Source organism: Opisthorchis viverrini (assembly GCF_000715545.1).
Source record: "Opisthorchis viverrini unplaced genomic scaffold opera_v5_75, whole genome shotgun sequence".
Classification (NCBI taxonomy): domain Eukaryota; kingdom Metazoa; phylum Platyhelminthes; class Trematoda; order Opisthorchiida; family Opisthorchiidae; genus Opisthorchis; species Opisthorchis viverrini.
Window position 1 is genome coordinate 1,184,691 of NW_008751732.1, and position 72,089 is coordinate 1,256,779.

At 45.3% G+C, this 72,089-nt stretch overlaps 2 protein-coding genes across 2 annotated transcripts in view; both read right to left on the bottom strand.

Moving 5' to 3' along the window:
• Positions 1 to 21,017: 21,017 nt before the first annotated feature.
• Positions 21,018 to 56,933, bottom strand: T265_04552 (hypothetical protein; the record flags this gene model as incomplete). Its single annotated transcript, XM_009169316.1, has 8 exons — positions 21,018 to 21,507; positions 22,737 to 23,020; positions 26,200 to 26,431; positions 33,269 to 33,445; positions 37,014 to 37,423; positions 44,320 to 44,815; positions 47,778 to 47,984; positions 56,913 to 56,933. 8 exons carry the CDS (start codon positions 56,931 to 56,933, stop codon positions 21,307 to 21,309), a joined length of 2,028 nt encoding a protein of 675 aa, XP_009167580.1.
• Positions 56,934 to 70,780: 13,847 nt separating this feature from the next.
• Positions 70,781 to 72,089, bottom strand: part of T265_04553 (hypothetical protein) — a gene marked incomplete at both ends in the record, with an annotated part of 13,243 nt that continues 11,934 nt past the window's right edge. Inside the window, 3 exon segments of the mRNA XM_009169317.1 lie at positions 70,781 to 71,008; positions 71,020 to 71,220; positions 71,259 to 71,418. Coding sequence (XP_009167581.1) covers positions 70,781 to 71,008; positions 71,020 to 71,220; positions 71,259 to 71,418 — 589 coding nt within the window.

Consider the following 72,089-nt stretch of genomic DNA (forward strand, 5'->3'; position numbering starts at 1 on the left):
AGACGAAGTGTGGACAACCGTCAGCGAAAGGTTATTCCACGCACCAACTACCCGGGAGGAGAAAAAATTGCCTAATGAAGGTGTGCACTCTGAGCCTCAAAATCCTATTACCGTGCCCCGGGCTTGTGTTTGCTGGGTCAACGTTGAAAAACTTACTGGCCAAACTTTGTTCAGACAGGGCATAGGTATGGGTAAGATCTCCGCGTAAGTGAAAATACCCCAGGGGAAAGAAGCCAAGCACCACCAAAAGCGCTTAATAGTCCAGTGATTTAAGGCCGGCAACAAGTTTAGTTGCAGTTCGCTGAACACGCTCACTGCGGGTTGCGTCTTATGTGCTTCCTGAGTAGACAGGTTGTTGGCATAGTTGACAGGCGGCCTGATATAGGCCCTATGGAGTTTTTGAAAGTCCGTGCGATTCCTAAGAGAAAATGTTCGCCAAATCATCCGTAGAACGGCGCATGCATTCATAGATGATTTCTCATAATACAGTGGAGAGGACATGTTTGAAGAGAGACAGATACGCGTTGTCCCTCGTGATGTCTCCTGATCTATTATCACCATGCATGTCAAAGGCGTTGGCTGAGTGTTCCTCGAGTGTCATATGGGCACATTTTTCGTTATTCATAGGAAGCGCCCACTGCTTTGCAGCGTCTGCATCTATTTGGATGGCACTGTCATTGGAAATCCAGGGTTTAAACTCGTGAGCAAGAGGTAGGCATGGACTTCAAAGAACATCTGGAGGGTCGCTGAAGTGGGTCAGAATCACCAGTGGTCCCAAAACGGAACCTTGAGAAACTCCAATGAAGACCGTCACTTAAGAAGATTAGGTCAAGCCTGCTCTCACTCTGAATAATCTCTGCGATAGGAACGCCCTAGCCCAGTGTACAAATTAATCTCAATTCCTGCAAGACTAGATTTGCGGAACTTGTAGGACTCGATCGAGTGCTTTCGGAAAGCCGAAAAATATGGCATCCAATTTGACCCCAACGTCATTGAGGTCTCCCAACCTCATCTACCCGTGACTAACTCACACGAGAGCCAGCTTTGTTTTGCCTCCCCTGAGGCTCTGGTACTACACCTCACTCGAAACTACCGTTTCCGTTACAGTACTCAACATCTTATGTTCTTTTCTTTGAAATAAACATGCCAACCTCTGAGGCTATTGTGAACAAGCCTGGAGCACAGGACTTTGCGGAAACTATCGAAGCTGCAGAAGAACCAAGTGTAATGAATTCCGCTTGGTGCTTCGGTCCTTTTAAGTCAGTTTCTGCATCTGGTCGCAAAAGATGTTTTGCTTTGAAAGCTCTAAGGTTGCACTGCTCCGGAATAATCGGGTTAAGGGAGAGGTCGAACTGCGGCGGGCTCTCTTATGGGAACGGAACAAAACGGAGCTAGCTAAAATCTAATTGGAGGCCGAAGATGACCCACCAGATGAAGTCCTGGAACCAGTAGTATCAACAGACCGGTTAACACAGTACCTGAAACGCCATCGGATAGGTGAAAGACGTTTGGGGTATGCCAGTAATATTTGACGGACTTCTTCAGGACCAAAGCTGGTAATTTATATCCTCCACTTGTAGCAACCGTGGCACTACCCAAGGTGGAACTATCGTACTGGTAATCAAAATTATTGTTGGGGTTTCACACCACAATGAGATATATACTGAGGGCAAGGTGGAGGGCGCGCATCAGAAGCTCATATATTCACTGCGTTATTGCTAAGGCGACGCGAAGGCGTCCATTAAGGAATGTGTCATGCTCCCGCAGAAAGCGGCATACTCCAGAGCTTCGGGGGGTTCCACGCAATCGTTTTGGTCAGAATCATATTAATGCTCGCTCTCTACTTGAAAGCCTGTTGCGAATGACATGACAAACTACTGAAACAGCTAATTCCCTACCGAACTTGTGTAAAAAAATGCAAAGATGTGTAATTGGGCTGACAAAAATGCACTACTTTTCAGACTTTCAATCACTTGATGTAATTAAGAGAATTTCATGTTCTCCTCCCTCACAACTGCAGCACAATTGAGCCGATGCGGTAGACAGAATATCGACGACTGGCCGGGATGCAACGTTCACACACTTGATATTGTTTATGGACTCGCGCCTCTGGGTTGCTCGAAGTCGACTTTAGCAAGTGACTCCAGAAGGGGGCGTAAGATGTCCTACCGTGCCGTTAATTCACACCAAACAAACTCCCAGACAGGGCGGCTTCACGAGTTTCCTAACCAAAATGAGGCAGGCGCAGACCGTTGTCCAAGAGCCTACCATATTCACAGCTTTACCCAAGATCTCAATGCAAGCGCTTTCCATCCTGATGGGCCGAGGTGCATACGGGAGCACAATGCGCGCTTCGTTTGCTTCAGAGATGGCAAAATGGCTAGAAATTGCAAGTCAGTTGGTAGATCCGGCAACTTCGCAATCAACGGGTTTGTTCCTTAACACGAGTTCAACGAGCCGAGGTGAATACGGGAGCACAATGCACGCTTCGTTTGCTTCGGAGATGGCAAAATGGATAGAAATTGCAAGTCCGTTGGTAGATCCGGCAACTTCGCGATCAGCGGGTTTGTTCCTTAACACGAGTTGAACGACTTCTAGCATACCTGGGAGTTAGTGTGGTTAAACTCGACACTCCAGCAGAAAAGGTGACATCGTACGCATTTTTAGGTGCCCGGTCCAAGATAACGTTAGTAAAGTGGAACCTTTTGGTGAAGAAATGAGTCAGGCTACTACTCGCTTCCATGGTCAATAATGCACTTGTTGCAAATTTATCTGTCACTATTTGTAAAACTTACTCCACATTGGTGTTTGGTTCATTTTTATGAACTTGCACTTGTCCGTCAGATCCGGCACTTCGCAATCAACGGGTTTGTTCCTTAACACGAGTTCAACGACTTCTAGCATACCTAGGAGTTAGTGTGGTTAAACTCGACACTCCAGCAGAAAAGGTGACATCGTACGCATTTTTAGGTGCCCGGTCCAAGATAACGTTAGTAAAGTGGAACCTTTTGGTGAAGAAATGAGTCAGGCTACTACTCGCTTCCATGGTCAATAATGCACTTGTTGCAAATTTATCTGTCACTATTTGTAAAACTTACTCCACATTGGTGTTTGGTTCATTTTTATGAACTTGCACTTGTCCGTCCTTACAAACTCACTCATCTGACCTTGAGGTCGTCCGGCCATTTTGTGACCGACCCCGTCTACTTGTCACTATTTCGCGTTTGAGCCTGTTTGTTCATTTGTTTCATACTTTTATAGTCCAAGTGGACCATTTATTGTTTATGTGTATATGCTATCGAGGTCTGTAAATTGTGAATTGATGTCTTACATTATCAGTACTGAATGGAGACCCAGCTTCTGCTTTGTTTTGCCTTCCTGGAGGCTCTAATGTCACGCGTCATCCGGCATAACCGTTGCCATCACACTAAGCTTAAGTTTTCGTGCCGAAGTTCCTTGCGTCATCCGTAGTTCCCAGGTGCTGTGGGTGGTGAGGTAAGCGTAATGTGTGGAGAGCCAGTGGCCAGTGTCTGCCAGTTGAAAGTGCTGTATTGTGTCTAGCGCGGAGATCTCGATGGGTGCTACTTTATTTCCCGAGCTGACCCAAAACGCAGGGTGACAGATGGGGTTTCTTTATGCTCACATGGGGTCTTGCCCACCCGGATTAGCATTTCCGAAGTCACCCCCTCACCTTCTTGTGATCCAATGATGATTCATATCCCACTACGTAGGACTGATCCTTTTTCCTCGACCTGATCTACAGTTGCCCCTTGAGTCCAACAGAAGATAACCAGTTCTACATCCAAGCACCTGAGCAGCTCCCCTCCAGCCACCGCTTTACGCATCTCTTGCTTTTAGGTTATCTGAACGCTCCAAAGACCTCTTGGATGTACCTCCAGTGCAGGGAGTTTAGAGGACATGTTGCATCGGCACCGACCAAAGTATTTCGACAGAACGTTCGGACACATGTCATCACACTCAACAGATACCGCGCAGGCAAAATACTATCCCTCCTGGATTTGGCCATCACCAAAGAAAGGCATTCCGTTGATCAAGTGTTATTTAATGCTTGTCTGGGACATGGCGACCGCTGTGTGCTGATGTTTGATGTCATTTTCTACTGGTTCAGAAATCCTTAAATTCATATATATAGGCTTCTCAGAATTGCGTGGATTTCTTCAGCAACCTATGCTAGGACAAGCCCTGAAAACCAATGAGGAGGCGCGATGTTCGTACCCAAAAATGCAACATGCAGTTGGATGGACCAAAAGCTAATTTGAAGTTTCCGGCGCCTTTTGGAAAAATGCCCCAATTACTCTTTCAAAATATTACTATAGCCGATACAGAAGATGAGTAAGTATTTCGTAAAATGCGGAACTACCGTAACTCAGAACTCTACCTGTGGGACAGACATATTAGGCTCAATCAGGAAAGACAAAAATGTGCTATTAAAGTACATGAGACTAAAAGGAGTAAATAGTCCAAACGCTCAATCATTAAGGGACAGGACTGGGGCCCACAAGTGACCCAAAATTGGTGTCTGGTGTCTGCAGGGTACACTAAGCAGTCTGTATTCTGCCCAAGCGACCTCGTCACATCTAATTTTGTCAAAACCTATCTGCAGAACGGCTTCTTACTAATTTGCTAATCACGAAGAACGACATTTGTCAACACTTTCACAAGACGACAGCCTTCAGCGCATTAAGGCCGGAGGTGGTAAATCCAGGGATCCTTAAGGGAACTGGTAAGGCATTTTTACCCGGTGTTCTGTCAGTCGCCAGACGAAGGCAACCTCTCCTCTTCCTGGAAGGAAGCGATTGTCACGCCAATCCACAGACCAGTTGACCGAATATCGCTCAACAGCTACAGGCGTATGACACTCACTGGCTTGCCCTGCAAGATGTGGAACACATTCTAAAACGGGCTATCCTGAATTACCTCACCACGAAAAACGTGATATCCCCATTTCATCACGGGCTCCTCTCAAGCAGTTCTTACTTGACCAGTATGCTCGGATTTATGGAGAACTTAACACAAATTAAGGACAAAAGACGAGGGAATTATAATGGCTGCCACATCTTTTTGACTTTTCAAAGGCTTTCGATCAAGTCCACACACCCACCTGCTTCATAAACTCGAGTCCTAAGAGAACTGAGGGGAAATTCTACACTGGATTAAGTTGTTCCTATCAGACATGACATTCCGTGTGAAAACAATGCTCAACTTATTCTCCTTTGGCTCCGGTCTGGATTAGATTAATCACGGCTCTGTTTTGGAATCATTTATGACCTACATTAACGACCTAGGTGTTCTTCCATGTCCATGTCTAATTTTTGTGGACGATATAAAATTTCGGTGTTCAAATGCTACTGCCCCATAAATGGATGTAGACGCTGCAAAGCAGTAGTCGCTTGACTGGAACCCCCCTCCGAATGATAAAAACTGCATCCGTATGTCATCTGAAGTAGACTGCTTGAACGACTATTGTACATGATGAGAATGGGCCAGAAGATATTACGATAATAGGTACGAAAAAGGGCTCAGATATCGGATTCTTTTCTTGAATGTCGTTGTCACTGCGCCACGAAAAATCGCCCCAATACGCGGAGGATTAGAGGAACCTCTTTCCTTGTTACTCGCATGAACTTTCCGATTCTCTGTGGGACTCAAATCAGACCGTTTCTTGAATACACCATCCAAGCTGCCTAGTCAGGACGCAAGAAAGACGCAACCCTCTTTCAGTGTGCCCAACAAGCATCCACGAAAGTGGTTACCGACCTGAAATCCGTTGGTAATGAAACGCGTCTCACGGTGCAGTCCGATTTTTCCTGTAGTAACAGTGCCTCCGAGGAGGCCTAATGCTTGCGCCCTGTTTGAACAAAAATTAGCTAACGGGTTTTCCACTGTTGGCGGGGACATGGTAAGGGGGTTTGTAAGCTCAGAACGCACTTTTTCACTGGGCAAACTTCTTTCTCACTTCGGCTTTTTGGTGCGTGGAACAACCTTCCTAAGATGGTTGTTCACGCTAAATATCTTGGCAAGTTCAAAGCACTTTGAGACGCCTTTCTGTTGAACCTCGCCGCTCTCAAGATTATTGCCCCGCGATGAGAACCTGAAGAGAAGTGCTAAATCCCCTTTAACTTATGCCCATCAGATGAACAGAAGCCTCTGCTTGACATGAACAAACCCAAGCAGCAAAGTCTGGGTCCTGTGTATCGTTCCGTGAACCCATAAATCTTCTTGAAGATTACTAAACTGTAAATTTGTGTTCCGCTGGATGTTCTGATAGTATTGAACGTTGCACCGATGACAAGAGCTATTTCTAAAAGAATTATTGTGTGAATTATGGGGTATTACTCTGGATACAGTGCTTGGTGGCCAATACCACCTCACGCATCTACTGGAGCAAACAATTAACCCCCGTGGCTTGTGCGCGGTGACAAACTGATGTATGTAAGTTTGGCATTGTGGTCAGCCGCCTGACCTGGGATTCATGACTGGAATCCGGAATTCCTTCGTTTTTTGAGTGTGTGGAATGCTGATCCGCGTGCCTCTGTGGATTGGTCGACAGGGCGGAATGATGAAAACGGAGCAGGTCAGTTGACCGCTGCGTGAAGAATGCTAGTAGGGCGCGTCCGGTAATGGGTTCGGCTGACGTTTGAATTGCACGCGTTGCTTGCGAGATTGAAAAACCTAAGATCGTAGGTACGTGGCAGCCAGGCAGTTTGGAATTTGACTCTGCAGCGCACTCACTGACAAGCCGTGTGCTTGTGGTAGAACGGTACTTCATTGAAGTCGAGTCATATTTTCGGTGAAGAATGTAAGATGGAACATGAGGCTAGCTTATGTTTTTCACGATGAATTTTCGCCCAAATCGTACATCGTTCGATGGACAGTACGAACAAACGTTGCGGTGTTGGCAACTGAAAAATAACCACAAATCTAAAATCATAAGAGTTTCAGCAGCATTTTAACCCATACCACGATACAGGCGCATATCCGCGTTGCGCCACAGCGCCAGGTGATCAGTGTGATACAGCAAGGGCTTTGGCAGCAGTTGGTAGGAAACGTTCCATGCGAGATTCAGCTCTCTGCGTTGATCGGGCTGGTTAACTTTTGCCTGCCACAAATTCCCCACTGTCTTATGTCTGAGAACGAACGTAACTTAGTAGCAACTGATTTTTATCATTGTAACATACCGCTCCAGGTAATCTCACAAAATGAGGGGCTCACTTATTAAAGAGCTGGATTGCATGAGCGGGCCACTAAAACACTGCGGGAGGTCTAACAGAAGCGCGCATTAACAACGCCGGCATATCTGCTGTGTGTGATAAAACTGTGCGTCAAATTTTGAGTCACTGAGGTGACCTAAATTGAGGCTGGTGTAATGTGACGAATAAATGTTTCCCTCCCGGATACTTTGGAAAATCGTGTGCTCCACACCGTCAAGTGAGCATCAGCCACGGCTCCGCTGTCTCCGAGGCAGATGCTACCATCTTTTTTGCGCTTAGATTGAATGTGATGACTCGGAACTTAAAACGTAGAGAGTGAAATGTGTATGTAAAAAATAAACAGAAAAACAGATGGCCGATAGCGAAGGCTATTCAACAGATCGGACACTAATCAACCTATCTGCATGGATTCATGACAGCCAGTAAATCTGATGTGTGTCAAGGACACACAGTTAACCCAAATCAGGTGAGAAAGGTGCCGCAACTTGTTAATAACCATAACCTGGGTGCAATCCTTAAATGAACTGACACCTGCCTAAAAAGCTTGATGCTCATTTTAGAAAAGCCAGGTGACCGCGCGTTGTTTGATGACTTTTGTGTTGTTCATAAAAATGTAAGCCTCCTGAAGATGCGCCAAACACTGGAAATCGGTAGCCTTGGTTTTTTGGTTGCACTGAAAACCGTGTTTTACTTGTTTTAGACTATACGAACGTCATCTCGAGCGATCTATACGGGCACATAAAACTAAGTCGGCCTCACCATTCTTTAATCAATGTCAAGTTAACAAAGAGCAGCCTAAGAAAATTTTGACCTCATTTATCGAAATTGTCAATGGCGATCAGCTTCAATTCCAGCAACATGTTCCTCCCAACAGCTATTATAACTTCTGTGCGAATGCCTCGGCAACCCTCTTATACAGCGTGGGGGCTAGTGGCGAGTTTCAAAGACTCACGACCCTTGTGAGAGGTTGAATGTCTCTAATGGTTTATAGTCACTCAGATTACAGATGATCAAATTAACCTATGTACACCCGTCATATCTACGTGGTTAAATGTCCTTCAGCATCCATTGTTCGCGCTCCAATGAAGTGCATAACAGGAACTACTTGGAACTGGTCCAGTTGTGCGATGGTTATAAGGAAACCATATCAAGGACCAAAATAGGTCATCATGCCCATAACCACACAAATATCTCACCGAACATATGATTACTTGCAGATGGAGCTCAATTAGAATAGTTCTATGGCGGCATTTTTTGTGTACATGACTTTTAGGGCATCATCAAACAAATATTCCAACGAACTAGAAATTTTGTTGTCCAACGGATAATGTCGGCACTCAATATCTCTAATATTCTTTCGTGTAGATGTTAATAAATCTTACACAGACGCAGTTGGAAGCAAGTACGTGGTGCATGTACGCTGCTATTTTCTATGCGCATTGTCATTTTCTCCCCATCAATATCGGTCACATCACTGTACAAACGTGCGTTTTATTAAAATACAACGCAGCCACTCACTACTTGGTCTCAATGTGACATTACTATTTTTGCTGAGTGACTTCTGTTGTGAACATCCGCTATTTGTCATTGACTGGCATTAATTATCAGCGTGAACAAAACCCTTTAGCTACAAACACTGGACTTTCCCATTCGCATCGTTGGATTGATATTGCGATTGCCGGAGGTCTGGAATACCAGGAAAGTAGGGCCTCCTCTCATTGGTGTGGTGGCTTAACGGAATACGGGCCTGCGGAATTTTCCCCTGTGCACTACTAGTAAAGATTAACTTAAATTGTTCTCCTTTTGGCAGTATATATCACGTTCATTAGAGACTTCTTTGAGCCATTAACCACTACATGCAGTTTTGGCAACAGCCATACTGATTTCAAGCCCTTCCTGTTTAGATGCTTTTGTGACCATCGATCGATCATTTCCATGGGGTGATGCAACAAGCAGGGCCTACATGTGATTTTATACTGGCACGTTCTTCCTGTTGAAAACACAGTCTTCATCCTTAGGAAACTAGTCTTCACTAGAGCAACGCTAAAACGTCCTGTCAAGGACAAGACAACAGTTCCAGTCAGTATTTCAGCAAACTCTCGGGTATATGCGAGACAAACCGTCAACTTTTCCTCGTTAGTCTGAGACCAAACTTGATACAAGCAAATGATTTGTATGCTGTGATTAACCCAAGTACAATAACACGTAAGGTAACAAAAAAGGCTACCTCATACTACTTGCATCTCCAATTCACATTTCAAGTATTCGTGGTAGGCGTACATAAAACTCACCTCATAGGGAGCAACAGTGATTGCGACAGGAAAACTTTTACATCCATTGGTGATCCTGATCCATAAAGTGAACGCGACCTGACCGGTGCCTTTTAGATATCGATTGGGGATAGTGCAATAAATAACTGAATATAATCGTGCTATGTGCTCAAATCAATCCCTAAGAGACCTGAGTTCGCGTTGCACCTATATCTGTCTTCGGAAGTTACCATAAAGGAAATTTGTTAGCTTTTTTGTTAAGCTGAACTTGGGACAATGTTACCAAATGCAGCCCCGGATTAGAAATAAATCTCGAAGCTGTATTTACTGTGGTATACCTGTTATGGTTTTCCTCCTCGGGAGGCCGGTCAGAGAAAAACGGCTAATAAAACTAACAACCATACGATGAAACAGGATCTCCAGGTGTCAGGTGCGTTCATTTCAATGATTTAACGATCACACAGCATATACTGTGATAATTAGAATAGTGGTAGGTGTCTTAACTACCGAATGTACGCGTAGTATAGAAGTCCGAATATGGACGAATGAATATCGTACATTCTCGAATATCGCGGGCGTACCATCAGTGGAATCGTGAAACAAAGGCATATAAAAGTACACTAAACAGAATGAATAGAATAGAGTCAATGTTCACCACATATACAAAGAGCCATTCTCGTCCCAAACCTCGAACCTGTGTTCGATGTCCAAATCCATCGACATAATACCTAAAAAGCAGCCTGCCATAGTAAAGTTTGACCCACCGAAATGAAAAAACTCCTACTGGGAAAATACACCTACCTCTCCTTGGTAGTTTCCTCCAAACTAACTTCAACACGCTACGTCTGGAAAACTTGCTTTCTTCTAAGTATTTGGCGGGATGGTACGCCAACAGTCTCACTATAAAGACTATTTCATGACTTCCCTGAAGAACAGTTTACAAGTTCCTGTGAAGAATGACTTGAGGTCTTGGGGTATTCTTCAAGTTCGCTTTCATTCTTAAACCCTGATTGCCTACTTATAGTTCCCAAAAGCGACCAAGAATTATTCCAGACCTAAATAGATTACCAGTCCGCGGACTTCTTGGCCTAAACTTTCTAGCCTTTTGATACCATTCCGAACCATCTTTCCGTAACAGTCCGTTATGGACATGATGTTGTCACTTGGGGTACGTGACGTTGGGAGTGCCATGAATCTCCCCTGAATGAATCGATCAAGTAGAGCGAATACGCAAGAGTTGCGACCGCCTGGAAACATCACAAACGAGGAATTCAGCTGGGTTCCAGATGAGTCTCTCGCAAAACCAAATTTGCTTGCAAATATGTGTATTTCACTCATTCCGTGCAATTTGATTTCAATTAGAACATGAGGTTGACGGAAACTCGGGGATTGCGCCTACCTGATGAGCGCCAAGAAGGGCAAAACCGGTCGTGGGCTGTCAACGAAATTTCAGGTTTCTTACGGATTAACCGACGAAATACAAAATTGTTTGAAGAAGTTTTTGAAGGCGAAGCCTAGCTGTGTGAAGGTTAGTAATGCGACTTCAGTCTGTGGTGTTATGCAAGGAACGGTACTGAAAAAATCGCAGTCGCTTAATTATTTTACGGTCGGTCTTGATAATATAAAAAAGGCTTCGAACATGGACATGAACTAGGGTATAATCTGCAACTAGTGTAAGATCCGGATGGTTATGGATCTCACAGGAAGCCTGCGGCTATTAGATTATACGCAGTTCGTAACCAGTAATCAGTAGGAGCAGACAGACGTGGGGCAGCAGATGGTATATTGAGGACTGACAGGAACTGGTTCTAGAGACAAACGGAGTAGTGAGCATCATGAATTAAGCAAACTTACAATCAACAATGACGCAATCAGCAGGAGCGGAAAGCAGTCACTGACGCAGCAGGGATTTCTGAAGGTAACAACAACTAAGCACCAAACGATGTACAAACACAGATATAGGGGCAGTCTGACAGCGTGAGCTGACCGTAAAGAGAGATAACGGCGCGGAAATCAGTACGTTGGGGACGTGAGGGGCTGTTTTTCGGTTGGTAGCTCGACGCGGCAGCTCGTGTCACGTGACAGTCCAGATTGCGCGGTTTTGTCTGTTTAAGACGAATCTCAGCAAGGTCTATCTGCCAGGTGCGGTACATGGGTAATACAAAATAATCAGCCATTTAGGGCGTCAGGTTGGTGTATTTGGCGGTGCGTTCGCCTGCCGCTCAGAGACTCTGGGCTCGATATCCGGTTGGTCCGCTTTTCCGCCGTGCAATCGAGACGAATTGCAAGCAATGACAGGCGGGCAAAAAATATTGACATCAGTTACTGAGGGTTAAGCATACCTTAAGTGGGAACAAAAGAGGGGGAAAACGAGCAGCAAGGAAACGAAATGGTGTCATAATAAACAGGTTTAAGTCACGTTACTCATGAGTAGTCAGAAAACAAGGACATTTTCCGCGGTCCGCCGTCGATCCACAGGGGGAATCAACAAGTAGTGTCAGGCTTACCTCGAGATCTGTCGTTTACCACGCCTGTATCCACTGTTTACTGGACGACATTCGGACAAGGGAAGTTTGGCAGTAAATGGTTACAGAGTTACGGAGAACAATGATGCCGAATATCCGATTGTGTTCTCACCCACAAGATAGTATGCAGTTAGGGTTTTCAAGCTGGAAGAAAGCTTTCAGTATTGGTTGCGATTTTTGCGGTCAGAAATGGTATTCTGCTTATTTCAAGGTTTTCTCAGTGTACTTATTCCATTGATCCCATGATATGCTTCAGAATCCATCCCCAAGCTCCACCCACCGACATCGCCGTAGGCTACCGATCAGCTCACACATCCAATAATTCACTGTCCGTGTCTGCTGCATGACTACATGTCACACGTTGTCTCAGTGTAGATGTTTTATCTTGTCCCACACATTTTGCGGGTTCTCGGCGGATAGCACTCAGGTACCGAAATCCACGCCACAGCGCACGTTCAGTTCCGGAGAGCTCCTACTTTGTGGCCTTTTGCTCAAGCTTATGTTGTTTGTTAGCAAAACCACATCAACAGTTAATGTATAAATAATACGGGTACGCAGCCCTGCTGTAAAACAACTCGAGAGGACATATAATCATGTGTCTTAAACCACGACAAGCCTATGTAGATTTTTCGTAAGTACGGTCCACAGCATTAGAAGGAGATATCCTCTACCGGAACGCCCAAAACAGCTGCTACAAAAAAACTAACCACAACCACAGCTCACAATACGGAGATAGAGGATGCATAGACATCAGGAATTTTTGCAACTATAAGACAGAACTACTCAACAGGAGAGAAGAAATTTTTCGCGTGTGGTTTGGTATGCGAAAATGACTTGGTTATCCTTTTCCTTATCCGTTTGTTTTAGGTATCACTGAAACGGAGTTCACTGTTCTACAGTGTCAAGGTGGTAAAGGGGAATTCTGAAGATCAGTTGATCAATGAATGTACAACGAATAGCCTTTAGAGAATGGACAGATTCAGCCCTGCGACTGTCACTTGTAAAAAACTGGTCTGGTAAGTGCGATATTTCCTCTGAACAGAGCAGTCTCTGGCTAGTAGTGAAAATTTCAACAAATACCTGTAGCGAACCATCCAGAAGGGACTGAAGGGTAGAGAACCTTACTTACACGCGTGCTTCCTTAGTTTCCGCACAATATGATAAGATTGAAAATGCACTTTCGTCATTAACGCATCAAGACAAGGGCAAACCGTACTCTTAGTGTTGCGAAAACGGAAGCGCGAATACGCACGAATCACTGCTGACCGACACCACCTCCGGTGTGGAGAACTGTCACGGACCGATAATTTAGTGAAATTTCTATACTCACTAAGGCGCCCATGAACCGCATCTGGTATTCAGTCAAACCCTAAGTAAAAACTGATCTTGAGGCAATCAACTCATTTATGCGTGCAGCACCAAAAGGAAAAGGTGTACTCGTAACTATATGACTATTTCTAAAGTGACTAGAAGAAATTTCATGCGGTGATACCTTGACATATCGGATCATCGAATGACCCAAGACTTGGTCCTTCAACGAAAAGTCTTCGACCACAGTGAGCAGTTCCGCATCTTTGGTTCTTAGCCATTTTGTGCCCAAATCACCCAGGACTTTGCATTCCAGCTACTTCTGGAATAGTCGGGCGCTTCGAGTGCAATCTGGGATAATCCAGGGTATTAGTTCAGGACAAAAGCTGGAGAGAAAAGTGAGAGTCGTTTTTTCTGATTGCAGTGACAAACTACTAAGTCAAGCCACGAGCAATACAACAGTACACCTTCCTAGCTGATGTTCGGAAGGGATAAGTACAACACTATGTATCACGGAAGCGGCCAGATCGAGACAAAGAGTAAAGCTTACCGCAGCAAATGCAGGAAAGACCCGACTTCTGGCGACTCCAGGAAAGCTAGAATAACCACCTGTGTGGGGGAGGCATCCAGCTGAACAAAACATCCGGTTGCCTCCAACAGTAATGAATCAAACCATGTGGAACCTAAATGAAACCAGAGAATTGGTAAGTCCTGAGCACATTGGGCGCATTGATTTAAGGTGTATAAAATGACAACAAAAAGACACTGAATTATATGCGGCCAGCGTTACTAGAAGAAACGGATCAATTTGAGTGCGGAAAGTGAGTAGAAACTGAAAAACAGGCCTCAAAGACTGGATTGATAAAGACATCAATTCTACTACCACACGGTACGGATCTGGATAATGAGTGACACATCACCACAGGACATAAACAGAGCTTCGTGGGACAAAAAGCGGTTGTTCATATAGTGTTAGGGATGCTTTTGTGTTCATTCCGATTACACTTTCAAGCCGTAACGCGCGTGATTGTTCTGTCTTATCCGGCATCGTCCAATCCACTACGGCCCTTATACCCAGCATTAGCCCTGGTTTCGTTCAGGTGTTCGTTACTACTTTCACAGTTGCTGCATGACTGCACTTCATACGGTTGTTTCAGCTATTGTGTTTTCTCCTTCTTTACTACTACTCAACACAACTACACTACACACTACTTAAAACCGCGTTTTACTCCGATCATATATTATTTTTCAATTGAGATGTGCATATACTTTTAGAGCAGAATTATAGAGGAAAATGAGCAGTGTGTGTGTGCAGTTGAACAACAAAGCCAATGGCGTGTTCAGACATCCAAGCTAAAGATAGCGGTTTTCTCGTAGCTGTTCAGCAGCAGAATCGATAGAGCGTTTTTCAACCAGTTGCTTAGGCCTACTGATACAGGAAATTCACCAGTTCATTCTATCTACAGCTAGACACGCGCCACATCGGCCGCACGTTCCAACGGATTTCATTTTCTTACAGGATGAACATCTACAGGCGATGAGAATAAATTTCCAAGTTAAGCGCGGGCATAACTGTCTCTTATGACTTCGAAATTTTTGCGCGCTTATTCGAGAAACAACAGATGTGCGAACGCATTCGTAGGGTAACCGGACGCCAACCCATAGACACCAGCTAATGATCACAATCCGATCGACGAAACCATGTATCGGACTTTCCGTCGAGTTCCGGCTGGCGCAGCCAGAGAGGCGTGGAGACACCCGTATATTAACCGGAAATGAAGTAAACTGAAACTGCAACCCTGGATCGCATGTACTATCTAGGGCATATTGTGAAACTCTTTCGTTGTTACTAATGTGAACAATGCTTCCTCGAAAATGCTATCGTTTCTATTTCTGTTGTATTGGGACGATTTGTATTGATTAATTCATTAAGTACCATGGAAAACGGAAATTAGCTTCCCTTATTAGTTTCAGCACTAAACAATTACAACAAACCAAACTTTTGCTATGGTCGTTTACATTCCTGAGGTCCAAAACATGGACATTAACTAAAGTATCCAATAATGATAGCAACCATTCGCTCTCACTCAGCCGGCTTGGACCTCCTTGGTTTGTACAAACACACAACCACAGAAAATCATCAGGTATACGCCAGGACGAAACGAGATTTCGCACTAAAATTCTACCTGCTTGGTGTACACGTGACAATCCGAGTCGATGGTGCGAAGAACAAGAGGAACACACTAGTACTAGCAAACACACGTGATGAGGAGCAATTTAGTTTCTCTCCTTCCAGAAACTAGGCTAGAAGGGTAATTCAGATGTCCTGGATAGAGAAGTTTTCATAGACGGGGACCACCCGATCGAAGGGAGCACATGTTTCACCCAATTGCACGTTTGGGGCCACCCCTTCTGAATTTTTTCTCGTCTCAGGAAGAACAATAACAGGGACTAACAAATGGTTTTCGGGCAAAAGCTGCAGCGCCCCAAGTTTGCGTGTTCCTTACTCCGAATAACGAAATCTAACAGACTATCGGTTGTTTCCTTGGTGGAGATAAAATTCATGGTGCATTGTCATTACAAAAAATCTGTCACCCTGGTTCCTGAGTGTGCAACAAGTACCGTAGAATTGGGCTAACGCGTCGATTCCTCTGCTTGTATAGCTGTTCTGAAAGATGTGGTATCCAATCGATATCAGCGACAATCGCGCTGTTACATTCTATTCAGATTCTGTATTTGGCTAAGTATTTGTGCTGAGTAGACTCACCCTTTGTAATGTACTACTCATAAGGTTGCTGAAAATCCATCGACAGTCCACCTTATGAGTAGTACATTACAAAGCTATACACGTATCGCGATATTTCAAATATTATAGCGACTGAAACATGAGGCGGCCTGGTGCAGCACATTCAGTTGCCTGAGAACATCATAAACGAGGGATTCAGCTGGGTTCCAGGTGAGTCTCTCGAAACAACCAAATTAGTTTGCAAATGAGTGTATATTCGCTACGCATCGCCTTATGCATCAGCTTAATCATGTGCTCATTCCCATTTCTTTCCCATTCATAGGCCGTTATTAGCCGTCAAGGTTCCTTTTGAAATTAAGATTTTGGAAGAACTGCCTGCTGCAGTCCGTAGTTGTATTGCAACCAATTTGATAACCAGAAGCGATCATCAGCTTGCGTCTGACTGCACTGATTCTGTCCCCTCGGCTTACAGTCCAGTTGATGTACTCGCTAAGCAAACTAACAACAAGGTAGATGCCCGAGGTATCCATCTTTTGCATCACGATCAAGATGCCCCACTCGTTTCACGACTTTTACCAGTGTGATGCTAAGTAGAACCACCTGAAATCCCCGCGACATACCAACCCTATGCAGTCCTCAGGTGCGTCACACGCAATCTCACAATGCGTGATTGCAGGTGTATTTTGGCATAGGGTTGAAATCGTATACACTCAGTGCACTAGTGTTTACTCCATGAATACGGCTTACAATCGCTATATAGTGGAATACAGCATGTCTAGCCCGAATGATCCAAGTGACTCGTTCGCTGCTGCAGTACTGATCGGCTGGCTGATGAAGTGAAAACATTTTTTTTATTGCCAAATGCGTCTCACTTGGATTCTGGACCGACATGGCGCACCTCCACGAACTCTAGTGTTCGACCTTAGTACACAGAGCTATCTGTACTCCACCACCTAATCCACCCGGCATATTTCTCCCAACCGTTGCTGTATTACTCATCCCAATCAGGTGTAGCTCGTCCATTCTCAAACCCCTTCTCGCCCCGATTTTTCCGGCAGTGTTCCTTCACAAACTGTGAGCGAACTTTTAGGTTTGTTTCTGTGGAACTACATCATTATAGAATGGGTCTTTTAATTTAAAGGTAATTTGACTGAGTGAAAGCAGGGATTTTTAGAAAAACAGCCGTTATTAAATCTGATTCAAACTCCTACCGGCTTTCGTCTACTCCCAAATATTGTTCACTGTTTTGAGGTGGCTGTTACAAATCGAATTCTGCGGGATTTCCTGATCGACCAGCAGTAATAATAAGTATTCAACCGTTCCAAGTATGGTATACTGGCATTCGTATCGTCGTTGTACTCTTCCCTCGATCGCTTCGCTATTATTTCATATTACGAAATCTCTCGACCGAGTAGGTACAAGGACCGAAATCTTCCCCAAGGATATAATTAGCATCAGAGAGCTGTTTCAAGCCCATAAACTACCACCAGAAAGGTCTACAAAGGCAGGTTTCATTACCCACTTTGTTGGTTCTGTAGCGAAAATTTCCCTTACCGTTCATTTCAGCACGAACACTTTGTCACCCTTCGCAGTGAATTCTCCTTTTCTTCCGAGACCTTACTTCGGACTACCGGGCACAAAACACTGTACTGCAAAACGATGATCTCGAGCAAATCACCAAGTATGACGTCTGTTCTAGCCACACTTAACTCCTCCACACAGTCCTTTCTTTACCTCGCACCAATACGCTGTCTACTTTGTGATTCTTTTGGATCCCGATTGCATTTAATGTTTTTCACAAGGCACTTACTTGTACACGTGGAATATCCTGTGAACACGACCTTCTCATTCGACCAAGAAAATACGTTATACCACCACAGGTTCTTCTTTTTTACAACTAATCCACACTCCAAAAATGTGACCATGTATGGAATGCAGCCCACTCTTCCAACCCTTCTACGGTCCATCGAGTTTAGAGGGTCATTCGTCCCACCGACACCCTTTAACCGATCACATCCAACCATTATCTTTCCATCGGGATTTGGCGTCCTTAAGATAAGTCCAGAGCTGCAACCATGGTAATCACCCATCTGAGACAGTCAGTGACGTGTACGCTCTATCCAAGCACAAACGTTTACTAACCATGTGACCCTGTCCACAAGATGGTGATTCTTTCCCCCCCCCCCCCAACCGGAAAAAAACACTGTACTGCTAAACGCTGATCTCGCGCAAATCATCAAGTATGACGTCTATTGTAGCCACACGTAACTCTTCCACACAGTCCTTTTTTTAGCTCGCACCAATACGCTGTCTAGTTTGTGATTCTTTTGGATCCCGATTGCATTCCATGTGTTTCACAAGGCACTTACTTGTACACGTGTAATACCCTGTGAACACGACCTTCTCATTCGACCAAGAAAATACGTTATACCACCACAGGTTCTTCTTTTGTACAACTAATCCACACTCCAAAAATGTGACCATGTATGGAATGGAGCCCACTCTTCCAACCCTTCTACGGTCCATCGAGTTTAGAGGGTCATTCGTCCCACCGACACCCTTTAACCGATCACATCCAACCATTATCTTTCCATCGGGATTTGGCGTCCTTAAGATAAGTCCAGAGCTGCAACCATGGTAATCACCCATCTGAGACAGTCAGTGACGTGTACGCTCTATCCAAGCACAAACGTTTACTAACCTTGTGACCCTGTCCAAGATGGTGATTCTTTCCGCCCCCCCCCACTATCACTTGTGTACCATCGTCACGAGGCAGTTGGATCGTGGGTCGGATTAACTAGTCGTATCGACCCGACGGTCTCAGCTCCGAAGTGTTCGCACAAATCAAACGCTAACAAGTATCATACATACTATGAAATCTCATTAAAAACGTAGAGACCTATCAATCTCACTGCGGGACTGCTAAACTGAAGTGCGAACCATAGGAAGTATAAGTAACCATCCCGAGATAATCTGGATCAGTGCGGTCGATGGCGGAATTGAGCAGCTCAGTCAAATGTGGTTTACGTTTGTTGAATGACTGACGCTTTGCAAATGAACTAATTTCTTTCGTATTTTCCTACAAATTTACACTACGACGCCTTCATTTGTAAGTAGTCTTCAGGTTTAGTCAGCAGGTCAGTTTTGACTCAATACAACGAGTGAAATACTTTCTGCACACCCGTTTCTCAACTGGCTTTTCTACAACCCCAGAACATCAAACTGCAGATTTTGTACAAGCTGACTGCAGAGAGTCCTCGACCCATTGAAAATTGTGTGCGCGAGAATGTAGCACGCATTGCTCATGGTGATATGGCTACATTGCATCATCGAATCTGTGAAGGCCGTTTCAGAACAGTGACGTTTTCATATAAAAAAAATCTCTTGAGCTTCCTGCTCCAAGATATAAGGGGTACATTCTGGAACTGTGACCCCAATCACGTGGCTCGCACATACGAATGACGGAGAAACCGACGTCCAAACAACGTACCCATGGAACCAGTTTACTGACAGTTTATTTCAGGAGGCCTACCTTGTGATTCGATAAACCAATTTAGCCGGCAGACGGTCAAACAAATACGGCAGGATGAGTTAATTTCTAATGTCGAATACCTAAGCAGAACATGAGTAGCATCATAAAGTATTACGCACATGAACGCCAAATGGCTTCCAACAGTGAAGGTGATCTTTGGGTTCTCACATATGGCTTAATGATGTTAGCACCTTTAGTCATATGATGTACATTTATGGCTATCAGCTAAATCGGTACGACATGTCACTAACTCTATTTTAGGCAAGATTCTCACACGCAGACAGACGGTTACAAACGTAACTAACACAGTCAAGTTTCACTACTACTAGGATTAACGTAACACGTCGCATCATTAGCGAAAGTTTCGTTCATTAGATATTAGTGAAATTCACAGACTCCGTTCTCCTGAAGACTCGTAAATTCATCGGTTTGAAAACCAACCAACTCCGGGTATAGTTCGGCAGGAATGTCGGTAAATTGCATCCGAAAAGGGCTTTTGAACTCATATATATGTGAATAAGAGAAGGGTCATTCAAAAAATCGGAAATTTGCTAACGGGATCTCCAAAAATGTTAAGGATAAGCGTGGTATCCAACTTGAAATCGCTCCTCAAATAGGAATATTTGCCTCCGAGTTCGTTATGCTGTACCATCTGCAAGTCATTCCCTCTTCTATCGGCTTCACACCTAAGTGATCGGAATGGGAAATTCAGTGATTATCCGACAAGAAGCTCCGGTTTACTGTAATCTATACAGAACTGAGCTCATTCACTTCAAACTTCGTGAACCTGGTTTAGGATAATCATAGAAATGAGGCAGCGAAATACGATGTGAGGAGGGAGACCAATGTAATTAAGACCTAACTCTTTAAGAAATGTTTTAAGCTGGCGGTGACGCAAAGCATTCGTTAGTTTCACAAAGGAGTGGATATTCATATGGCGTTCACAATGTGGGACCAAGATACATAGATGTGATTCAGCATTGAATATCCCCCCAAAAAAACCGCCCCCCACACTAGACAATTCTTCACTGGGCGTTACATACCAAAAACGACTCCAAAGAAATTGGTAATCCAGTAAGTTTTCTCTAGAGCTGTTTGTTCTCTCTGACCTTCGTTTAACGACTGTTATTAAAGGGTTTCGGGTGTTCCGAGAAACTTAGTTCAAATCTAAACCCAAGGTTAATCGGTTCAACATGTCCTATGCTTGTGAGGAGGAAGAGTAGCGGTTTCAGATAGGATGCAAGGTGAAAGCGGATCCGATCCAGCTAGCAGGCCTTAGTTTCGATGCTGAAGAAAGCATACCTAAACGGAGAGTGAAGTAGAGAGAAAAAACTATACGACGCACGAACATCCAAGACGGCTGAATGGGGGAAAATAATGTGAGCGGATAGTGCACCACTGTGACTTTATTCAACAAAATAGTACGTGTGCGAATGGGACATCATAGGAAATCTGAAAGCAATTGTGTCAAACAAAAGAACATATTCTAGCAGACCGAAGGAAAGGAACGTTTTCGGAGTAAATATCTTGCATCGGTTTGACAAGACAAAAATGGCGGAAAGCCGACCGACTGGGAGGTGAGAAAAATGCACATGAAGATTAGATACAAGGAATCACAAGAATAGCCATGGAGATCGATGCCATCCGGTTTCCAGAGCGACGAAAATTCCATGCAAGTATAGAAACGACGAACTTATGAGAGGAAGTGATTCTCTCGAAATGCTGTTGGTAAGTAGACAACTAGTACAGTAATATCATCACGATAATATCGAGCTACAGTGGCCGGCATAGAGAAGTGCACGGAAATTCGTTGAGGATCCATCGTTTCTCCCCCGAGGGCTGTCCGAATTAGGCGCGTGGCGGCCGTATCTCCAGGTCCACATACTGAGGGATACTAAATGAACAGTAAATGATCTTAGTGGAAACTAGAGAACATGACAGTTTACTTCAGAAAAAATCCAATATATGATGCAAAGCTGAGAAGCTCCGTACAATTGTTTCATTCTGGGCAAGAGTTTTCAGCAATGTGCACCTCGCAAAATCATAAAATGGTTCGAACGAGCGGCCTTCGTTTAGAACTTGAAGAGTAAACCACCATAGCGCGGATAACTGGACAACAGTCGAACTAATTTGTACTGAAACATTTATCTCGACGGTTGAGTGGAACAGGTCCAAGTGTCAACAGGTGTCCAATAGGGAACCCAGTGGATTCTCCTATTTTCTGATTGTTTGTGACAGGACTATTCTTACAGACGCATTTCATGATTACACTGATCTCCAAGAATTCAATGAGGTCCGGTGTCTAACGCATGTGCTGAAGCTAAACTGTACGGTCAAACACACTCGTTTACTATCACGGGAGATTTACCTGAAACCCAGCTGAACCTCTCCTTCTTCAGAAGAATATCATAAACGGGTGATTCAGCTGGTTTATAGGCGAATATCTTGTGAAAGCCAAATCGGTACGCAGATAAGGGTACAAGTCAAATTTCGTGCAATTTGGGCTCAAGTAGAACATAACGTTGACGGAAATTTGCACCTACATGATGAGCCCCAAGAAGGGCGAAAACGGTCGTGGGCTATCGAGGAGCTTTCAGCAGTCTTGTGAGTAGCTTCCTTCACGAAAACGAACTGTATTGGGTCCATGCCACTCGCTTGAGCAGCCAAAAAGCATCTACCGAAAGACGCTCGCTTTGAATAATTTCTCATCGTTCTTAAGATGTCACAGGAGCAAATGAACTGATCAATGCACACATAAATGGTCTGGCGAGGTATCTGTCTTAGTCGTCACGTTCAAGAGGTAGGATGTCTGTAATGAAAACATGAGTTGCTCTATCATAGAGACAACGGACCACGTTTCCCTCCACCTTCAGAGCAACAAAACTGGCGGGCTATGGGCAACCTAAGAGGGCTCCCTCCAAAAGGCGTAAGGATTGTTGTCGCAATATAAAGAAAGTCAACATCTGAACAATTTTCTGCCCGAATTGGCGCGCTTGAATTAGACTGCCTTAACTGGAGTAAAAATGAGTGATTTGTTAGAAGTTCGGTTCTCAGAAGTCTAAATTCGCTGCCAAAAAGAAACAGCCATGAATGTTTGGATAGACATGTTACACAAGAGCTTACGCAACGATAATCAAACCAATGCCGGGCTACGACATCCACAGCCTCCTTTGGAGTGATCATGTCCCACAACCCGTCGGTCCCCAGAATGAGGAAGTAATCTCGGCTGGGCACCAGTGGTCTCCAGACCACTTGCGGCGTGGAAGATAGGTAAGGTGGTGTTGTATAGAAGGCTGGCATGATTGGGTAATTCGGAGGTAGATCTAAAAGGCGAGCCACGTGTTTCAGTTCTTCCGATGGCCATTTAAATCGAATATCGCCGAATGCACGTAAGGGCATGAGTTCACCTAGACGCAGTACAGCAAAGGAAAGAGAGACTTAAGGAAGACAATCTGTCTAAACTAAGTGATCATGTGAAAACGAATGCATCTCTCATGTTCGTGGTGGGTTAGATGCAAGCGCACTTTTTGACTGCCTCAATCATGGGATAATATTTACATGAATGAACAGTTGAGCACAAGGGTGATAACGATGGTGTTGCTTCTAGTGATCTAACTAATCCTGCACTGATACAAGACTTGTGACAAATTCAACAAGTATAGAATAACTTTTCTTCGTAGGCGAAGTCAATGGAATGCCACCCTTTTTCTCCGAAATGGTTCCAAAGCTGGTGCAGCAGAATGCATTTTCTTATTCAGAGATGGGGAGTGAACCTTGGCATACAAAAATCACTTGTTGTATGAATGCCTCCCTCACACTAAGAATCGTTCTGGAGAAGTTTCATTTGCATAAAATCTATTCATTGGAGACAAATTCCGTCACAACAACGTCATTCTGACACATCGGTTCGTACTCTGTTGCACAGATGTAGCACTGCGTCTGAAGTATTCACAGGAACCCGAACAACTTGAGTACGTCAACAGCAAGGATTAGAACGGACCATTTTAAAAGGCGAACAGACGCATGTGGGCGGGCTCACGTCCAACTGAGGACAAGTTACTGGTGTGCGGGTGACGGATAAGTTTTAGACTTTTCAGTACATTCACCGCCTCGTGTATTCTATCATTTTCACTGCTGGTCACCTTAGTGTTCCAGGAAAGAAAACTTAAATGATGAACTATTGTTTTGTGATATAATCGATGTTCGTGGGATACTATTTGCGGTGAGCAAGCGCCTAGATAGCATGTCAAGCAGTCTCAAACGTAGACAGTGTTGTAGGACTCTCTTCAAACAGCGTGCCAGGCTCGGGTGGTGAAGCAGATATAGTTGTATCGTGGGGCATAAGCTACGGAGCAAAGTTCGCAGCAACGGTAATGCAACCCGATCCAGAGTTGACACATTGGAAACTTACCAGTGAATGTCAGCACCTTATCAGTCTCAAGGCTGACGCCACAATGACTGAACATTCCGAGCACTCATAACCTGACAGATTGTGCCAGGCAACCTCCAAAAGACAACCAAATTCCCAACGGACCCTAAGAAAACCGCCCACAGCTTGTTAGATTTGTGACATATGGCACGTAACTCTCCTTACCCGAACCACGTGACAGCAAGTACAGTCGAAAAGGCCACATAAAGAGTGCTGCAGGGACAACATCAGGTTGACGAAAGGATGCATTCAGGGGCTGTGATCGCTACACTCTAGATAAAAATCAACCGGTCGACGAAAATCCGTCACAGAACGAATCAATGGCACATCGGTTATTCTCCAAATTGATACAGGTTCTGAGCTCTATCGGATTTCAAAGAGAACTTGGAACGTGATTAGGTCGCTAGTGGAACACACAAAGTACACCGTTCGTAATCCGTCCGGCAGACTGCTCAGACTGACTGAGAAGTTGAACTGCTCCGCGACGTTCAATGGGGTTCAATACAGTGGTGCTTTCTAAATCACCAATTACAAAGGCCTCGATATTTCAGGCCTGGATGGGATTGATGAGCTTCAACTCTCGGACCAAACTCTCTAGGCCGTCTGTAACGAAACAACTGCTGATGGTTGCAACAGGTTCACGGGAACACTACATTCTGTGTTCGCTACAGCTACAACCAAACCAGAAACCATTTGGAACACACGTAACACAGCGGGTATTCAGCATGTTACATCTAACGCCAGTAGCTGCCTCACTCCAGTCCGTTTTGACGAATCCAAGGGGCAGCCTACAACAGTGCACCCGCGAGCCTTACCCTTCAATCCATAGTCCCATGGTCCAGCAGTTCGTTCCACCGGTACCCGGGAAGTCAAGGAACAGGGCCGGCAGAACGAACAAAACAACAGCAACATGAAGGCCCGGTGCTGGTTCGGGGATATCGTGAACACTAGCACCAGTAGACGCCGGGTCGAATTCCACGTCAAGCGCTGGGAGCAAGTCTGATCCCAGACATGGTCATGTCAACAGAATCAACTTCAGACAGTAGACTATTACCCAATAATGGAACCACGTTGCGCGGAACGTGGTTCCGCGTGGTCCCTCCCGAGTAAAGAGCACGGCCAAAATCATTAGATCTCAGATCAACATGCATATTGACCAGGGATGGAGCAAAACGCGACAACACCTCCCTGAGCCCTCACGAATCAAATGAAACCGGCGGTCGGACGAACGTGTCCCCAAGAGGAAGGTGCCTGGGGACCAATCGCTCTAAATCGCCGAACATCACGCCGATTGAACGGACAGAAGCACACCCAGATGGGCCAGGGAGTCCGCCAATTCGAAATGAGCGTTTACACCTCAGCTCCTCAAAAAGTCACTATTATCGACAGTATGACATCGGCGCCCACATCGAGGCTGGCAGAAGCCTGGAGCAGCGGCCATCACTCAAGATCAGAAAATCACAAACTCTGAATACCATGGAAATACATCCAAACACGATACCTCACAAGTATGAAACACTGGAAGTAGCGTATGTATCGAGATCGTTATCAAATATGTCACAGCATTTCAGAACAAAAACGAATTCATACATGCTACCAGTCCTTATCACGAAACCACAAGGTGCACAGAACAGAGTAGTTCGACGCTTCTAATACGGCCGAACCGATTGATCACACGGAAATATTATCTGTGGAGTGCACTTTGGCTACTTAGCTCTTCAACCAAATTAGTAGTTTGGAATCATTCTAAAATTTCCTCACCACATTAACCAGTTTCTTAATAGACCACTCCGCTTGTTGGTACATGTTGGCATTTAAAAACCTATAGGACATGCTAGTACACCACAAACAACCTTTAATAAGACGTCCAAGGAGCTAACAAACAACTGATGCTGAGGGAGAAAATAGATATGTTCATCAACATCCTGATGAACACTACAAAAGGCAATAGCAACAACTTCAATATTGGCTTTTGGCCCCATCGACATAGGTAAGTACTTCATCTGCATCGACAGCGGTTCCACTTTCTGTCAAAATCCGGTTAACTACAGTACACGAACAGCTGAAAAATACAGGCTGCTAGTGAAAGTTACGCAACAGGGGGTGAAGCTAAAATACAGGGCAATCATCCAAGTAGTAACACAAAGCAACACTAACCAAGCAGTCGATCATCTCGAATAACAAAGGCGGACTCATGAACCGGATGACTGGATCGGAGTCGCTGCACGTCAGCTGCATTTTCTGCATTATGCGGTTCAATGAGCAACTCGGCCTTCCAATCTGAAGACGAGTACTCCAAAAGTACCGTTGAGCGATGATCATGTGGCGCTCGGTTGGCCTGTGCAGATCCGGAAACCAAGCTTCCCAAAACAGCGCCACAATCACCGACCTGGGGTAGAAAGGGTTCTATGAAAGAGATGCTGTTGTGGGAAAATGGAAAAGTTGGCTACTCACTCAACACAGATGCGTCGTAGAGGCGGAATGACGATTTGGAGACACGACACCACCAGATCAGACCGGATTGACCAGAAAATCAAGCATGGACGTAACTAACCGGCCTTTTGGGCCAGGGACTCGCAGCACTTCTTGATTACATACTTAGGATTGGGGACGGGGTGATATGCGAACTATAAGTAGCAAATATAAAATCATCCTACGGTACGAACAACCTGTGAAAATGGTTGTAACATGACTGTAACATACCACACGCATGTCGCACAATGGGGCGAACAAACTGGGAAAAATATACGAAGAACACAGCTAGCCCCGATTTGTGTCAAGCACCTGAGCAGTTGCGTGCTCCAGGCTGCAGAGTTTGACATGTTATCATATGGTGCAGTTACTGGCGCCGTGGGTAGAGGATAAGACAATACGAAGCGTGTTTCACCTGAAGACAGCACAAACTCACATTGACTCAGCTGAGAACTATGAGTGCTGACAACAATGCTGTTTTCCGTGCTTAATTCAAAGTGGTGAGCGGCATGTGGCTTGATAGATATATATGAAGAAAAGAAGAAAGAAAAGAAAAAAAGAAAAGAAAAGAAGAAAGTTTGAGTAGTGCAGTACCGTAGTCTGTGCGACTGTTTCTGCCTGCTTGGATGAGATGTAGGAAGTGGCTAGTGGTCAATGTCATCGGCATTCTAACAGTCAGTTTTTATTTAGACTGGTATACTAAATGTCAGAAGTGTGCGTTCGCCAGAATGTTTGTGATGGGTCAGTAGTGGGTTGTCTCAGCAAGAAACGTTCATTCATTCAAATACTATAAATTCGCGGTAGTGAAATACTGATGTTAAAGGGAAGCGCTGTCATGAATTGAAAAATTCGTTCAGCTGTAGCATTCTCTCGGTGCCTGATTACCATGCCACCAGAAAGCACGAGGGATGGGATACTACCAAGTTGCCTAAGTCTAAACAGGGAAGTCCAGTGGCAGAGGTCGAGTTCGAACCACGGGCTTTCCTCTCAGTAATTTGGCACTCTTACCACTGAGCCATCTGCTGTGAATTGCGATGAGCACGATTCTTACTCGAAAAACTTAATTCAAAAACCTGTTAAATAGTCTGACTGTGAGTACGATTTCCGGAAAAATCGTCTCAGTGAGGCTGATCGATTCTATGGCTCTTACGGTCACTCAGTCTTCGCGATCACCGACCTCTGAACGAAGACTAATCCGACCTGAATGATGGTGAATGCCATTGGCAATCATCCGGATAGCACACGAAAGGTGATTACTTAACAACTTGTTAAAATTTGGATCCCACCACAGAGTTCACAGGAGAACAGTCCCCTTTCAATCACTCTTCAGTGTGACCTAAACTCCATGAAAGCTTCAAATGTCTCGGTTTGAAATTCGGGATCCATCAGTCTGAACTTAAGAGGTATGTGGTGGTTGGTAGCACTTAACGGTTTGAACGTTTTATGACTATGTGGATAAAACGCTGAATTCCAATGACAATGAAGTTCGATTCCAGTAAGATTCGCTCAGGAATAATAGGTGTGGATATGGACTTAGACGTTATATGGGTGAGCATTGACAAAATGGAACCAGGCTTATCTGCGTGGGCGGTGACAGAAAATTGGAATTCACACTTCCAAACTGTCGAACAAAAGTGAAGCAGATTAGCAATGAGAATAAACACATTTCACTCAGTAGACCAGCATACAAAAGGAGGGAAACTCCGTACAATTTGTAAATGTCCTTTTATCAACCGAGTAGGATTTGGAAGAGGCTCAGCAAACAATCGCAATGCTTTCCGGCACAGGACAATGTACATTTACGAGGCAAGTAAGTATCATGAAACCCGTGTATTTTTATGGGCGCTTTTAATTTGGCGGTCAAACTCCAGTAGTGACGATAACGCGTTTAAGTGGTCCTGACATTTTTTCAGTAGAACTTCCAAGATACCCATGAACAGAATAATTCCAGAGTTATCAACAGCTGGGGAAGAAACTCAATTTAGCGTGCATAGATCAGAGTACGTCAGAACGATGGTTTAATTTAGTTCCGCAAAGTGCCCCGACAGCTGAAGATCAAGTGCAAACTGAGTGTCGTCAGAGGGGCTGTAATTCTTACTGGGGAAAACGATAATGAAGGAACCATCATAAGTATGCGAAGACAATCATATCAGTAACTAATAAACCTCCCGAAGGAGGCTTGAGAGATGAGATAATGCCAAGTTGTCCAAGAATACACAGGGGCAATGGAGATGCTGAGGTTGCGTTGGAACCACGGACCTTTCGGTCAGTAAATCGGCGCCTTAGCCACTGAGTTATCTCGGGCTCCAAACACAAGACATTCTCTGATTAAACAAACGGAGCTTCATAGGCGATACGCATGGAGATCCGATTGGTTATGATAGCCCAATAGTGCACGCCAACCGGTACTGCTGAATGCAAGCACGGTAGCAACTAGATGTATCTTGCATCAACTATCGACTACTAATGATCAGCACTGTGCATGTTTGTATATCTATTTACAATACCCAAAAAATTAAGAAAGTAGTGAGTCGATAACATCGTAACCATAAGTTGGAAGTGTCAAAACCAAATTGGTACGCAAAAATGTAAGTTACTCCCATAAGGGTCTGAAGGTGGCCTGTCTTGACGCTGGACATTCTGCGGTGCTCAGAATAGTGCAGTAATCGAAATGATTTTTAATGATCATCATCGCACGGATTAAAATGGTTGCTGACAGACGTAAGCCACATGAGCACGCATCGAGTACATCCACCTTTCGTATAAACTTTGAGTCTTTACTGTTTGGTGGCCCCTGCCTGACTTAACATTAATGAACTCCAGTCGGGCATACCGATTTTATTACAACTGTTCACTATTCTTCGCTCTCCGGACTTATTCTCGCAGAATGACACCAGAGGTACATTCACCTGGTCACACATAAGGAGGGGCGCAAAACGCAGGTGGCGCTCCCGATTATGGAGGGAAACAAACAGCCGATATGTTTAAAAAACGATAGAGCAAGCAGAATTAGCATTCCTAGGCGGTAGGTCAAAATACACTGGGTTAGTCAAACAATACGTGGTGCGTTAACTTGGCAATGGGATGGTGTAAACTAGGAAGATTGTCAGTTGTTTCTTTAACCGTGTTGCTCAACAGCACACTGAGCTCGGTTAATGCGAACTACAGTTCTTACCGCCCTATCCCACATCCAAGGTGGGAACACTGGACGCCGGATTCATCAAGGTTGGGAGACCGAATAATGGTGAGCGTCGGTCGAGACAGTTAGTAAACACAATGGAGAAGGCTTTTATTTGCAAGGAACTAGGAGAATTTAACAAAACAAGGTGAAAACGAGTCGGCATCCGAAACTACCCGGGCGAGATGGCTCAAGTGGTTAGAGCACGAATTTACTGACCGGAAGGTCGGTGGTTCGAACCCGATCTCTGCCTATCGACTTCCCCTGTCTAGGCTTGGGCAACCTGGCAGTATCCCAGGCATCGTGCTTCCATCGGGTGGCATGGCAGCTGAGCACCGGAAGGGTGTTACAGCTGAACGATTTGTTTTACTATTTTTTAAATGGTGAATTACATCTATTGCAGAAGACAGATTTCTCAGATTCATTCACCGTATATCCTGCACGTATCGAACCCAACTATCGCCCAATGGGGACAGATAACCCATGGATGCAAAAATGTTAGATTCGCCTTTTACTCGGATGAGACCTGTTATAAGTTGCTTCAAATCAACCAACAAAACCAACACAGTTTATTATCTGCGAGTTTCAATCCTTGTGTGCCTCTCGAGAATATTCACGACCAAAGGTAGCGCGATTTTGATTAGTCCCAATGGTGTCGGAGCACTACGTATATTTATTTCTGACAGCTGTCTTCTGAGGCAAGATTAGTCGGCTCCAGGAACAAGTGTAGAGAAGAACCAATTACGCCGAAACGATGGGTGCTTCGAAGTGTAACGACAAAATCTACTGAAGGTATGAACCCATCACGAGGATGACCAGGCAAAACCAAGTACGCGCACGGGTCATGTTTAGTCAAGTGATGGGCATGGAGAAAGGAAAAGCAAGATCACGAGATAGGGTAGAAGTTCATTACTATGAGTTTAGCAGAAGATACGTCAAAGTACGAACACCATTCGAATGGAAGTAAAGAACGGGAGAAAAAACTATGTGATCGTATCGGAAATAGTGGTTACCGGGTAGATGATTGTTGGGTTAGAATTGTACTGGTGTTTACGGCAACTTGTGCTAACGATCAAATGTGACGAATATACAAATGGCGTAAGCTGGTTAAAATCCGGTTGTGGGATTTAAACAAATCAGAGAGAGGCGAACCAAACCAAGAGAATGAACATACAAAGTGGTTTAAATTCGTGTATTTCCCCAAGACGACCAGCGTAAGCTTAGTCGACACCTAACACTGATTAGGTCTATGAAATATCTTCAGGACTTGTTGTTTCTCTGCTCCAAACCCTGACTCCACTTGTAACCTAGTCATTTTGGCCTTACGGAGGCTTTGTAAAAGACGAAACGGGACCCACTAATAATTCCACCAAAGATTCGTCAAACTTTTCCGAAATGAACTTGCAGGAATGTGCATTTCCTACGCAGCAAAAGGCGTATCAAATCCGAGTTTTTGTCACGTGTATTACTGAAAAGTAAAGGTGTAAACAGGCGAAAAAGTATATAAAATTATACATACAGTCATATGAAATGGCATGTTCGAGGATTTAGGTGGATTTCCGACTGAATACCTCGAATAGTGATCGAGGGTTGAAAAATTAAGACCGGTAAATACCAATGTGGCTGTTTCGGGAACGACGTCGGGTGGGACTATAACGACTGTAATGCCTCAGCTCAATTCTCAGTCTGATCCTCATAAACTAGCATCTTGAGCAAAAGAATTATTAAGGGTGCATACAGTGTATTAAACGTGTAAAAACTACGTCAAAAAACCGCATACAGCGCGTCGTACTTAAAAAGCATGGAGTGGCAACATTCTGGAAATTCAGACGCCTTCTGGACGTGCTACTGACTGCCGATGCTCAGCGGATAGTGAATCACAACCGACTTTTAGGTCAACAGTTTACGTTAAACAGAGGTCGCCTTGATGCTGGACCGGCGAGTAGCCCGATGTTTTGACCAATCGTCTGTGGGCCTCTCGGCCTCAGCAGCACCTAACTGTGAGCGGTAAAAGAGTATTGGTGCAGGATTCCTTCCTCTTGAGGTTTGTTGAAGTAGCTTCCCGGTGGGAAATTCATTTACAGGGAACTCATTGGCTTGCAGTCCCTTGTTGTGCAGCGTTCCGGTCATAGTGCGTGCTCGGACTGAGCCTCCGTTATCATCATCATAATCACCATCGGCAGTACGACATTAGTGTTCAACACTGATGCTTCGCTGCCATATAGTCACGATTTAGTTGGAACATTTATTGTGAAGAAAAGGATTAAAGTGGAAGGGGTGTTTACACCTCCCGACAATCAGGATAGAAACTGACAACAATAACGCCACTGACATCGTGTGGCAGCCATATGTTGCGGTGACTCCAACCAGGCAAAGTGGGGGTCACGCGGTCCCCATCCTGGAAGCCAAGTAGCACTAACAACACCTAAACGCTTCGTAATGTCTTTCGTACTCCCATGCCAGGTCCAGTATTGGCAACCTATTTGCTACCACCACTCTAAGGCACGGAAAACAGCATTTTTCAGCACATGATAGTTCGCCTATGGTACTGAGGCGATTGTCGAACACCTGAAGACATTTCAATCCCCCGGCCCGAACAGCCAAACTGTCACAGTCATACAACAAAACAGCCCGCAGTGTAGCCTGACACACATGTCCCTTGAGATTCAGGAGACAACATAGGTGTCTCAAATCAGCAGTCACGACTCGAGTCAAGTAGATGCGTGCACTGACCCCTTCTGCCACACTACAATCAGAACTAGTACAGCTTCCGAAGTAACATTCACAACTTCGAGTGCCTCCCTCTGGATTGTAAGTGGATTGTCCGGGGACTGAATGTCAACGAGCACGACCTCACACTTTGTAAGTGTAAAGTGCATACAAAGAACGGGATGACTTTGGTCAGTTCATCCAAAAACATCTGCGCCCTCTCACAATCATCGGGGAAGAGAAAGATATCGTTTGCATATTCTAGATCTAAGAGATTTTAGCCAGAGGCTATTTGAACAAGTGCTTATGACGACCATCGAGCGTTCGCTTCACCATTCGATCGATCACGAAACTAAACAGGAATATACAGAATGACCTCCTGAGACGGAAAGCACTCTGCGTAAGGATGCTCTTGGAGAGCCCCCGTATACTCCCACACGTCCAGAAGTCTGAGAATACAAAGAACTCATTGTGCTAACGAAACCCCTGGGTATTGTTTGAAAAATAAGGAGAACAGAACGGTCAACCAGATCAGATCCGCCTTGGAATTTCAAGAATAGCGAGATTGTGGCGTTTTCTAGAACCTGACGCAACGTGAACATTTGGTCAACGCAACCACTACCAGCCCAGAATCCCACTTGCTGCTGTCGAGTCAGTGCTTCACGAGCCACCATAAGGCGACGAAGCACAGGTGACGCCATCAATCTCATTACAACAGGCGTCTAGCTGACCCCTTGTGATCATCATCACTACGAGCCCCTTTTCTGAAAATGGGCACTATCACCGACTCTCCACAGTTGTCTCGGACAACCTTCTTTACCCAAGTGCAGGCGAACAGATCGGATAAGGACTGAATGAGGACTTCACCTCCATAAGGGATCCCACGCTCAACGTGGGTTCCAGATGAGTGACAGCTGATGGCCACGACAACTGTTGTTCGGTCCACAGGTCAAAGCGTTCCTCATCACCCAAGATAATGGCTGCATTCTGATCCTTGATGGCCTCGAACACAGATGCTTTCCGGATACCGGTCGCTCGGATCAACTGAAATCATCTTCGGGCATTCCCAGCTTTCTGCACCTCTCACTTTCCCAACCTTCTGATTATGTCAGAGTTCACGATCGGTTCGTACGCTCACTTTCACTTGATGTACGGTAATTCGTCGGGCCAAATTTCGTTCAGGATCGCGTGAGATATTTCTGCCGCAGCAGCCTCTGGATCACCAGAGGTGCACATGTGGAGGCGAACGAAGAGTGATGGTGGGGGGGAGCTCAACCACTGTGCTTGTACTTTGAATTTTTGTTTATAATACACAGCACACGTCAATGCCAAGCGGGTGCAATGTGAGAGGAAGAGCCGTTCGCTTACGTTATTCGCAAAACCGATGTAGGAGGCATGGAGTCATCAGTCCGAATTGATGTGCCTACAAGGAGAGGGGTGGGAGGAGGAGGGGAAAAAGGTATGAGAAGGAGAAGGAAGGGAGGCCTCAACAGTAGCCTGTTTTCGCTTACCCGTACTGCTGTAGGTAGCGAGTAATGCGACGCGCACCACGCGACAGTCGATGTGGCATGAGTTTATTTGTATACGTGCAGTTGATGGTTGTACGTGGGCTGGGGTACCGCCATGGCGGCCACACCTAGACGGAGGTCGGTTAGGGTCCTCAACCAAAACCTTCGACTCATAGGCTTGACCACAAAGCAGCGGTGTTTGGCAGAAAGTGCAGCTGGATTTCACTTTGATAGAATAATTCTTCACACACGTCCCAACCACCGATCTGGAGGACCAGGAGACTGCAGTCGTCAGATCCCCAACGGTTGACCAACGTGGTATGAGACTGCGATTGTCGCACGGGCACCCTCTAGTATGGCTAAATGGGTCGCCGAGACATGCAGGCCACCATACCACAGTAACGTTCAGTATCTTCGTGACGGGCTAGGCCTGCGACAAGAGAGCTGAGGGACTGCCACAGTGACGTCGAGATCAAAACTGTCCAGTAGTATTTCTAGACTCAACTCACTCGGCTGGATTTGGTTTGTACAGGAACCACCCGACTGACCAACTTGAATCTCGCCTAGCACTTTGCCGTCTACCCAGGGCGTCTGCAGCTGTTGTCATGAACCAACACTCTATGGCCTTCGCCGAGGCAGTGCTGCGGTACAGGTTAAACTGTCCCCCCATTCTAATCTTGCAGTGACTCAGTTGTCTTTCCTGTGGCCGGATAGTGTCATGCGGTGTTCGAAGCTACCCTCGGAGCAGTGCCTTTGCTGATGACACTCCATTACACGAACTGGTATATGGCGTCCCTCGAGGTGCAAGCAGGAACTTTCGCAAAATAGTCTTCTGTCGAACTCTCCCGTTTGGAATTCTGAAATGTCAGCAAAGCGTTCCGCCTAACCGTTCGACCGTGGATAAACTGGTGACCATCGGTCATGAGTTACACCACGAATTTTCGCGGACGCTGATGATGTGAACCGATTGCTTTGTTAGATACAATAGTCTGAAATTGTAAAGAAACTGAACAATCGTCGGGGTTCCATGACTGTAGCGGCAGTCGTGGGGCTGTTCGCTGGAAGAATCTCCGGCCACTTCCTATGAGCGTCGACTACGACTAGCCAACAACCAGACCTGTATAGTCGATGTGAAAATAGAATCAGGGTTCGGTCCGCAGCGGTCGAGACCGTGAATGAATTTTTGCTGATTCACCATATTACAGGCAAGATCTGGAAGTCTGATTAATCTTGGATTCTATCAGAAGTCCGTAGACGTAACTCTAAGCAAGGGACTTTATTCTATTCGTTCCCAGATGTGCTTTATGAAACTTTCAGAACGGTTGGCTTCAGTCCCTTGAGAAACAGAAATTGTCCGTCGGTCAGTGATAGTCCGTCATGCGAACTGAAGAATTACGCGGCCATTGATTTCGGTGGTGTTTGATGACCTGCTGCAGTATAGGGTCTTGATAGGTGGCCTGGTGGGCAATCACGGGTAAGGAGCAAACTGCTTCTGACACTAAGCGGTTCAACTCCGGCTACAAGGAAGTTGCTGTCTGGTTCTGGGCTGCTTGAATCAACGAGACGCAACAGTGTGTTGGCCTCTCCGGGGTTGGTCGTAGACTGGCACTTGACCCTGAAGTCGTATCTAAGATGTAGAGTGACCCATTGCTAGACAGGTTGGCAGTATACACCGGAATCCTCTCCCTTGAGCCAAAATGTCAACAAAAGAAACTGACAACAGTGGAGCATTTGATTGTACATTTTGACGGCAGAGCTTCTTTTTATATGTGGTCGTAGTTGCGCTCGGCAGGTGCGAGGGTACTGACCACATTTGCAATGGCCTTCTGAATGCTGACGGAAAACATTTGAAATCAATCCGCCAATGTCATAGATCGAAGACTCCGACGCCACAACGATCTACAGTGATGGACCGGTGTGGGCGATAAGCAAATAGGAGCTCAGCGAAGATTAGCCAGAGCCAAAGGTGCGTTGATATTATTCGGACCATGTCCACTCGTGGTCCTTGGTGTTTCGCCTATTCATTGGGCCTCGGAGGCGATGCATGACACGCAAAAACGAGCTGCAGTGGCTGACGAGAACGAAGGACTGAGGACATCAATAAAAGTACATGTTTTCTGGGATGAAAGGCAAAGAACTGATGCATCCCAGCTGAAGATGGATGGGTGATAAAGACAAGAGAAGCCGCGTCAATATAATCAGCGGCGCGGAGATCAAAAGAGCAGCGGGATGGAGGAATCAATCACGTAGAAGTAGGAGCTACCAGTTAAAAATAGAGCGAGTGTTCGCCAAGGATTGTTGTCGCGATACATGATTCGGGTTAGAAAGGATACAATAGGACGACGAATCGCAGCTAATAACTCAGTCTCACGACCCAATGCTTCAACAAGTAAGGGGGGCAGTTAGTACTCTTCATATTCAGTCAGTGATAACGCATTGTTGATCAGTGGAGTAGGTCTGAAAGATAACCCCGAATTTGACTGACGTATATCACTGTCATTGAGGAATTGATAAACACAAGAAAAATATTTTAACCCTCAGAAGACCGAAATCCGGGGTATGAAATTTGGCGTACAACAGTAAGTTATAGGAACAGCATCTAAAATCTGAAAGGAGAAGTAGCGCGCGCAATAACTGAGAAAATGCAAGTGAGTTGACTAACACGTATCAGAAAATTGAGTACTTAATAGAGACGCAACAGATGATACAAAAGAGAATAGGTGATGCGCCGAGCAAACTGTACCAGGTAGACTCTGAAAGCGCGAGATAGGGTATTCCTTCTCTTGTGTCCTTGTCTAAATGATAGATAAGAAACCAGTAGCTCTTCCCTTGGAGTGATGGGTGGGTGATGGGTTGGGTGCTAAAATTTCGTCCAATGGTACCGTTAGCAATCCACTACAGGTTAGCGGCCTTTCAGTGGAAGATACGCATAACTGTTATAAAGGGTCTCTAAACAGCATACAGCATCTGCCCAAATGTTGGTCTTAATAGGCATTATCAGGCCGTGAGAACCGACAAACCGAGTTTAATTAGTACCCTGAAATAGGCCAGATGGATGAACAAAAGGGAAGGAATAACAAAGGACAGTCAGTGCTGTCTCTTACCTGCGCCACATACAGCTCCCTGCAATTGTTTGGAATAAAGGCTGTTGTGGCAACACAGCCACTAAAGACAATACGTAAGAGGGCCTTGTCCAGAGTAGCACTATGTTGGGAAGGCTGTGCCGCATGAGAAAGGTCTATGTCTAATCGTTTGAAGCTATTGCGAAGGTTTCTGGACACTTCGACTATTCGATCATACAGTCGATTCACCTCGGGACCAAGCATGTCAATAGCCTCCACGTCAGCTGCATATTGCATGGACAACTCGTGACGAGCTGCAACAGAAGACCGTCGTTTAAATGGATTAACAAGACTACCGGAAATGATTGCATCTTGAATGGAGCGGAACGACGCGATAGTGAAGCCTTCAGGGTCACATATATCTCCGTAATCATTGTGATCGAGATAAGAACCTGGAATCCAAAAGTGGAAAAGTTGTGAAACACGGCAAGAATGGGATGGTTGTTGTGTAGGAAAGTTGAAACACACTACATTGAGTACAAAATCTCACCAGAACCCCCGAAAGAGAGGCGAACTGTTACGTAAGTAAAGAACTTTTCGAAGGCAAAATTTATTCCGCCAATTCGAGGGAAAAGCTAAAACATTCAGGGAAGCACGAAATCGTGATTTACGGTTGGCAGTGTGCTACTCCCATTTTAGGACAAAGGTGGAACAATCGCGTTACGACGAATAGACTCATCAACACGAAATTCAACCAAACAGACAAGAGAAAGTAGTGAAAAAGCATATGTATCCTTTTGAAAAACATCCCACTGTTTAACAAATTAGAAGGTATTTACTCTAATCCGTTTATTAATAAGCTTCAAAAACTGTGTGGAGCGGTTAACGAATGGTTGACATTGGAAGAAATTACTTATAAAATTCAGTGCGAGGGGCGCAGTTGATTCCAAATAATTAGCTCGTTGATAAGGACTCCAAAACAAAGATGAGGATAGAAAACCCTGTACAGCGGTCAACTACGCCGCGACAATAAAAACGGTTGATCACAGGGAAATGAGTACCACTAACCTAGTATAAGTGACAAAAGGGATCCACCCACTATGCGTAACAGCTTAAGGAAAGACCGATTCCCACAAGCACCCTTAAAGCAAGGCGCACATGCAGTTCCTTTTCAAAGCAATTGAACAATATGCTCCGCATATTATACCCCAACAGCGAGGTGAACACGAAAATGGTACTTTGGACTCGGTCCTTAGTAAACAGTAGAGAGCAAGAGCAACAATAACACAGTTGACCGTATCCAATTCAGCTAGAAGGCATGCAAGGACTAGAGAAACAGTGCGCAGCAAGTTTCATACAACACAACTGGAGAACATGCAATTAAGTCACTTCATTAGTTGTTGCTGATTCACCCACTAAGATGACGTTAACGAGAAACCAAAAACAGCGGTGTTCTTCATGTGAACAGGTAGCACAAAAGACATCTTGGAATTCAGTTGAGCGGATAACTGAAATGTGAACGTATTTTTTGAACAAACCATAATACCCATAAAGCTGGTGAAAACTCATGGACACTTATTGCCAGCTAAAAGCGTCCAGGGAAAATGAGACTGGAATTCGGAGTCCTCGTCCAGCTGATGAGGGCATAAGGCTATCGGTGTGCTTTCATTCACCTGCAGAGCAAGTCCAAAAGATTGAATATGTCCCGAGTCTCAAAATCAACCGGGATACCAGGCACGGTGAAACCTTTATCTGACATCTCACACAGCATTTCGCAGGACGCAGAACTTTGCAAAAGGACCATTATTTTGCGCCTGAGTAACAAGTTGACTACAATTTTATAGTGATGATTTTTCAAACAAATTAAGACCACATTTATTGTCGCAAACGAAGACATGAAGTACCACTAGTATTTTTGGCCGTTTGTTTTTAAAAAGGCCAACTCAGGAACTGCTAATGCCGAAAAACGCTGGTGTGGAATGTTTAGTATAGTAGAATATCATAAACGAGAGATTCAGTTGAGTCTTTTGTGAAAACCAAAATGACTTGTAAATTAGTGTATTTCTCGAAAACGGTCCAATTTGGGTTCAAGTAGGACATAAGGTTGACGGAAACTCGGGGACTGCGCCTACCTGATGAGCCCCAAGAAGGGCGAAACCGGTCGTGGGCTGTCGAAGAGTTTTCAGCAACCTTGAACCGGTCGTGGCTGTCGAAGAGTTTTCAGCAACCTTGTGAGAAGTTGCCTTTATGAAAATGTTTAGTATTTCTTACTTCACTCAAACCAACGGAGTTCTACGAATCGGACTCAAGAGTAGACCACCAATCAGTGGTCAAGGTTTTCTTCGTATCGATGAAAATCAGCTCTTATAGAACATGGACCGACTCTGTTCTAAGGGATAGACGGATCGTGACAGATGAGTGACGAAAGGATTTTTCAATCTATGTAGTATTGTTGTTTTAAGAAATATGATTGGTGCGGTCCAAAAGAACATGGATCGGTCTAATTACTAAAATGTTCCAACACCGACCTAAGGACGTTCCGAAGTCAAGTTATGATGTGCAAGGGTGTTTCAGCTAAGACATATTTAGACACTTTTGGAGGTTCAGGTATGATGAAAGTGGACAGATTGAATAGGCTTTTCATAGGTTAGGACGGATTTTTCCTACCTGCTCAGTAGGAAGAAACCAACGGTAAACACCAGGCAGATAGTCAGGAGTCAGCACTTTCAGACGTTAAAAAGGATAATTAATTAAACAGAACCAAGTGTCACAGATGACTGGATGTCTCGTTTTCCAGTGATTGAATAACAAAGAAGCTGTGAGGGAACCGTTTTCACTCGGTGACTCACTCGGCGGTGATGCATGAGAACGTTTGTGAGCAAGCTACCTTCTAAATTGGCTCTATTAGCACGGTCTGGCACACCGGGAATCCAGTATGACAAAGGTATTTCATACACGACATGATATCACCGAAAGGTGATGAATGATTCACTTGTGTAAGGAACGAGAACATCTGACAACGAATCAAGAGAGGGTCTTTTCAACCGTAGCACACATTCCTAAGCAGCGAGTTGTTCACCGTTTGAACGAACACGTCAAACGATGGGAGAAAGCCTGTGAAGTAAAAACTATTTTTTTCAGCACGCATTTGGCACAAAGCTCACGTGTGTAAATACATGAGTTCAAGACTCGCATCAATAGAAATACAGTAGCACGGATGCCTAAAGTGTAGAGCACCGAAAACATGTGGAGACAACGAAACGGAGCATAAGTCGCATTCATACCAAGTGAATTTTTGCTTATACGTCTGAAGAAAAACAGGATGGTTCAAAGGACGATAGGATGATCAACGTATGCGAACTCGGCTGGACGGACCGTCTTGAGATAAGGCGTATGGCAACATGACTGTATACCATGGCTCGCATATGACCGTAATAAAGACTCCAGTAAACGGGTACCGTTGAAGATTTGTGTGTATGTTCTGTCGACAAAACTCTTTTGACTGCGGAAACTAATTAGCCTCAGGACTGAGTACACCCGTACGTAGTGCGAGGGATCAAAACTCACGGAGTAAGATAAGAGCGACATGAACGGCTAAATCGTAGTAGGTCAACATTGCTGATAACAGTTCAAACCAAATAAATAACATGTCTTGGCTACATTAGGAAATAAAACGTAAAAACGATAAAAACTACAGCCACTTAATATTTCACCCGATTTCTCCTAAAGTAAGGGAGCTCCACGTACAACCATGAAATTTACAATTAACAGTACGCTCATGCCACATCGGCTGTCGCGTGCTGCGATCAACCGGGTCGACTTACTCACTGTATACAGCAGCGCGGGTAAGCGAAAACAGGTTACTGTTGAGGCCTCCCTTCCTTCTCCTTCTCATACCTTTTTCCCCTCCTCCTCCCACCCCTCTCCTTGTAGGCACATCAATTCGGACTGATGACTCCATGCCTCCTACATCGGTTTTGCGAATAACGTAAGCGAACGGGACAACAAGCCGCTCTTCCTCTCACATTGCACCCGCTTGGCATTGACGTGTGCTGTGTATTATAAACANAGAACGTAGGCGAACGGGACAACAAGCCTCTCTTCCTCTCACATTGCACCCGCTTGGCATTGACGTGTGCTGTGTATTATAAACAAAAATTCAAAGTACAAGCACAGTGGTTGAGCTCCCCCCCACCATCACTCTTCGTTCGCCTCCACATGTGCACCTCTGGTGATCCAGAGGCTGCTGCGGCAGAAATATCTCACGCGATCCTGAACGAAATTTGGCCCGACGAATTACCGTACATCAAGTGAAAGTGAGCGTACGAACCGATCGTGAACTCTGACATAATCAGAAGGTTGGGAAAGTGAGAGGTGCAGAAAGCTGGGAATGCCCGAAGATGATTTCAGTTGATCCGAGCGACCGGTATCCGGAAAGCATCTGTGTTCGAGGCCATCAAGGATCAGAATGCAGCCATTATCTTGGGTGATGAGGAACGCTTTGACCTGTGGACCGAACAACAGTTGTCGTGGCCATCAGCTGTCACTCATCTGGAACCCACGTTGAGCGTGGGATCCCTTATGGAGGTGAAGTCCTCATTCAGTCCTTATCCGATCTGTTCGCCTGCACTTGGGTAAAGAAGGTTGTCCGAGACAACTGTGGAGAGTCGGTGATAGTGCCCATTTTCAGAAAAGGGGCTCGTAGTGATGATGTTCACGTTGCGTCAGGTTCTAGAAAACGCCACAATCTCGCTATTCTTGAAATTCCAAGGCGGATCTGATCTGGTTGACCGTTCTGTTCTCCTTATTTTTCAAACAATACCCAGGGGTTTCGTCAGCACAATGAGTTCTTTGTATTCTCAGACTTCTGGACGTGTGAGAGTATACGGAGAGCTCTTCATAAGCTTCCTTACACAGAGCGCTTTCCGTATGAGAAGGTCATTCTGTTGACCAAATGTTCACGTCGCGTCAGGTGCTAGAATAACGCCAAAATTTCGCTATTCTTGAAATTCCAAGGTGAATCTGATCTTGTTGATCGTTTTGTCCTGCTTGACACGTTTATCCATCGAGCAATGTCTCGGAAGTTTGTTAACATGATAAATTCTTCGTAATCAGAGTTCTGGACGTGTGGGGGTATACGGAGAGCTCTTCAAAAGCTTCCGTACCCAAAGGGCTGTTCATGAGGAATACCAGCTCTCCAGTCCGATGTAATGATAAATTTATTCAAATCTTTGTGTTCAAATTGCTTTTGACGAAGATCAGTTTGATCTGGAGTCTGTTGGCGATATCGTTCCCATCTTCGAAGGGGTGCATGTATTTTTTGGATGAAGTGAACAGTCATCCCGTTGTGTGGTATGAACTTTGCACCCACAAATGATCCTGGACACGTCGTTTACAATCCAGGGAGAGGAACTTAAAGTCGTGGAGCGTTTCACATATCTCGGAAGTTGTATTAGTTCTGGTTGTAGTATGACATATGAGGTCAATGCACAAATCTACAATGCTCGGGTCGCGTTTAATTTCAAAGACCTATGGCGTCAAAACGGTATGCCTCTGTATCTCAAAGGGCGTGTATCAGGCCGGTTCGTTGTATGGCTGTGACAGATGGTCTGTTCGAGTAGCGGAATTGAGGCTTCTTCAGTTGTTCGACAACCGTTGTATCAGAACCATCCGTGGTTTGAACCTGACCTCTGCCTCTCGACTTCCCCTGTCTAGGGTTGGGCGACCTGGCAGTATCCCGGCCCTCGTGCCTCCTTCGTGTGGCATGGCAGCTAGGCACCGAAAGGGTGCTGCAGCTGAACGATTTGTTTTTTTATCAGAACCATAGCTCATGTGGGCTGGTGTCGGAGAATCCATAACCAGGCAGTTAGAAATCGAGTTTTCGGTTGTACAACGGGAACGTCCATGGAATAGTGCATCCAGTACCAGAAGCTGCGTTGGTTAGGCCATGTACTGCGTATGCTGAACGGTCGTTTGCGGAAGAGTGCTGTTTCCCGTGCCCTATTCATAGTGGCGGAAGGGGAGAGGTGGCCAAACCGTGACCTCGATATGACAGCGATCATGCGCCTCTTAGCAGGAATCCAGGTATTCCAGATTCCACCCTCGGGTCATTTGGCGATCCTGATGTAGCAACCTGTGGGTTTCCTCATCAGTATCAGAGTCGGAAGCGCACTAGCCCACTGGATTCCGATAAACAGATGTCTTTGTGCTGTGAGGTTGCTTGATTCAATGTGTACCAATTCCGGTGGATGCAGTAAACGATGCTTGCTTGTCGGTTCAACACAAGCCCGTATAGGTGCTATTCCGAAACTGAGACAGATGAGTTTCACGGATATCTATTGGGGATTCTTCGATTAGCAAGAACGACAGATATTATCACCCATCCAAAAAAACGGCTGAGCCTAAAAGAACCACAGTTGGGTGGCAGGTTATTGACTTATTCGTTTTTATGCTGACCATTGTCCGCTCCTATCCGGTAGGAAGTTTCAGAACAGGCTGTCATACAGAGACCATCTACTGCACATCAGCCATAGGTTCAGTAAGTTCACATGACCACTATTTATCGGTGAGTGGTCTCAATTAAGGATTGCCGTTCCTTCTTGGACATTCTACATGATTCTGATTGTATCGTTGTTCCGCCTGAGTGATGAGTTTGCTCTCACTCAGAATCACGCTGTCTGCTGAAGAGCCACATTCCATTTATAGCTCAAGAATAGCTGATTGGAAGTCCACTAGAAACGCACCGTCATGCTCATGACCAGAGCAGCACATCTTATCGATATCTGAACAATCAAGCCAACAATCAGCGTCCAATATGGTACATTACGATATATATAAAGTGTAAAAGGCTGCGGCAAGAATGGGTGGGGTCACACTCGAACTTCACGGGGAAGGTGGAGCTACATACCAGCTGCGCATCACCGGTCGAGTCATTACTGGCTCAGTTGAGATGAAACCTCTGTAGAGAAAATGTTTGATTACTGTTCCCGACCGGAAGACCTTTTAAGGCGCTTGACGTCTTCAGTTTTCGCTACGCTGTCTTTAACAGCAGGTTCGTCCTCTAGCGATCGTAAACAACCGTTGAAAAGGGAAATAAAATATGATATGAAAGTCAACGTATTCCCTACTCCATTGAATTTTCGAATGCTGTTTGCAGGTCGAAATAGAGATGGAATTAATTACCCCTTGGGTGGAAGGGGCCCCCGGCAACAAATCTTACGCTACCCCTCTGAGTCGAAAGACTAACGTGTTACCTTAATCACGTGAATTACCGTGGAGAGTATGACAGAGTAGAGAAAAATATAAGGTGGGACAGTACAGCACACAAAAGGCTTTCAAGAGGACGTACCGTCATCAGCCAGTGAACAAGAGAGAGATTCCACCAACAGCTTTCTCATATTTGCAATGTGCAGGTCGTGAATAGACCCCGGTAAAGGTCCCCATGGACCCCAGGGGGGCCATTGACAAGAATTATGTGCAAAAGGCGGTTTGATAAGATTCTGATACTTTATGTGTTCTGATTCACCAGTCACTGTGGCTTCCGGTCGTGACCAAAGTGCATCCGACAAGCCACACAGAGAGAACGTCGTGACGGATTCCTCTATCGACCGTAAGTCTCGTAGTACTTGCTCATTTATGCCTGGCGGCAAAAGTCCGGCTACCAAATAGTCCGGGTGCAGAAGGTTGATCGCATGAGCACATGCAGGACCACCATGACCGTCGAAAACTGAAAACATGTAGCCCCCATATTCCAGATCCAGACTTGACAGGCGCGAACCTTCGCTCGTGAAAGGGCCAGACTGGAAAGCGGTCCAGCGATCTTCCACTGGACGATTCACACCCACCTGTAGTTGAAAGCCAGAACAGGAAAGTAGGGAACAGGTAGTGAATAACTATGTCAGCATGTTACTGGGCAGGAATGTACGCACTCTGGTGGAAGCAGTCAACAATGAAGCGTGGACATATATAATAGAGTCCAAGAATTCAAATCGTACTCATTTGATAAGACAACAAGCCAGTTTTGCCACAAGAATCATACACTAAGCAGTAATAGAACAGGACATAAATGAAAATGCAGCTGGAAAATGGTCAAGAGGAGGATAAGTCATCAGTGACAAAATCGGAGAGATTGGTTGAGAAAGAACGTTGGCATTCCATTTAAGAACAAACCCAATTTATAAAAAGACCAAGATACCACTAAAATGATAAACACCTGGTTGATTCAACAGATGTCTACATTCCCACATATCTAACATCAATACTCACGAACAGTATCTTAAACAGTGGTCGTTTGGGTTCGTCTGTAGGTTGTTGACACCCAATCGACCGCTCAGTGACGACGTCATCTCGTATGGTGACTGAAAGTTTGCATGCCATGTCTTGGCGAACAAATCAGTTAATACCCAATCAACATCCAACATTCACAAGCAGCTCCAACAGATAACAAACACGAATGTTTGTCAAACGACGAGCAAACAAAGAGCCCATGAGGCACACTCGCATCAGTGGCAATTGATCAGCACTCATGATTCCCAAAACGATCGAAAATGGGAAAATCGGATGATCAAGGTATAGACTGCTACTCAGTCATAAAGAGTGACGGGGTTTAATAGTCCTGACATATGGACTGCGACCAAATGTGGAAGCCGAATGGTTTTTCACTATGCGACGCGTCACCCTTCGTCTTGCTTGTACATAGGGCGTTCCTGAAGGAGTATGACTACGTGGACAAATAAATGAGTTTAAATGCACGACTCTGCACGTATTGATTCCTCAAAGCGCAATTAATTTGCGGTGCATTACGTACGGTGGTCATAATTGGGAACCATGGCTATGCGACAAATGTTGATAACAACCAGGTTTCTGTCTCGTTGGAAAACGAAATGAGATGAAGTGGACGTAATTCAATACTCTGTTAGAATCCGTGATATGGCTTAAAATCAGCTAACTACGGGCTCTAAAGACCATCATGATGGGCGACCTTACAAGAACTAAATGGACCACCGGTTCAGACAGAAAACTGGGTATCGATACTGCTCTGTTAGCAAGAAATTGTTTGTTGTTTCTCCAGCCGATTTAAAACACGCTGGCCCAAAAGATTAGGCTTCACTCATGAATACATAAACGCCAGTAAACAGCAATTTTCGGTAAAACAGCTTTCAAAAACAAGCTTTTTGCAAAGGGGTTGCATTAAATCCAAAGAAATTTGGGATGGATACATAACTCAAGTGATGACAGCGTACAAGACATTACCTAATTGTTGCAAAGGAGATGAATAATCACCCAGACACAAAGGCGTAAGTTAAGCAAGAGAAGTACTCAATTAGTGGGAAAACCACTCCCCCACATAAAGGCCATCTTTTGTGTTTCTAAGATCGGGTTCTTACAGCGGATGACCACTAAATCCTCACCGGCTGCTAACGTGAGATGAACTTTCCAATGAAGTTAGGAAGCAGAGTCAAGCACAGTGATCTCCACGGGTTTACCAATATCAGTATTTTCGAAACGATGATATCGCAGTGGACTGATGTTGGCGTGGTTAGTGGTCCAAACCCGTCATCACCATCGGCTGCGGGTCGTATACATGTATAGTGGTTATAGCAGCCACAATTTCGCCCGCCGATGGTTTTCGGAGCCAGGAATGGATAGCTAGGCATTGGAGGCAGTAGATGACATAACTGACGCGTGCATAAGGCGTGAAAGTGGGCTTTTTTACTAAGGAAATCGGGGCATTATTAATAGCCCCCATAACAATAGCCCAATACGCACGCACCATGGAGGTGATGGAAGGGGCATATTCATCAGTGTGTCCAGCCAGTAATGTGTCCTATCTTAGAGCTCCCATCCAGAGGGACGGCACTAAACAGCGCAGTTGAGGCTGCTCGTAATGACTTTCATACCTTCCCTGGCTCGTTTCCGCTATGCCCGAGGAATTCAATCAGGTGACATACGGAGCACTTGATGATGATAGCATAACCTGTGTAGTGTGAACAGCTCATCTACTGTGAGCGAGTCATTTTTCTCGAAAACAATTCGACCTACTTCAACACTACTGTCCAAGTGTTCCTACCAAAATCCGGTAATGCTTCGAAGTTACCGACGGTCAAAAACTGCATGCACCACAGATGGTGCAGACAAAAGATGCTCTGGCCTTTCCGATCCGCATAGAAACACAGTATTTAGCTGGTCCACCGAGACTAGTACTACCGCAGTCGGCTCATCTGAAAGCATGGTGTTCGGGTTTCATCCTAATCAACATTGTAGCTGTACTCTAAACTTTGCAGGTTTGAAAAGCGTAACAAAACGTGGAGGAGAATAGGTTAGATTACTTAATAGTGTTTGAGAACAAGCGGGGCCCGTTCCAAGAACGGCTATATCGTCTAAGCACTCAGGGGGCGGGGTGGCTCAGTGGTTAGAGCGCGAATTTACTTACTGAAAGGTCCGTATTTCGAACTCGACCTCCGCTTCTCGACTCCCCCTGTCTGGGCTTGGGCAACCTGGCAGGATCCCAACCTTTGTGGTTCCTTCTGGTGACATGGCAGCTAAGCACTGAAAGGGTATTACAGCTGGACGACTTCTTTTTTTATTTGCTATGTACTCAATGCCTGTGCTCGAACACTCTGGGAGAACTTTGACCCCACAGATAGCGAAAGTTGGGAGTGCCCTATAGGCTAACATCATATCCGTCATACAGAGTCAGATGTGAAAGCCATTGACAAGAACGAACACTCAACGCAAAGCAATCAGCCAAGAAGAATGTCAGGGTGGAAGAGAAATATACAATCCACCAGTTGTCACTCTGCGTACCTGGTTTGCTGATAAAATCAAACGATCGTGTGGTGCAGCATAATTCAGCTCTCTTTCTGTGAGACGCTTATTGACCTCGGATTCGGGCACCCGAGGCCCAGAAAGGTGATCGAAGTCCCCAAAACCGCCATTCCTGTAACGTCTACAAAGGATTCTGTGGATTCGTAGAGCCAGTAGGCGTCGAGCAATTAACATAGAGTCCCCGACCTGAAAAACATATGACCATCAGAGAAGATATGAGGAATTACGGAGGATGTCAATAAATAGCCATTACTCTGAACACTTTCCCACCAAAATGTCCAAGGCAACTCATTATCCGTTGAAAGGAGTGGTGTCAAATAGCTAAGGGACCGATTTTCACCGAAAACACTACAGGTAACACAATAACGGATGGACGACGAGCGTAGTGTAGATTAGCTGTAAATCAAATTGAAAACAAGCAAAGCTAGCCTCCGGAGGTGCTGCAAAGTTCACGGAGGATTCTTTCGAGAAGTCGACGTTACTTACTGGGCTACATCATAAGTCGATTCATTCAGCGAAGAGTACTGGGTGAAGGGCTATTAGTAAGGCAAGGGTAAAAGCGTGTGGACCATGCATACCAAGTGCACCGGATGAACCCGTCGTTGAGATAAGATAATCAGTAGTCCGACATACTAAATATGACCACATCCACAATCCGAATCGCCGTTCTGCACTTTGTTGCCCAGGATGCGATAGGCTTTCGGCAACCCTTTTTGTCCGAGTAGCAGTTTGATCAACATCAGCAACACAATTGACAGTGTACGGATCTGATCAGGCGCAAAGCTGGATATATACGTATGAAAACCACGATCTGTCTCAACATCATCACTGGCAACAATATATGTATGCTTCAGCGTTCCGCAACCCTATAAGTTTATTTAAATAAATTCCAGCATGAATGCCAATGCCATCGGTTGCTAATCATATAATTCAGTGTCCCCAGCCAAGCGAACGAAGACCGCATCCTGGGAGATTATACCAACGATAATAAAGCTCATCGCAAAATCCTCCATTAACTTCGTCTGTCTCTATATTCTAACTACTCCGAAATAAGCATAGCGAACGAACTTCCCGATAGAGGATAACCTGATAGGTGTAGTATAAGATCGGATTATCCTGGCTGGCAGTACTAGACGCGTTTCTCTAGTAAAGTACAACCAAACTCGTCCCCTAATTAGCTCACTATGAATTCGTTGGTTATAATCGATTCAAGGCATAGTTGCGAGACAACGGCAGTCAAGGAACGGAAGATAACCCAGAACACCTGCCAGTGACAACCGGGTATCAAAAACGTCCAAGATCGTCCGCACTTTAACATGATGCACACATTCTCTGAGGGCGAGCGATCTGTCACAAGTGAGTCGTCGAATACATTGCGCCCCTGGCACAATATACGACTGACGAAACACAATGCCCCATAGCACGTACAGACGGACAAAACGACAACGTCCACAAATGCACAATGATGAAACCTTCTAAAACACTCTCAGACATAGAATAAAAATTTTCGGATTACGGTGGACAATTCACCTAACCTAAATTATAGCACGACAAATTCCCTCACGCTTAATAATTTTTCACAGGTGACACGAGAGACTGGTCCCTACCTTGTTGTATCAGGCATGTAGGGTAGGTCGCTAAAGGATAAGCCCTGACTATTCAGATAGGTTCTTATCTGTGAAATCCTCCCCATTTGCTGTCAAAGGGGATTCAAGTGCCTCGGTGTAGTGAGTTTGCCTTTCGCCTAACTTTATCACAAGGTCAATCAGTATAGTTCAGAAGCCACTTCTATGATGGCGTTGCCAAGCTTTGCAATTAGTTTGCAAACATTTTGTCACCATATGAGGAGAGGGCGTCAAGATTGAAAAAATGAGTATTCGATTTGGACCTTTCAAAGTTTGTCCAAGGTCCACGCATCCATTCAATCCATGAGTATACAGGTTGCGTACATTCTTCAATTTAAATTTGTCGAAGCCACTGACCCTAGCAACCTCTCAAACTCGACGTAGCTCAGCGGTTAAGGGGTCACACTGCTGACTGGGTGGCCCATGCTTCGAACTAAGCCCTAGCTTCACGCTTACTTCTGCCTATATTTAGGCAACCTGGCGGTAGTAAGCCCTCTTGCCTTCCTGCGTTTCAAGGCAACCAGGAACCAACTGAACCATAGTTTATTTATTTCTAACAATCTCAGGAACATGATTTTGCTTGTACTGGTAAGGGTGTTACGCCAAAAATCGCGAGATATGTCCCAAACCTTTTGATAGCGTGCGGTCAAGATTGATTGGACAGAGAACAAGTAAAGGGCTAAAAGATAGTGAAATGACAGCAACTCCTTTATTGCTTGGTCACTTTAGAGAACAACTATCAGGATGGCACCTTTAAGTTAAAAAAAAGTATTCCTCCAATTATCGAAGTAGTGAACCCGTTTCATCGCAAAAGGACTACACTTTACCTATTAAACAATGTCACTCACCATGCGGAGACGAGTGATGTCAACCAGGTGAGTTCCAACGGGAAACCATCAGAAACTCATACAAGTCGAAAATGCAGGCGAACTCGCATGGCTCATTAATTATGGAATGAATATATCCACAGTCGTTGGATTTGGAAATTTCCACCTAGAAGTAGGAGTAAGACGACTTTAACGTCGGATATTTTTGCATACAGTTTATGACTTTCAGTCCAACTCATCATTCGCATCACTCAGGATGGAAAATTTTGAGCAATATATGATAACTAGGTGATTGTATTTTTTATACTCGCAAGGTCCTGGTACTCTAAGAATGGAAGTACATAGTCTGTGCAGCGAGACATGTATAAACTGAAAGCTGTTCTATAAAGGTCAACTTCAACACGTTGATAGTGCCAAAATCTAATCAATGCTTGTTGTTCATTCTGTCGTCGGTGGAAGGCGAAAGGTGCTTGGATGGTGAGAAATGAACAGAGCGGTTGAAGACAATCGGACACGAAAGCAAAATTTCGTCTGCATAGAGTGGGAAACCCAGCGTTCTCTGGCGCATTTCTGAGCCATCCTGGACGTCATTGTGACATTCGGTATCAATTTACGAACACATGTGAGCAGCCCGATAGTCCCCATCTGTCTACTAGCTGTGAAGGTGGCGCCTTGAACTGCAGACAAGTGTTACTCGCAGGTTTTACCAGTAGTGTGCAACTTCTCACCAGCAGTGTCCTCCAAGTAGATAGTAATGTACGTGTGATTCATAATATCGATACCAAAACTGTCGAATGGCCGAAGATGATCGAAGGCTGATTCCAAAAATGTAACTTTTAAACCGTTTCAAAACTCATTGCAACTGCATGAATTCATAGCTCCCAATCCTGAGAAAAGGTGCGCAAATCAGATGCATCGTTCGGCCTCAACATCTTCCTGTTACTACTCCTGGAATCAAGAAAACTAGCGTCAATCAAGCGCAAACTACGCCCCCTGGATCTTGGTTAAACTTAACTAAACTGAAGAAGTGTTCATCGGCCCATAACGTACACAGCCAGCACTACAGAGGATGTAACGAGGATGTACAGAGGTACAAAGCACCATAAAATGACTTCAGCCTGACGGAACGTGACAGACGAAAGGTCACTAGATTTAGCTAAGAACAGTCTAACAGTGTATTGCAGATGTTTCTTTCTTGGAAATTACAACGCAACTCAACATACGCTTTTTATCCACATCACTTTTTTGTCCAAAGACCGGTACCTCTTCAAACTGACTAGCTTGTACATCTGGTTCTCTCTCTCATAATCGTTGAAAAGGCTTAATTTTCAGTGTGGAAAAAGGCTTGTCCTGTTAGCCCTATGCAGTATTACACTGTCATGTTCTGAAGTGAGTATACATATATCAAGTGGTAAGTGTACGCTACCCCGGCAGCTGGCCTGACGGGAAAGCACAAATATTGATTAGGTGTTAACTTCGTTTCTCCTCCGGACGTGAGAGTGATGCTTCATCACACTGCCATTCTTGATCGTCATTCATAGATACCCGCGTTTTTAAACTCGGGCTCTAAATCGGGTAAAGTAGAGGTAGTGCAAATAGTGGATCTTAGGTCATGGGGCTACCGAGCTACCGAAGCTAGTTGTAGACAAATTCGTATGAGTCCTCTGGGTTAGTTATGAGTTGATTCAATCATGAAATTAGCAAAGATTAACTTTCAAGCTCCTTTTCCTAATTCCCCATTTTTCAAGCGAGGACCTTCATGCTTTATAAGCATTGACTGTTAGGACTGACCGTTTGTCTCATCGAATGCTGAATTGATGAATAATGCGTTAAGACTTGCTGAGTTAGGATACTTGGAATCTCACATAGAACAATGTATCCTAAACGTCGTCAAACCAACCACTTCCTGAAGCCGAAGCTTTGAACACCCTCAGGAGTCGTGAGATATTCGGTGCGATTAAAAGTCAGGAGCTTCTCAATATATGTTGATGACAGCGTGAGATTTGAAAACTTTCACTTGATATTTTGTCCTGTAAAGGAAGTCAGTCTATTCTGAAAAGCAGATAAGCACTGTACACATGTTTCACTAAATGACCGGCTTTCTCAGGTTGGAATGTCATTTTTAAATCACCAAATCTCCCCAAACAACCATCAGTCTGTTTCTACTCAAGACAGGCGAAACCTCCATGTGAGAAGTCTTCACTCGAGCAGCCAGTCAATAGGTGAACACGTGGTGTGGTTTCCATGATTGAAGGATGGATGACGCAACACACTAAGTGCGAGTTAACCACACTGCTGGTGAGCTACTGGTAGTCGAATGGTTAAGTATTCAAACTACCAGCCGAGAGGAAGCGGGTTTGAGACTACTCGAGGTTTGGTGAGATGCGCACGGTTGGTGATCTCTAAAATGCTGATTTTTTTCTGGCACGAACAAGTTCACAACAGGGTATCAGTCAGCTAAATGTCCGATGACGACTGAAACCGTTGACGTTTCGTAGAGCGACTAGACTATTCATGATAGCTTCATTCGTGAAGTCACTGATGCAAGGGGGCAAGTGTAGGTGAAACGCGGGACGAACTGCGACGAAACTGACACCTTATTTTCTCGATTCAACCGGAGGAACCAGCCAAAACAGTACGGAGTTTTATCGGCAACCTGATCTGTTCAATTAGTCGTCAGAGTTTGAGAACCAGCAATACGAATAAGTCAGTGAAATGATCAAGTGGTAGTCGGATATGCACTAGGTTTCTCATTATCTCATGATCTCGGTAGCTATTACTTACCAACCACTGTTCTACTAAAACCTTACAAGTTCAGACGACAGCATCCACCAACGTTCGAAAGGCAGTGGTTTCGATTGAAAACCAGTTCGGTTTATCAGCTAAAAGGCGTGTAACATAGGCGTATTGGTTCCAGCTGCTACAGTTTCGATCACCGGAAAGTGGGGGGGCGGGCCTTACAGCCAAGCCTTCGCTCAGCTGCAGCACCCTTTCGGAGCTTAGATGCCATTCCACCAGGAGGTACGAGAACTAGGATACTGTCAGATTGCCCAGGCCTAGACAGAGGAAGTCGAGAGGCAGGGGTCGGGTTCGAACCATGGACCTTCTGGTCAGCAGATTCGCACTCTAGCCACTGATCCATCCCGCCCATCCAGCCTTGGGGCGATGGCATATGCAATTTATTTTAGCAACTAGGTAGCTATGTATCGAAGGCAAAAGCTCTGACACAAGAGCGCCACTGACTGCGCAATTGGGACATTTCTGCCAGCAGTATGTCATTTGTGAATCGATTCCAGGGGCCCCCATCCAGGAAGGCGGCAGTTGTCGCTCGCCTGAGTCCACCGGTCAGTATATTTATACTTCCTTGCCAGTTCCACCCCTCGGTCGGTCCCACTCAGCAAAGGGCTGGGTTGGATGAAAAGAGCTCTGTGAGACAAGGTGTTCTGGCACGTGGAGTACATATCCTAACAAGCGTAACATGTAAAACGTGAATATTTCATGTAATGCGGGAGAGTTCGCCCCCTCCTAGAATCATCTGGCGCAGCTCAGTATTAATAATCCGATGTTCCCACAAGACCCGACCAATGCTTCGGAGACACCGACGGTCAAACGCTAACAAATTCGTGTATCTTCTGTGCATAGGAGCCACATGTCTGAATCATAAAGCAGCATGGATCGCATTGACAGTGTGAACTCTGCCCTTGACGGATAAACTGACGTCACTTCGGTGTCATTGGTCGGAAGTTGGCAAAAGCTGTACTGGCTTTCCAAACCCGAGAAGTAACCTCATCTCCAGCTAGACCACCGGAACTTTTACAACTGACCAGGTAAACGAATTGATCTACCACGTCGATTGGCTTGCCTGAATGCATGAGATTTGGGTTTAATCCGACCCACCCTTGTAACATCATTTTATAACTTGCAGGAGTGAATCGCATGTCAAATCGTGTGGCAGAGTTGTTTAGGTTATTTAAAATAGTTGACATTTTTGAAGGATCTGAAGCAGGGAGAGCAATGTCGTCTGCATACTCAATGTCTTGTTTTTCACCACTGGATGTGGTGGACTTTGCTAAAATCTTGCCGTACATTCGTACGCGCCTCCAGAAGTTCGCATAAAGAACCATTTCAAGGAATATAAATTTGGAAGAGAAACTTTTGATCGCCAAGCACGCCAGTTTCTGACGACGGTGTTACGATTTGGTCAACACAGCCCCTACCAGGTCGGAACCCCATTTGCTGCTCTACCATCAGTGCTTCACGGGCCACCACAAGACAATGAGGGACAATTAGCGCCAAGTCTCGCAATGAGTGGAGTAAAGCGTTCCTTTCCAAAATGGAGGGAAACAAATAAGGTAAACGCTGACTATGGACTCCACTTCCATCCTTGATCCATGAGCGTGGCAGATCATCTGGACCAGCTCGGCAGCGGCTGAGAGAACATATGCAGAGTGAAAATTTCGAGGTCGTATGGGGTTTCATCTTCAACATCCAGAGGATCAGGGGAGTTCCTGGATCAATGGGACAGTTAGCTCAACCATTGTGCTTGCATCTTGAATTCCTGTTCTGATACAGAGCATCATTATCAACATCAGCAAAGACAACATCAGTGTTGATACTGATACTTCACTGCGTACAGCCAGTGACATCTAATTAAATAAGGAAAAAAAGATAATCGTTCAGCCGCAATACCCTTTCGGCGCCTAGCTGCCATGCCATTCAAAGGAAGCACGAGGGCTGGGATACTGTCAGGTTGCCCAAGCCTAGACAGGGGAAATCAAGAGACGGAGGTGGCGTTCGAACCACGGACATTCCGGTCAACGAGTTCGCGCCCTAAACACTGAATCATCTTATTATACTTGAGGCCTTAGAATGAAAAGAAAAGATTGGGCGGGCAAAGGGACCTGGCGCTGGACTATCGCAAGCCTTGAATCGTATACACATCGAAGCGTCAAATGAAACAATCTGGAAAGAAATTGAAACTAAAAACGCCACTGGCATCGACATGTCGCCATTTCTTGCCATGATTCCAGCCAAGCGCACGAAGTTTTAGGGGGAATCAGTCCTGGAAGGCGTACAACACAAACAAGTCAAACGTCGTCCACCATTGTGAATGAGGTACAGACAACAACACTCGTCTCGGTAGATGCTGTTTCGGTATGTGCAGCACGTAGCCCAGCCATCGTAGTCCATGGTGCCGGAGGTTTTCCGCGATTGAAGTACGAGCCATACAACCAAATACCCACCGTTGACGCCATCCAAAACCATCGAAGGCAACGGCACTCGAAAACGCTTTACATCTGTCCACAGTGGCCACGTCTAGCAGCCGTACATCAACAGTCTTTACCGCAGCCTGATACACGCGACCCTTAGGACTTAGTGACATGCCTTTTTGACGCCACAAGTGACACAAATTAGCAAACCTTATTCGGACCTTGGGGATTGTGCGCTGGCTTTATCAGACACAGTTCAGTCAGAGCTAATACAACTGCTGGGGTATGTAAAATTCTCCACAACCTCCGGTGATACTGCTTGAGCTCCTAGGGGTATGTGCAGAGACTACACGTTATGAAGCACGACTGTGAACTTTGAAGGTGCAAGGGGCATGTTGAAAGACGATATGACGGTGATCAGCTTCGTAGTGTGCAGTGACTGCTGTTTGGGTTGATTTTTATGTAAGTATTGATGTACAACCTTGCTTACTGGGCTTCGGCTCATGAGCTTTCTTTGTTTTCCATCCACAGAAAGTGTCATAAATCCCTGCCTTCGGAGAATCACAGTCCCCTGGTGCCACCACAGCGTGCATACTACAGTTTATTTAAAGGGGCTGGTGCCTTGCTTCGGTCTTCAAAGATGAGGGCGATGTCATCTACGTATTCAAAATCGACCAGCAACAATTTGAACACCGGGATTCCGGAGACATTCCAGCGGTCGTCTGATTACTTCAACAATCAGGAGGTTGAACAAGAAAGGAGAGAGCGGCCATCCATGATGGACACCACTCTTTGTAGGGGGCAGTTGGAGGGCTCACGACACTCATTACACCTAGAGGTGTGTGCATATATGGATGGGATTATGCACCAAAACCTCTGGGAAATATCCTGTTCCGCAAGTGTTCTTACGTGAAATGGTGCACAGCACCAAGTGCACAAAAATTTGGAAGCATAGTTGTTGGGAAAGGCCCAACAGAAGTGTTTCTGTGGAATGAGAAACGCTCTTGCGTGACAAACATGCTCATGTTTATGGACAGCTTAACCCAAGCCAAGGACGAGGGACTCATATCGGATGCCATATTTTTCGACTTCTCAAAGGCATTTGATAGGGTCCCACACGTCCCGGTGCTCCACAAACTCGAGTCTTACGGGATTCAAGGGAAAATCCTTCGCCGGATCCTATCAGACAGATCATTCCCAGTGAGAATAGGCTTGACCTACTCTTCTTCAGCGCCAGTCTCCATTGGAGTCCCTCAATGCTCCGTCTTGGGACCACTCCTGTATCTGATCTACGTCAACGACCTCCCAGATGTTCTTGCAAGTCCATGTCTACTTTCTACGGACGACTTGAAATCCTGGAGTTCCAATGCCAATGACCTCCAAATGGATGTAGACGCCACAAAGCAGTGGTCGTTGCACTGGCACCTCCATTTTGCGGACGATCCGACTCACCTTCTCCCGTATTACTCGCATGGACTTCCAAACGCTCTACGGGGCCTACGTCAGACCGCTCTTGGAATACGCCAACCAAAATGTCTACTCAGGACGCACGAAAGACGTCACCCTCATCGAGCGTGCCCAGCTAACCGCTACGGAAAATGTTGTCGGCCTCAAATCCGTGGGCTAAGAAACGCGTCTCGCGATGCTTGATATCTTTCCCCTGTAGTACCGTCGCCTCTGAGGAGACTTAATTCTTACGTACGCCCTGTTTGAACAAGGCTTGGCAGACAGATGTTTTACCGTTGACCCAGCAAATACACGGCGGGGACATAGTAAGAACATTTTCAAGCTCAGAGCACACACATTCATTAGACAAACTTTTTCTCATTTCGGGTAGTAGCTGCGTGGAATGACCTTCCTCCGACGGTTGTCCACGCTCCTTCTAGAACCCAGTGTAAAGCACTATTAGACACTTATTTATGCGAATCCACGCGCTGGCAAGCATACTGCCCCGCGCTGGGAACATAAAGAGCAGTGCTACACCCTTTTTTCACTTGTGCCTTTCAGGTGAACGACAGCCACCGACCGACAAGAACAAAACCGACCCGGGAAACTTGGGCAAAAGTCTCGATCCTGTATATCAATCGGCGAATCCGTGACCGATGCTTTCAGTGGGTTTCCCCACAGGACTGATGTGGAAGGTGGATCCAGAACTGTGAAACATGTCTGTTTAAGTTTCCGTCGCCAAAGTCACTCGGAGAACCCTCAGATCGTACAGTACGTGGACGAACTATATAGCGAAAAAATATCCACCGCACCGGGGTAACAGACTGTCACCAGCTGAATAAAATCACACGGGAGGAAGCGCATAGACAAAGCAGGCAACTACCCAGAGAGATTCTAGTCAGTTCCGGTGTGTAATGACGGAAGTTCTGTATCTTGGGAGATTACAGCCTACTGATGGATGTTGAATGGTATCCATGACCGCCTTACGGGGTGCTGTTCGGCGATCCAAGGTCCAGAACGAGGTTGTTGTAACAAATTGTAAGCGCAAGCCCTAGAACCTTGGTGACAGGGACGTAGTCCCCCAAAAATAGTGAAAAACGAATACCATTATTACCACAACTTTTCGATTCTTCATTTTTGTGACCTATCAGGAGTTCATGAAAGACTCCGTAGGATATTAATAATAAATAGAACCTTAATTTGGTTTATATGCACTGCAACAGTTTTTAAGCGTTTGTTCCAGTCACTCTCCGTTTTTGCTTAAGGTGCAACGTTTTTTAAAACATAATCCCCGGCGACCTACATGGTCCCTAGTGATGAGAATGTTGTTGACACAAATCAGTGATAACCAAAGCACCATTCAGCGGTTACGCATAACTATATAGTCGAAAATGAGGTATTTATCGTGCAGGTCCACTTTGTATGTGACGGTTGTGGTAATAGCATCAGCCGTGAAAAACAGCAGGTTGTATAAAATTACAAGAGCAGGTGAAACACTTAGGAGGTACAGTAGGCCCAGATGGCGCTCGGCCGGCCGATGCGGGTGATTGACTGGCACCGGCTGAAAGCCCAACCCTCGTCCCCCTCGCTGATTGGCTGTCTGTGGGTCGAAAAGTGGCTGACAGTTCTGGCACGAAGACTCAGCGGTTTTTTGGACGATTTTGAGGGAACTGTCCAGTCTTACTGATTCATAGACGGTTAGCACTTTTCGGCATCTTTACAAGAATGGTGCACAGCGTCTTGCGGTCTGGACGGGGCTGCTTGTGTATCAAGGCCATAGGGGCCTTATGCTTGGATGGTACAAAAGCCCGTGGGGAGCTACAAACGGCCATTCCTCGATTGGTCTGCTTGTGGTTTGGGTGCCTACGACATGCCAGACGCGACCAGTACGGTATCAATGACGGTACGGCCGGTGATTATTATGCTGAAGCCAAGTACCTCATCCAGTGGATTAGTGTCAAGTAAGCTGGTTTTGTGGTATAATGTCTTGTAGTTTCACCGAATACATCTTCGGACGAACGCAACGTAACTTATCACATGATGGAATACTTCCCCGGTCGTGACTGTAGTTCCTTTGCGGATGATGGTAGCTTGAATGTTCTATCGTTTACCTCCGTTCATCTGCGTGGCTTGTTTGCGAAGTACGGTGAAATAATTCAGACAAATTCAACGTATCAGTGTAACCGAGGTGGCTATCATCTGGGGCGTCTGGTACTAACCTATTGTAATGGTGTTGGTCGGGGAGTGTTTTACTGCTTTATCCGGAGTGAGTCACAGGAATGTTATGGTGTTGCCGTGGGACATTTTGTGCGAATGATGTCCCCGGTGAGTGGACTGTGGTAGACTAGAATAAGTCACATTTGTCTGACATGAATTCAGCAATGCCTGACGCCGCTGTATTTTTTTTAATTTTCGTATATTACAAAGCTTCAAAGCCAGGATTATTAAGCTTAGGGAAGTGACTCATTCGGATAAAGTAGTTTGTTTGTCTGGTCAAAGCGAACGGTGCATTGTGGCGATGTGAGCGAGTTTGAGATCTATGCCACCAGCACCTGCAGTCAGAACCAGCAGTACTGGTCGTATCTCACCGAGTATTGGTTATCCGACCTGAGTACCTAGGCAAAAACCTGCTGTGAACCTTGGTAATGAAAGCGCCAACCGGGTCGAACCTGCCGACAGGTGTACTAAGTGGAAACCTACTGAGTCTTCCTTGTTGCTCACCTGTGTTCAGACTTTTATCAAAAGGAATGAGCAATTACAAACTAAGTACGGAGGACTAGTTAGCTCCCCTTTGTTCGTGTTTGCTAACTACCATGTCTTGTTGGAGGTGTGGTGGCGAGTAGCTTTTTCTGCCGTTAAATCCATCCCCTCCTCAACGTTATGCGGCATCGGAAACCAGTGTGCGTCTTTCACGCAAGCTAGGCAAAACGTGGCTCTAGTCATTTCCATTAGGTTTCCATTTACTACTTTTCTTCCCATTTGTTCTCCAGGTACGACTGCGGAACACATTTTTGGTGATTCTGTAATTTGCTTGCAATCAGTCACAATAAATTCAAGTTTCCCAGCAAATGGCTTCATACTCCTGGAAACGCAAGCGTCACGGCAACCAAGATATCCAGGCCTCGTGTTGGAGATAAGCTTCCGTAATTTTCCTGTTTCGTTTATACCTTGAGAGCGGCCCCGAAATGTGGTGCTTCCCGGAAAACATAGGATTCTTTAAGGCAGCATGCGTTTTGTGGTGTATGCAGGAGCCCTGCAGCCTGCACGTGGATGAGGCGTTTACTGCGCTTCTTGGGTGTTTCAATTCAGAAGCGTGAATCGGAAACCGAAAATTCGCTACACAACTGTTATTCCAACCGAAAATTTTAGAATAACGGAGTACCGCAGATGGCAGCCCGTCGGTTGTTACTTATATGGCATGCAGAATCACTGATCCGTGCAACCCATCCTCGTCGGGCGCGCAACAAGCGCGCTTGGAGGCAAGAGAAAGCGATGATTCTCTGAAGGTACGGGTTCACGCCAATCTATGTGGACGTCGCCTAGAATGAATGCTCCCTGGCGAAAACTAAGTTAGCAAAGTTCCACATCAACAATGGTCACATTAATAAAAGGGAGAAACAGGCAACGATCCCTACATACGTCAACAATTCCTCTTATTTTTCAAGGATTTCAACTGATAGGGACCTCTCTATCTGTCCACAAAATACTTAGCGTTTAAGGAGGAACTACAAGAAATAGGAAATCGGTTACCAGCTCTGGCGTAACCGCAGGCACTATAATTGATCCGTTGGCCCGATGGTTCTGTTATTATAAATCGGAGTTGAGGAGATCAGTGTTCCCTGTAGCCACTGAACACAAATCGCATGAAACATAGCCTTCAAGTGGTTCATTTAGGGTAACATACAATTACACGTAGGCTATTCGTTTCAATCAAACGAATAATGGTTTCATATCAGTTGAACGACGCTGGGTTCAAACAGTCAATACACCATCGTTAACTGCTAAATGTGGACTATTCTGCTTAATCACTTTTTGTCACAGTCAGTAATCACATGTATCACTCTCTTTTTGGAGATACCGGTACCTTTAGGAATAACAGGGATGAGTACGCTTGCCGCACAGAGGCTATGTTAAACTACCAGAAATCGCATGCTTTCTACCTTCATTAAGTTTGGAAATCTGTTATCGATGTTAATTTTTAACAGATACAACCGCATTATAATTCTACGCTTCACTCAAGAGGACCAAAATTCGCCATTTTGTCATTTTTAAATGCCCCCGCCATATAGCTTTCAGCCCGTCAGAATGGAAGTGACGCCACGAGACGCGTGATCGCCATGGTACAGCCACTCGGCCGACAAATCAACGGACGTGTTTCGTCAATCGCCCGACAAAGGCAACTTTCCTTCTTTTTCGGAGGAAACGTTCGTCACCCTAATGTACAAAACTGGAGACCGACTATCGCACGGCAGCAACAGGACTATTAGCCGCACTAGCATATCATACACGGTGATGGAACGCGTTGCAACACGAAATCCTCCAAACAATTCCCGTTCAATCAGCATGCTTGTATTTATGAACGAATGATCAATGCCGATTGCCAAATTTTCCGGCTTCTCAAAGGCGTTTGACAGAGTCCCATACGAACAACGGACAGCTACTCCACAAACTTGAGTCTTACGGGATTCAAGAGGGAATTCTACGTTGGATTAAGTCGTTCTTATCAGACAGAACATTCTGTGTTAAAATAAGGCTCAAACTCCCCTTCTTCGGCGGCGGTCTGGATGGCCCTGTTTTGTGACCATTTCCACTTCTGAACTACGTCAAAGACCTTGCAGACTTTCTTTCAGGTCCATGTCCACTTTTTGCGGACGACGTAACATCCTGGAGCAGCCGCATCTGTGGAAATCATGGACCCCGTGGGGCGCAACCTCTCTGTCCCTATCCATGGTTGAGGGTTGGTGATGGTGCGGGCATATTGAGATTTTGCTTTTTTTGATTGTGCGCTCAGGTTTGAGGTTTTCTTAGGGGATGTGGCTGCAGAACCTAATGTTTCTTGCGGAGAAAGGAGGACAAAGCGTAAGGCTTATCGGTGTCTTAATGAAGATCCCGTCATCGCTCTTCAAAATGGCTTTAGTGAGGGAACTGATAACAAAGAGAAATTCGCCGAGCGCACCAAAATTCACTGAAATATAGGGTGCATGTAAGCTGCTTGGAAGCGCAAATTCCGCAACAGAGTGTAAAGGCAAGATTTTTATTTATGAAACAGTCACTTACGCATAGACGTTTGAAAGAAAAACTCATTAACGTAGCGAAAAAAGAAACAGATTGCTTAGGTATGCAGGGATTGCCAGAGAAATACTCGTTAAAATGAGGGCGGACACCCCAATCACGGCGAAAAATCAGGCACTTGGAAGAGGCACAGAGTGCTTTTTCTCCAAGGCTCATTTTTCCATTTGATGGCGGCTTGTGCGGGGGTAATTATGAATAGGTCCCTTTGTCTGTTCCAATAGTCCTTTAGAAGGAAAGACAACGTGTGTGTGGGTCTGCTGTCTTTAGGCATAAGCATTGGGTAGTCAGAGCGTCATGGGCTGGTAAATTTAACTTTCTACTAAAAGTATTCTGGTCCGCTGGCAGGGCCCAGCCTACGCGCATCCTGTTGTGTGCCATTCACAGCATACCGATTCTCCGTGTGCTGCGGCGACACAAATAAGTAAAGTTTTGACGATTGAGGCCCTGGACTGTACATGCAGGATGATAAAGGCGAAATTTAATGCAGCTTTTACAAGTGCGTTTCATGCACGGCCATCAGCTTCAGTGAAGTTCCTTTCTCACATCTCAGGTGACGCAATACGAAAAAACGAGAGGTGGGCACTCTAATCTGGAAACGGAGTTTAAACGCCCTATGAGAGCTTCTGAGAGAATCACTAACACTATTTCAAGCGGAGGTATGCGAGTAAAGGGCAAAAATAATTTTTAGTAATCTCAGGGTCACTCTCAGTTTACTTAGGACAGAGAGCATATTAACAGAGCTGACAGCCTTTTTTAATTCTCGGGAAACAGCGGCTGTCGGTCACAGTTCAAACACATGTCCCAATGGGAAGATATGATCGACATATTTTATCAGATTGAAATCTTCCTCAATTTTCCTGGATTCGTATCTGACGTGGCGAAAATGGATGTAGCATCATAAGAGAAGAAAACAGCTGCGTTGTATCACACTGTGATTTCCTAACTAGCGGTTGGAGCAGTGAGGGTGGGAGCCGCTTTTAGACGCATATCTAAAAACGCGTGCCTGGTAGCGTTCCGGGGAGCTTATTGAATCGGACACCCCGATAATGATTCAAGACAGGATGGCATGTTGGTGCCTCAACAGCTGAAGAAGAACCTCTATTCAAACTGTGGTCCAAAATGGGCAAATGGAACGATTAACATAGTCAAGCAGGCAGAGGGACAATGATAAAAATATTCCGCCTAGCGATATAAACGCCTGTCCTCTTTCACGTTAATTTTCGAAGTACCCTCAGGGTTGTATTTCGGGTAGGTTGAAATATATTTTTGCTCATCAATCAACACCGGTCTCTCAATTTCATCACACCTTGTTTTATGAGTACGGGTAGAGTAAGAGCTGTCGCCCAGTCCGCCACTTACAAGCGGTCTGCCACGGGCACAGAATGGCTGAACTTTCGTATAAATAACTGGTGAGGTACGTTTCGGAGTTCAAATAATTTTTAACACACTCGGAAATGTCATAAAGGGAATTCTTGGCGTCATTTTTAGCCACGATTTTCTCATATGAATTGTGGCGTGTCCGAGAAGACCACTGGTGGGGCAGTACATTTTGAGCCCCCGTATGCTCTATTCTGTTGCTAAACGCAATGTCTTTTTTGTGGATTTTCACGAAAATTCAGTGGAAAACAACACCAAACAGGGACGCCATATGAATCGGCAGTTGCACGTCAGAATGGCCTGTAGACAATGGCCGAACCGCTTTATCGTTGTCCGGTGGTGACAGGATCAGTTTTATGCCCTATTCGCTCGGTGGCGGAGTGATGCTGAGTGACCCAACTGCCTAAAAATGTGGTGACAGCGAGATATAAACGGTGATCAGTACGAAGCTGCTAGAGGCGTCGTTCATATACATCGCGTTTTGTGTCTAAGGCGTGCTTGTGTTTTACTGAATCAACAAACCGGCGCACTGAAATCTGCGAAGCTTTCGTCGTGAAAAAGAGAGTGGGTGTCTTCGGGAGTAAATAGTTTTCAATAAATCTGGACAAAGGCTTTCTTAGGCGTGAGTGAAGGCGATAAAGGTGACTTCAGTATTCCGGCCACTGCAAAGTTTTATTGAAAAGCTAGTTGTGTAACCCGCTACATTAATATACAGGACCGCTGAGAGGTGTAGCGTCCCGAACGAGGTAGCGTTTTAAGCCTAAAAACTACACTGAGATATTGAATTCGAGTTCCGGATAACCGGTGTGCGGGAGTCAATGGCGTACCTGGAGCATTAACCAGGACAGCCTGTTGGTCGCTGTACTTGATAGTTGCAACTTTAGAGGTCGAAAATGGGTAAATGAGGTGTATATACATGGCACCGAGCAGAAGACTTTGGTGTCTGGTGCGGCGCGTCAGTTCCTAAGTAAAAGAGACAGGGACTGTTGCGCGGAACAGAGAGGAGCTAACAGTGAGGGGAGTTACTGCGGGCATGAGCATTTACATGTCTTTGTTTGCCCGCCAGTTGCGGGCAATGAACAGTGGGAACTGGCTGATGTGACCACTCGACGACCGATTTGGCATGAATATTGTGATTTATTTGGACAAAGACACTGTCGAAGAACCAGACCGAAGTAGGATCGTGGTTCTTGACCAAGAATTCGCTCCATTAGCCCGGTTTTAATGCATCATTGACTGCTTGAATAGCACAAGTTCTGAGGACAAACTGACACACGTGTTCCAATCAGGAACATGAGATGGCCAAACCCGTCCAGTGTGATGAAGATTAGCGGAGGTGTCCGTTCTCGAAAATCCGTCCATACCAGGAAATCGTATACAGTCGTAAGTATGGCATTAGCTGATAGAAACTAATGAAATACAGACGAAGGCCTCAACTACTCTATGAATTATTTCGAATGACGCCATAATCCGCACAATGCTCTCAGTTGTCAAACCTTTACGCGTCGAGTGAAACGTCTTGCGCCAAAATGATGCAGTTTATTACTTTTGTGCTCAAACCAAAACCTTTTCTAATCTTCTTTCGCGTTTTTGGAACCCACCAAATTTCACTCTTCACTGAAGCAACCGGGCCTCTGAGTGAAAAGTCTTGTGGGATAATTTCCCAGCATCGCTGAGACCTCGGGATGCATACATGGGGCTTAGAAGTTTGAACCGGTACTCTCAACTCGATTGCCCGATTGCTTCAGTCCATCGGGGACACGTCGTAACTTACGAAAATTCAACTCCGTCGTGCGAATACTGAGCGACCTATCGACATTGACCGACGAGAACAAAACCGACCCGGGGAACTTGGGCAAAAGCCTCGATCCTGTGTATCGATCTGTGAACAGATGGGGCAGGGAAACGAATCAATTCTGTCGTTCAGTTTAATCGACCGACTGTCGGGAGCACAGCTACAGATCTTGCACTTCTAAGTCAGAAGAACGACAAAGAAGTCACGTGTTGTTGCCCGAAATCAAATGGGGCATATTGAGATATGAATACTATTGTTAAAATGCGTTGTCGCGTTTCGCTCTATTTTGAAAAGCTTCACGGTTACTGTGATGTCGGACGAACAGGATGACGAGGTGCGTGCCGTGCGGAAGTTCCTTGAAGAGCGAGCAAATCAAATGATCGAGAGGTTACAAGAGATGCGCACCAACACAAATGAAGATCTGCAAAATTGCAAAACCTTCGTGCTGGAGCAGGTAGATAATTTTTCCACAATAAACGACTGACGAAAAAGACAACATCCTTATTTTCCCAGATCGAATCCTCAAGAAAGAAGATGGAAGTAAGCACAGATCATACCATACAGGAATCTTTGATGGAACTGCTATCTACACTCGAACGTATTGATGGGTTGATAGGAGAAATCGAGACATGCAAGAGCACAGTAGGAAAGCTGAATTCATTGCTCCTCCGAGAGGATAGAACCCAAAACATCAAGGATACCTGATTGTTGTTCATCGGTGCTGCTTGATTTCTTGAAAATTATACATATGAACGCCGTACGTTTATATAATTATTTGTCATTTGGATAAAATATTGGGGGGGAACAAACTCAAGGGACTGGATTCCTTTATACAGTGCTGAAAAACAGTAAGTTTTATCTTCTCACAGCATTCGGTTATGAACGCCATGACGTTAAAATGATCTCAAGCATGGATCAGATGGTAATAGGATGGGTAAATATAAAAAACGGTCCTTACTCCTTTTTACTCCAGGAAAACCAATAATGAAACCGCACCATTTGCACGTTCTAGTGAAGCACAAAATACTTACGACTTTCCCCAGCGAATAAACCCTTGTCAAAATGTATTCTAGCTTGTGTTTATCTAATGAGACTTTGTCATACACCTGGATGTTTAATGGAAAATGTGCCAAAACGAACCGAAATAACACGCGACTTTTGTTGCCCCCATTATGGATATTAAGCGTATTACATCCGGCCCATACGTATCAGGTATTTCGAAACCGTAAGACCTGAAGACACATTTCGGGCTTAACAACTCTTGCCAGAGATGGTAGGTGCTTTCACGGATAACACGGAAAACATAGGTTGTTTCCTCGAAGCTGGTGGACAGGACTGTCATTTATCCTGCTTCCTCAGGACACCAAAATGGTCACTTTCTTTGGGTTTTGGCATCATTACCACTACGGACGACGATTTGGATTTCAAGAAGATACGTGCCGAAAAACAGTGACCACTCCGGTGCAATAGGTATATGCTCAAATTGGTCTCCCCATTAGTATGCGACGACGGTGCTCCGATCCAGTTAACCGAAAAAGACTTGATTGTGGCAAATCCAGATAAACATACATAGCGTAAAATATCGTTAGAAAATGTACGTGGATTAAACTATTTCTAATTCATTTGGAAAACAACTACAGAAAGCCAGGGATAAATGAAGTTTGACTAGAGATTGACTCAGCAGAGAAACAAGACCGTTTGGTCACCGTGCGTTAGTTCAAAATCCGTGCTCACTAAACGCGTGAATGGAAGTCGACTGTGTTGAGGGGAACTAAGAGCAAGCAAACACATAGGATCCTAGTTAGGCAAGATAAAGAAGCAACTCGATTGCATTGCATAACACAATGAAGTGGGGAGAAGTTTGAGTGGACGTCAGGATGCATAAGGAACAGCGAGACAAACATGCAACATGAAAATCTGGTTGCCGAAATGATCATAATCCTCCGCCACAAGGCCCTATAGGATCTCGATATTGTTGTCTGTATTGTGTTCTCTATTGAGTGAAACTGCCTGAAAGATTATCTAGTTTGAGATTGCCTCCCTAGGCCTTTGTAAAACTATCTCCATTGAGTGTATCTTAATTCAGGTAAGGTCTAAGCACTCTGAAAGCGGGAGTCGGTATTAGGTCGTTGTGAACTCTATTGTGAAGTGTGCCAAGACTTTATAGCCTGTGGCCGAAGGGCGGGTCATGATACCGTTTCAAGCGTTGCCTCTTGATTCGCCGTTATAAGGGAAGTTGAAATGGCGCACTTCAACAGCACAATTCTGGCGAGTAGCAATGAACGGACCGCAAATACTGAAAGCCGCTATGAGATGCTGCAGTTCTGATATCGTTTTGTTTGCCTTTTCTTCAGTGTACTCGACTTTGTGGCCAGGCCAAACTAGTATTCACCTCACGCTGGAATGGTTGTCCGTTTAATTGGCGTCGTCAGCATTCACTGTGGTCGGTTTGTTCAAATTTCCCTTTGACCAGATTGTGCTAAATTTTGCTGGGAAGTTTGTTCCGCATGAGACTTTCTTTCAACATCCAGCTACCACTTTCCCATAACTTTACACAATACCGCTGAGTTATCTAGGACGCCAGCTGGAAGGCTGCATGCAGGACGGCCACGATTCCACAATTCATTTCGGTATTGCTTGAAAGCTGGCAGGTGGCTGTTAACCGTGTTACCAATGGTGCCGTCATCCGAGTGACAGTGGTTTAGATCCTCCCAAACTAACGAATGTGTTGGACTGGGATAGATCTTAGGTGTCCCATAGTCACAAAAAGATAGGCGCTGTCCGATCTTCCGTATGCGACAATGCACTTTATGTAAAGATCATCTGGTGTTTGGAACTCTGGAGCAATGGAGCTCGAGGTGATTACAGCAGATCACAAAAGAGGGTGGTCAGTTAGGTGTCGGAGAATATGTTATATGAGTTTTTCACCGAAATTGGTGTTCGGCTTTGTACTCTAATGCCCATCTGAAGGACCCTTCGAGTATTTACTGTACGACATTAAAACGTCAATGTCGATTCTGATGTTGTTGTTACTTATGCCGAAGATAGTGCCGATGAGAAGTGGGGACTTTCAAGGCCTAGAATTAGCACATGATGCCGCACAATTTGCTTCAGTATCCATTGGAATATCGAAATGCCACCGTGCGATTGGGTGCGTGCTTTAGTTGTAAAACAGCGTGGGCAAAACAAAAAATTCCGGTGGAACTCGAGATAGCTACATCATTCGTATCGGTAGCGTTGCTACTTAGGTATGATTAGATGACCAACTTGGGCATTCTTGCGGCCAGTGTGACATAAATGTCGATGAAGGATAGGACCTATGAAACTGCGGTACATCCAGTGATATTTAAACGCTGTACGGAGAATTTAAGAAACGTACACTTCCAAAGGACTATGTAAATTGGAAGAATTGCGGATGTGTTGTAAAAACACCGGGATTTTAATGATTCAGACAATAGAACGACCCCTAGAATTAAGTGCACTGTTTGTTTATTCACGAGTAGTACGGGGACAATGACGAGAACCTCCAGTACTCTTTTATGGGTCATTCTCTTGATTGGTAGCACCAACTCATTCAGGCCATTCATGTGTCAGTTGATCGACTGTCATATCATTTTATCTTTTTGAAGAGAGTTCACACTAAACCAGAGACGGAATGTAAGAATTGCAACCGGGCTTGGGTGCGCTGACAGGTATCACCTCCAAATCACCCCACTCTAATTGTGGGATGATAGGAAATGGTGTTGCTTGACAACTGTTGGTGCTGCACTCAATCACTTAATCTAAAACACTGGACTATTAGTTTCAATGGTACTCCCTAGTATTTTCTGATCTACAGACTCAGTTTTCACTACAGACTTCTTACCATCAGTATGACTATCCGGGCCATACCGCATACATGTAAACTAAACGAAAGCCTTTCATGAGACACGTCGCCCGAAAAAGCTTCAGTCCGTTAGTTTGCAGAGTTATGGCTGATCCGCCTCGTATTAGATGACAATAACATCAGATCCTTTAATCAACATCTTGGATCATTGTGTGACTATTCTCATGTCCCAAAGAAACAAACTACTAATCTGTTTTCATATTCGAGGCGCAACGGAACAACGGTCTGACGCCGTTTATTGCTTGAAGACGACACAGGCAAATGTTTTTTCGCTTGGCGCTGCATTCAATTAGCCATTTATATTAGGATGCCTGTAAAGCCGTAGTTCGTAGTTTTTGCCCGGTGACGAGTGGGAATCACCATCATCGACAGCATGACATCAGTGCTCAACACTGATGCCTCACTACCGTACAATCAGGAAAAAATTTAAATTGACGGGAGAGGGACCCAGTACTAGCTTATTACAATCACACTAAGGTGCACACATTCCCAGACACTCATTCAGGCAATATGGATATAAACTGACAACAATAACGCCACCGACATCGGGTGACAGCCATATATTGTAGCGACTCCAACCAGGTAAAGTGGGAATCACGCGGTCCACATCCTGGTAGGCGAGTGTCACCGACGGTACCTAAACGTTTTGTGACATCTTTCATACCCATCTGCCAGGTCAAAGGTTGGCCACCACTCTGAATTGGGCACGGAAAAAAGCAATCTTCCGCAAACGATGGTTCGGCATACGCGACACATGTCCCAACCAACGCAGCTTCTGGTGCAGGAAACCTTCAATGGAAGTCCCTGCTGTACAGCCGAAACCTCGCTTTTTAACTGCCTCATTACGGATTCTGCGACACCAGGTCACATGACCAACGGTCCTGAGGCGATTGTCTTAGTCCTGATGCTCGAACAGCCAATGTCGCAGCCATACAACAAAACACCCCGCACTGTAGCCTGATACACATGTTTCTTGAGATTCAGGAATATGCCATTTTGACAACATAGGTATCTCAAATTAGCAAACGAAACCCGAGGGTTGTAGATTCGTGCATTGGCCCTAGCTGTCACACTACAATCAGAATCAACACAAATTAAAAAGTACGTTCCATAACTTCGAGTGCCTACTCCTGGAATGTGAGTGGTGTGTCCGGTCACCCTGTGGGTGCGAAGTGCGTACCAAGGGATGACTTTGGTCAGTTTATCCAAAAACATCTCCGCCTCTTCGATGACGAAAAGGATATCGTCTGCATATTCCAGATTGACAAGGTTTTCACCAGAGGCTATTAGAACATCAGAGTTATGAAGACCTTCCAGCGTTCGCCTTATTAACTCATCGACCACGAAATTAAACAAGAGTGGAATGACCATCCCTGACGGACATTGCTTTGTGTACGGAAGCTCTTGGAGAGCTCTCCACATACTCTCACACGTCCGGGAGTCTGAGAATGCAAAGAGCGTATTGTATTCACAAACATTCGGGACATTCCTCGATGGGCAAGATTCTCAAGGAGCACAGACCGGTCAACCGAGTCGAATGCGCCTTCGAAATCCAGAAATACTAAAATTGTGATTTGTTTTTACGTATGGCGTTGTTAAAACTTGGTCAACCCAACCCCTACCTGGCCGGAATCCCGCTTGCTCCTCTCGATTCAATATTTCACGAGCAAACATAAGGCGATGAAGCACAAGGGACGCCAGCAATCTCGTTACAACCGGGGTTAAGCTGATCCCCCTATTCCGAAATGGGCACTATGACCAACTTCCCCTAGTGGTCTGGGACAGGCAAGTGGATCATACAAGCGCTGACTGAGGATTTCACTCCCGTCTTTGAACAATACGAGTGGGGAGTCATCCGGACCAGAAAATCGGTGGCGTTTGAGAGAATATATGCAGTCGTAAATCTTCGAGGCAGTAGAGGGTCCCACAGTCACCGTCAACTGTGGACACCAAATGAGTGACACCTGGCGGTCACGATAATTGCTCGAAATATTCGGCCTACCAGTCGAGGCGGTCTTCTATGTTCAAGATGGTCACTCTCTTCTGATCCCTGATGGTTTCGCCAACAAGAGGTTTCCTGGGACCGGTCGCGCGGATTAACTATGGTAGTCTTCGGGCTGCGCCTACTTAATGAGCCCCCAAAAGGGCGAATCGGTCGTGGGCTGTCGAAGAGTTTTCAGCAACCTTTTGAGTAGTTTTCTTTATGAAAATCTTCGGGCACTTCCGACTTTCTAAGCCTCCTCCATTTCCTTGGCTTTCTGCGTACACCACAATTCACTCATGATGAATATGGCATTGGACCTACGTGTAACACAGCGCACACATTACTCCTCCATTTAAAACTGTCATAACCCATGAGCGACCCTCCAGTTCTGAACGTTCTTGGTCATGTATTCATGATACGGCCCGCTGCAACTCCAAAACCCGGGCATTTCTGTCATATTTCAGAAAATTCAACTCGGGCGACGCATGTTCCAAAGAATATGCACCTGTGCGCACTTGTGTTTGACGCAAACAACACCGAATGGACTTCGCTGTCTCCTTGAATTTGTGTGTGACAGGCAAGTGGAAATCACGACCCGACATCAGACCGGTGCAACTGGGCCAGGTGATGAGGAGCGCATGGTACATTCGATCATCCCATGGATTTAATATAAACCGACGGGATGAGCTGGAAGCGGTGGAATGATTAATTGGTGGTAAGCGGACACGGACGTATTGTTGCGTCCATCGGCGAGATACGTGCATATTATTCCCTCAATAACCTTGTTTACAGTGACCGGAACTGCAACAGCCATGGCCACTATACCTGAATATACAATATAATGGCTGA